Source organism: Pinus tabuliformis, chromosome 3_2 (genome assembly GCF_031772625.1).
Source record: "Pinus tabuliformis cultivar Carrire ecotype Pingquan chromosome 3_2, CPIR1, whole genome shotgun sequence".
NCBI lineage: Eukaryota > Viridiplantae > Streptophyta > Pinopsida > Pinales > Pinaceae > Pinus > Pinus tabuliformis.
Window position 1 is genome coordinate 499,840,179 of NC_142302.1, and position 72,089 is coordinate 499,912,267.

The following is a 72,089-nucleotide window of genomic DNA, read 5'->3' on the forward strand; positions in this document are numbered from 1 at the left end:
TATCTGTGCTGCAATGCTGTACATTTAATGTCTTTATTTCCCTGGATATATATCGCAGCCCAGATGGATGAAACTAGATCCGGGGTCTTCAATCTCGTCCGATCTTCACTCGAAGTACAATTTGATCCATGTGAGAAATTTTCTGAAGTCGAACATGGAAAGACATCACTTGATTACCATTCAATGATGTAAACTGTTAACAAGCGCGAGAGGAATCACCAATAATGATAATGATCCTCAAGGTACTCCAGTACAATTCATGTGGTGTGAATAAAGGACTTGGCGTCGAACACCACGCAAAATCTTTCGGTCGAAGGTCATTGATGTAAACCTGTCGCCGGTAGTGAGAAACTTGCCATTGAGGCATGCAAGCTTCAAAGTATTGGATGGGGTGTTCCTAGACCAACTTCTTAGATAATGAGCTGATGTCGACAAGAAGTGATCCGTCACAGGAGGGCCTTAATGAATCCCACATCAATGACACAGAACGGAGCAAATGATTTTGATGGAGGTGAAAACGATCTGATGATATACGGTTCAGGGTGGCGGACATGAAAAAATGGAGTATAATGTATGGTAGTGGGTGGGACACAGGTGGCTTCTCTGGATGACTTCTCTTGAACATGTCGGTGACACTGATGTGATGGATTGGTAGCATTAACCCCAAATGTGGATGGTATGGTGTGACCATGGCGATGTGACCGGTGAATGAGACAACCCAACCCGACTCGGACACGGAGTGGAAGTGTCATGTTCAAGAGAGAATTGCTACCAATAAAGATTATTTGAGTTTTCTTCCCAATTTTTCCCCAGTCATTGCTGACCAGTACCTCTTTATTTTTGTCGGGCTTGAGGAGGATAACATATGCTTGTTCTATAATTTTCCCTTTGGGCAAACCCATCGCTATGTTTTAACGAGCCTAGCGATAGTGAAACTCGTTCTCGTCTAAAGACAAGTTTGTCGCTATTAATCTTTTTAACGAGTTTAACGACAAAGATAACTCGGTCCTTTTCAATTTTAGAGAGTCTGAAAAGGTACGTAAAGGTAACTCCAAAATTCCTTTTTCGTCATCTAATCCCTTAAGTCCAAAAAAGTATAAAACAATACAGAAGGGATGAATTTTCGATAGTTTTAACGAGCCGAACAAAACAAGCGCTCGATCTTTTTGTGAAATAATCCCTCAGGTCCAAAAAGATTAAAATCTAGATGAGGGATAACACTTCCTGTCCCTTTAACGAGCCGGAAGGCCAAGGACTCAACAATCTTTTCATATTTTACGAGTCAATTGAAAAGAGCTTAAAGAAGACTCGACTTTTGATGAACGAGTGATAAAACGGGTAGCAGCTGATTCCAGGTAAGGTTTGGAATTTTCCAATCACGGCAGTGTCACAAGGATGGCTAGTGAAATCACTCTTCGCAGCTGTTCCTCAAAATGGGTAAACAATCAAGTGGAGGTGAATGATCGGCCAATGAAAAAGTGGAGGTGACGGTGCAAACACGACCAAGGCTTTAATGGCTGAAGTACTACATTCACGGTGGTTATTTACCGGGGAATAGTTCATTTTTTAATGAGCTTAAACGCGGGTGGAAACATTTGCTCATGTCTTATGTTTATTTTTTAACGAGCTTGAACTATGTGCTAAAACTGCTCGATTAATCTAGTCGTATGATAAGAATGTCTCATATAAAACGACAATTTTTAGAGTTTTGCCCCACATCCTTTCTTTATGTAAGTTAGGAAACGACCAATCCAAAAAACAGATAAATGATCACTCTTTTCTTGCACTCCAAAAGGTTTGCATGCCCACAGGTATAAAATAGAGTTTCAAGGTTACCTCTACTTCTCTCCGCCAAAACATCTGTTTTACCGAGAGAGGCCTACCTCTTACAGGTTACCCAAAGATTGTTCTATTCACAGCACAAACAAAACACTTCTTTGGCAATGTCTACCGAAATAAACAAAGGTGAACAGATGGTATAGTGTGACCATCCCTGACATAACTTTGACAAGAGGATCTTGTTCCAGTCCAACTCCCTCTTCCAATCACGGACGGGAGTACGGAGGTCATATTCTCTCGCGGAAACCTACCTTATACTCGAATTTTTCCTGCCGAAGCAGACCAGGATGCATGCCCCCTGGGTTTCAGTCATATCCCTCCGAATTACTTGCGCTCATCGGGAAGACGGACTGGAGATTGAGACATTTCTTGTGTGAAAAGACCATTCAGGGATGGTATATGACTATTTGTTGTGCGTGATCCAGGAAATGAAAGTTGGTCTACGAGCTTGACCACTCTTCCTTCGTGCGGAAAACACATTACTCTAAAGAGTGAGGAGACAATTGCTCCCATGCAATAAATATAGTCTCGTCCAAGGAGTAGATTGTAATCCAGGGGTCCTTGAACTACCATTACGTTCATGCAAACTGTTTTCCTTCTCAATGTTATGGGCACATCGGGAACGATCCCTAAAGGTCGACTGGTTCCTTTATCAAAGCCTGTCAGATTTCTCATCTCAGGCAAAAGCGATGGTGAACAAAGCGCTTTCCAAGCAGTTGAGGAAAGGATACTCATAGAAGCCCCCTCATCTATGATGGTGCCAGCCATAACCATTCTATATATTTGAACAATAATTCGGAATGGTACACTAGCTGGTAAATGGGGTCTGCCTAGTTGATTCCAATCGAAGGAGACAACTAGGTTGCTTGGAGGTGGGACCGAATAGACGGTCGGGTACGGCTCTGACGAACTTCCTTCCTGCGGTAAAGGAATGGGTAAATTGCCCCTTTTTCGTCGGAGTCTGTGTTTATAAAGAGAATTTGGACGGTGTCATCCTTGTTCTCTTCAGTGACTGTATCATCTAAAGATGAAACCTCTGAAGGCAAGACCGGGTCAACTGCCACCTTGACCTTTTGACTTTCATCTGGTATGGATCCAGATGGTTTATCTTCAATGATAGGTGCTTCAGCCGACCACCTGAGCGGGCCAGCCGGATTTTCAACTAGTGACGGACTCGGAAAGAGTTTTTTATATCCAGGAGGAAGTCGTTACGGTGAAATCGGATGATCATCCAAAACTCTTTTAGCTTCATCTAAGAAGGTACAACGGTGGAAGACATGATCGCCTTCGCACAGTTTACAAGGAAATCTACATTTCCCTTTTTGTCCTGGGGCTTCACTTTCAGTAGTTGATGGTGTGCTTTCAACATGATCATCAGAGGTTGACGACACCGGGTTGTGCAAACAAGGAGACCAGTCCCTTAATATCCGAGGGATGCAAGGACAATCTCTGTGAAAGTGGTCTCCTTTGCAAATGACACATGGCGATTTAGGCCTGGTCGGTGCAGTGTGTGGATTTTCGTTAGACGACACTCGTTTTCCCCCATTCACCTTTGGCTCCTTCTTCTTCTTCTCTTTCTTCTTCTTTTCCTTCTTCTCCTTAGGAACTTGACTTTTGGCTTTATCAGCCCCATCAAGTGAAGAGGAAGGAGGAGAGGAAGAATTAGAGGAAGTAGAAGGCTGGTGGGCAACTCTGGACTCGTCTAATTGCTAATTCGATTGTTCAGGAATAGTGGTGTTCTGAACGATAGAGGTTGAGAAGAGCCATACAGGCAAACCAATTGTCAGCCCTGGAAGCGACAATGTAGCCATATGGGGCGCACCAACATCTCCCCAAGAGGAAAAGGGACTAGGATTTCCTCCAAGGGGAATTCCTTGGTTGGTAGACTCCATTTTCTCAACCCAAGATCAACGTAGGAAAGGGTAATGAATATTCTGTTTAAAATAAATTTTATACGCTTTGACACAACTTGTTTTTTCAGTTTTTAAGAGTCGAGAAAAAACAAAAGATGACTCTAGTCTCCTTCGATTTTTAATGAGCCTGAAGTGACAAGTGCTCAGATGGACCTTTTCCGTTAAGGAGTCTGAAAAGGAACGAAAGGGACTGCTCTGGAGGTCTAGGTAGAGGGAGTACCAAACCAATCGCAAAACTGCAGAATACTTTTTACGGTATGGCAGTCAATCTTCCCAAATGTTGTGTTCAGTGCATTGCGATCGATAGGGCGGCAGGCACGGCTTCCTATGGATAAAGGATTTAAGCCTATAGGGGTCTCCCAAAATATACTCGACGGTACGTGGGAGCACAAGTCCGTACTGGCACTTATCGTCTCAAAGTGGAGGAATCACCCAACCATCAGTGAGGACAACAGTTACCAGGCTTTACGACGCCGGAATACGTCTCTAGCCTAGACCTCTAAATGTTGTGCGTTAAGTTCCAAAGCATTGTTAGATTCATTGAATTTATTTTAAGTTGATCTTGCTTATGAAGTTTGTCTTTTGGGTTCACCACGAGATGTAGATGTAATTCCTAAAATGCAATCTAAAGATGATAAACAAACTTTTATCTCTTTTGTGCAATGAAAATCCTAGCTACTAGAGGAAAAGAAAGACACAATCTTTTCACAAAGAGCAAAGAGCACACTGTAAATGCACTTTCCTAAATCAAGCCAAACAGACTGTCTATATGCAAATGCACATGCATGTATTTGTTTTCGAATTTCTTAGTATTGATGCTAAAAAGAAAGTTGATGTACAAATCTGAATTTGCTTTCAAGCGACAAACACAAACAAGCTTATTTTCGAAATCAAAAGATAGAGATGATTACGACACCTTGCGATTTTGAAATGAACGCTTGTACTTGACACTAGAAAATCACAAACTCAGACCAAAGGCAATAGTAAAAGTATAATCGACCATCAACAACAATCAAACTTTCTCCTATGATCGAAATCGACACTTGCGACAGATCTAAATCAAAGGACGACAGTACGACTATTATACTTTTGCAATGGAAAACTGTAAACGACTCAACAAACACACAAAAACATCTACAGTTCTTTTGTACAAAGGAGGCAGGATAACAACAAGGAAAAGGGGTTTTAAACAGATATATACTGATCACAGGCAGCAAAATTCAGAGATAGAACTGGAGAGAATGAAGCACAAGAACCTCAGCTGCACAGGGCTAGTTTGATCAGCACACCTGTAACACAGAGAAACTACATTGCAGCGCAGGTTGCCCTTTCGGGAAGTGCGCTGAAATTCAGGATCTCTTAACAGTACCTGCGCTGGGCCAGAAACGAGAATCTGTCCGGGTTCTGGGTCACAGTTTGCAGTTCAGTCTTTGGTTTTTGGCCGAGTAAAAGCAATCAGTAATGCACAATCAGGGGTATATCTAAGGAGGGTCTAAGAGCTATCACAAGGGCAATCAGATAGTTTGTGAATCAGCTGTTCAAATCATAAACAGATCCAGTGAATGGATTGAAGCAGCAGATGTCTACTTTGCATTTGTTATGGCAAATGTAGTTCGAATGCTACTTATAAGTTTATGAAACAAACACCAAGAGATACACAAACAAACTAATTAGACATTCTACCAACGGAGTCGCCATTTTGTTACCGGGAAAAGTGTCTATTTAGAAATGCTCTATCCCACTAAGGTGTGACAGCTGCCTTAGAAACAAACAGAGAAAAACTACTTTTGTATTTCCTTTATGAACTATAGATAGAGAGGAATAGAAAGAACCAACCTGTGTCTTGCGCTAATCCTTTGATCCAATCCCTCTCTTCTTTGACAGCCTCCAGCTACTTGCTCCCTTACTTGCCCAGCTTCACCAAGTACCTGTAAGATCACAGAAGAAGAACACTATACAAAGACATGGATCTATATTCATAAACAACTTAGGATCAGATTTAAGTTAACCATACAAATGTAACAAGCATCAATGATACAAAAGCATGGAGGAAAAAATCAAATAGTTTTTATTGATAAACAAGAAAAGATCCAGGAGGAGTTACAACCGATGGTTCCTGAGCCAGCATCAACCTCCCAGCAAAGAAGCCCCTCTTCACCTCCAACAAAGCATAGATCACCCAATACTCTGATGTTTGTCTCAAAACCAACAGCAATTCCTTACAATGTGCAAAATTCCAGCCTCTGGATCTCTGGGATGAGGGATCCATATATAGATATGTGTAAGGAGGATGAGTCAGCTTGTGATTTGATTAGTGTCTTCTCTCTGTCAGTTCTTGCTTCCACTTGGAGACTGAAGGCCTCTTACTCATCCTTGGTCGAATTCAGTGAGGTAAGTGTCATAGGAGAAGATTCTGAAAGCTTCCATTGTCTCTCCACCTCGTAAAATGACACTGCCATTTGTCATTTCTCGCCCAACGCACCCTCACAGTGCATTTAGGTGCATTGCAACGCACTTAGCCAATGTATTTAGGTGCAATGCAACGCACCTAGCCAGTGGAGCAGCTGAAATGATCCTGTTTTGACTTATTCTGAGCAGTTTCTGGTGGAGAACTTCTGGGATAAGCTGTAATTTGTTGACCTTGTTCCTTTAGGGGTTAGAACAACACTTTTAGGGACTTAGGAGCCCTTGGTTTATGGACATTTCATGCTTAAGGCACAAAAATGTCTATAACAACAACAGATTTATATTTGCATTTATTTAATCATTAATGTATATAGTTATACTTTATATTAATTATTTTAATCGACCACACACATAATTTGTATAATAAATTTATTACTATGTTAAATTTTGATGGTCAAATTTAACTACCCTATATTAGTTATTTTTTTATTAAGAATCTTAATTGATTTTAAAAATATTATTAAATTATCAATTTTTAAATTTTTATTAAATTAAATATTATATATAAATCGAGTAGTCTTTAAGTGCGGTTTTTTGGAAAGTTTTCCGAATTATTTTTCGATTTAATTTGTTTAGAATCCAGTTGGTATTCATTGAAATCACAAGTTTGACAAGTGAACACTTCACAATCAAAGTGCCTTAGGTGTTTTTGAGGGTGTTGAATCCATATATGCAGTAAAAAGATCAGTTTAAACAACACAAATCAAGATTTGGCCATGTCCACGGGGTCTTGGATAAACAGTGATCAGGTGCTCTATTAAGACACTCCTTGATGTGAAGTCATCGTTTCAATTCTCCGCCTCGATCAGGGTGATATATTGGACATGATGAAGATGTTATCCTGCCAAACTTACAAAAAAAGAGATTTGGCCACAATTTTGTTTATCGAATTCCGATTAGAAACCTGTCAGAAACTCTAAAAAGTCGCACTTAAAACTACTCCTATATAAATTTCACTCGAGTCTATAACTTACTGTACCGTTCATTTTTAGTCGTTGGATTTGATTGTGTTAAAGTAGCTTTTAAGAAAAGCATTATCGTCCATAGTTTGGTTATAGCTAATGGTTTTGTACTTTATATTTATTTTATCTATTAGTTTTTGTCTATGATTTTGTTATAGTCCATGGTTTTGTACTTTATATTTATCCAGTCTATTAATTTTTTTCGTTTAATTTTCTTTTATAAATTAAGATGATTGAGATAGATTATTATCAGGTGGAATTATTTGACTTATATTTTTAATTTAAATATTAATTAAAACATATGAAATCGACATTTAATTTTTTTTAATATTGACATACAATCTTATATTACACCTACACATTTCCCCTATACTAAACTTAAAACATCTCTCAACACAATATTATCATAATCATAAATTTAATAAAAATATCACTTACCATAAACTTCTTTTTATAAATAAATAGACAAAATTAATAATATATCTTGTAAGGTCATACGAGCATTGAAGGTTCTCAAATAATTTTGTTGAAAATAAAATATATAAAGCTATTTCTTCGTGAATATTAAATTAGTACTACATTATTGTTAGGAATTTTTATGTTATGGGTGTGCATATTTAATGATATCTATTTTACAATGATGTAAAATGCAAAAACTGCGTAAATAATGATAATAAATATTATGTAGATAATCTTGGAAGTTTTAGAATAATGATTAGTTATTGTGCTTTTTCTCTTACTAAATAGATATTCTTTGGAAAAAAATTGTTTTTTAACTTGAAAAATATCATCTCAAAGATTAGCTCAGTTAATTAGATCTTTATCATTAATTGAAATCATGAATTTATAGTTGAACAAAAAAATTATAATCATAAATTTAATAAAAATAATCAGTTATTATAAACTTTTTGATAATAAAATAATAACATTAATAATATATCTTGTAATACTACCTTTCATGTAGTATAAGGTTTAAATTTCAATTTTAAAAATGATATCGTTCTATTATTAAAACTTCCCATCATTGGTCATAGAAGCATTGAAGGTTGTCAAATAATTGTTGTTAAAGATAAAATCCATAAAAATGTTTGATTGTGTATATTAAATTAGGATTACATGAATTTCACGTGCAACGTTATGGGTGTGTATATTTAATGATATTTATTTATTAAAATTAGAAATTGTGTAAATAATGAAAATAATTTTTTTTGTAGTTTATTTAATAGATGAAATGGTTTTTTAGAGTATTTTTCCTTGATTAATTTTATTTAAAAAGATTTTTAAAAATTTGAATTTAAGTTGTTTAATTTGTAAAATTTAATTGGTTTTGGGGGTTTTTAGAGTGCTGAATTTATTTATATATTTAAAAATGTATTTTAAAGAACAAACAATCACAATCTTGTTTGAAAATGTATCTTGAAAAAATTCATTTTATCTCTAAATTAAATTGTGCCATAAATATTATGTAGATAATCCTCTCTCTCTCTCTCTCTCTCTCTCTCTCTCTCTCTCTCTCTCTATATATATATATATATATATATATATACACACCATGAAAATGATCTAATCATTTATTTTTCCATTAAAATTTGCTTATCCAAATGACATGATATGTTCTCTTTTATAGGTTGGTATATTCTTGTTTTTAAGCACAAGTGATAATGGGTTTATTATGAAAATCAAAACATTTTGTTGGAAAAATCAAAGTATTTTATTGCGACAATCAAAATAGTTTGATTGGATTTAATAAGTAAGAATATGTATTTTATTTTAAAAATTCATGAGTTTAAATTTAAAGGAAAATAAAGTATGTATATTTTTATATGTGTTTTATGTTAAGAAGTTTTGTGTTCAAATTTAATGGAGAATATAGTATGTATATTTTATTAGATTTTAGTAGTCAAATCATTTTAGGGAGACAATTATTTTGGTGTACAAACAAAGGGATCTTTTACACCAATTTAACATGTTGAATCGCTAACACGTTGGAGTAATATGGGTCAAGCCCAAGATCAATTCTTCTAGCTTCCACACACCAATAGTATATTCAACAATCGGAAACACTTGGAGCAATATGGGTCAAGCCCAAGATAAATTTGTCCATCTATCACTATAACACCAATAGTATATTCAACAACTACAAACCACGAGTAGTATATTCAACAATTAAATCGGTAACACGTAGGAGCAATATGGGCCAAGCCCAAAATAAAGGCCTCCATCGACCACTATAACACCAATAGTATATTTAACAACCTACAAACCAAATATATCAATAACTTATGACTTATCAAAAGCTAAGATGTTGCATGAGTGGGGACGCCTACTCTTCAAACCTCAAATAATGTTCCCAAATTTTGGATTACCTAGTGAGATGGTTAGGAGATTTTTTTGGAGCTTGTGTCAACTCGATCATAGGAGTGGGATTACTCCACTGGTGGGCTCGAAGAGTTTTAGAGGAGTTTCATGGGTCTGACTGGGATCGCTTACGATATTTTATCATCGAGATCAATTGTGCCCTGTAATGTGGAAAATTATGATTTCTTCCATACCATGTGGCACTACTGATGTGTGCCACATGTTACTCATATTTTCCTAGCTATTAGGCCCAAAACTCCAAATCCAAGTGATGCATGTCTTCCACCTATGACTTCTACTTCATCATTTTTAACATCATTGTGACATCATTCTTTAGAAGTGTAGATTCTTTGATACTCCAGTGTTATTTGTTGACATGCCTGATGATCAATAATTTTTCATTGAGTGAAGTCCATTACATTGAAGTTTTTTCATACCAGAGTTTGACCAAACATCAATTCTTCCATTCTCTTTATGCATTTATCATCAATGTAAAGGGTTCATTGACCCTCTCGTGGTGTTAGGTAATACATAGTTATCTTCCGAATACTATCTGATACACTAGTTCAAATACAACTACACAAAGTGTTAAAACCTCCCATGGAAAAACATTTGAGTAATCCCTCATTTCAGTAATGTGACTTGGTGCTAAGACTGAGGCATCCAAACCAAAAATTCTCATAGAATGTTGTGTAAAGGATTCTGTACCCATATTTATCTTTATCAAAAATTAAGAATCAACCCAAAATTTCCTCTATCCTATATTAGGGACTTCACAATTGGTTATTAGTCCAAACTAGTGCACATTATGGTTTTTTTAAATCTTTAGCTAGTCTGCAAAAACTCTAGAGTCCTTTAGGGAGCTCTTTGATATTTTCCATAAGATGTTTTGAGAATACTTCTTCTATTCTTTTGACAGCACAACTTATGTTCTTGCAAGTGACTTCCACATCATACACAAGATCCTCTAATTACTCCAGTTCACCTAGAGATTTTCCAATCTAACTAATGTAAGACCATGGAAGCTAGTCATGGCTAGGAATAGATGTCCTTCAATCACATGCTTAATGTGTCATTTTCATCCTATCCATAACATGAAGCATAAGTATGTTAAATATTGATTATGGGGCATATGAGTATTATACATCCATTTTAGCCTGATCTACGACTTCACATCATAAATATACATTATATAGACCATACCTTCTACTAAGAAAACAAGCACAAAAAAATACATTTTAGAAATGACCATTTATTTATTATTAACATGGTTCACATTACAAATATGAAGTCCATGAGGGTACTTATATGATTAATATCCTATGTTTTTTGAAACTTATGAAATGTGACCCATATTTCACCCAACTATAGGCTCTACTTCACTCCAAGATTTCTTTTAGTCAACCACCCTCAACCACATGAAGAAGCCATGAAGGATTTTCTACTCAATATTATAGGGTGGATCCATGAAGTCCATTCTCCTTCATAATATTAACTCATTAGTTCCTTTCATATCGCTATCACCAAGCCCATAGTTTTTCCTAGTTTCTATGGGTGGTTTCACATTTGTTCTACACAACAAGAAACATCTCCCTTGCTACTAGTGGTGTAAGCATGAAGGCCACTCTCCTTCCGTCATGTTCAAGAAACATGAATGCTACCTCTCAAGAACTGAACCTAGGATCATGACACAACAAAATATTCCCATTGAAGGAATGCATAGAATAAGAAAACACCTTCGTTGCTTCCTAGAATACCTTGATGAATCTCCTTCTCTCCATTTCTTTGCACACATAATACAACCAAACAATTGATTTCCTCTTGGTCTAATTGACTCATTTTGATGGATCCCTCCCTAGTTTCCACCGCTAACATATTTTAAACATGGACTCCCTCATAGGCTTGTCATGACCTAAGGGATTGTTTTTCTCCCTTTGTTCAGGTCACTCTTCCACAAGTCCTGTAGTTTAGTATTCAAACGCCGAACTACTATTTGTGGGTTCACAAGTTGTTATCACTCTATAGCATGTGATGGTTCATAATTCACACACAATGTATCTCTAGTGAACATTTTCCCTTCTTTTTTCATGACCATTTTCTTTGCATGAGAGCTCCAAGGTCCCTCCTTAGACTGTGGAGTCAAACAGGACCTGCTACAGGGTACACAACCCATGCTTAGGGTAACATGGTACCTCCTTCCCTATCCTTTTCGTAACTTCGTTGGATGTTGGGTAGTCGAACTAAAACATCATGGGTTATAAAATTAATTTCAAGAAGGATAGGAAAGTTAGCTATCCTCTTTTTTTTGCTACCCTCCTCCTCATGAATTCTCATGGTCTATATCATATCAATCCTTCACTGCTTCATTATCTAGTGTTTAAACTATAATTACAATTATTTTGAGTATTTTTCCCATTTACATTTAGGTGTTCTTAAAAGGATCAATAACCTAATTAATTACAATTAGAATTTCAATGGGGTTAAGTGTTGGGGATGTTAAAAAGTCGACGAGGTTATAGAGAGAGAGAGGCTTAATTCAACTGAGTCTTAACTGCCCCTCAAACCTTATTAGGGCCTTGAGTCTGATACCTAACGATAAAAGAATTGTGAGGGAACTATCATCTTTCATAGGAGCCAAAGATACTCTCTAGAGGCAACGTGTGGTGCTTTCATTCATTATCCATGGTTCTAGATGCATAGAAACAAAGGGAGCTAGTTTTTAAGAAAATATAGGGGCCTAAGCATTGACAGGAATAGGGTCTAGAGACTAGAGTGAAGGGGTAGAGGGGATCGAATTTTGAGGGGATGGTGGGGCATGAGGGGGTGGTGTGACAGGGAAAAAGGGGAAGAGGTGGGAAGATATGAATGGTGGAGGGTTAGGGAAGGTGCAATGGTAGGCATGAATGAAAGGAGGATGAGTTAAGGAGGAGGCACAGGTGAGAGAGACACATAAAAGAGGACATAGGTGAGACTAGGGGATAATGGCATGAAGGGATGGGATGAGAGGGGAAAATGGGGAGGTGGTGGTACAAGTTTAAGGCTTGAAAATGGGGAGGTGGTGATATAAGGTGAAGGCTAGATAAAATATAGGAGGAAGGAGAAAAGGGGTAGGTCATATAAAACTAAAGAGGGAGGAGGTGAGGGAGGAAAAGAGGGGAAGGGGGGATGTGGTGGGATAAGGAGGTGAGAATAGGTGAAGCAATGATTGATAAGATATGGGGAATGGTTGGAAAGAAAGGAAAGGGGGAAAACTCATCATAGATTTTGGATTGGAGGCTATAAGAGAAGGAATATGCATGGGCATTGTAGGTAGAGGATGTGGGGGGAGAAAAAATGGAGATAGGTGAGACTAGGGGAGGTGGGCATGAAGGGTTGTGGTAAGAGGGGAAAAGGAGGAGGAGGTGAGAAAATGGTAAGGGTAGATAGTTAGGAGAGGGGAGTAGTGAGCATGAACAATAGGAGGAAGGGGCTAAGTGGGAGGGTAAAGATGGATAAAGGAGATGATAGAGGAGATAGGAGGAAAATGTGACTTAGAGGGAAAGGGAAAATGTAGTGGAATAAGGGAGAGTGGAGATGAGGGGTAGAGGGGATGGAGTTCTTAAATGGGTTGGGAGTGGAGGAGAGTGGATATGAAGGTTAATGGATATGGATGGGAAAGGATTGAGGGGCATAGAGAGTGGTATATAGGTGAAACAAGGAGAGGTGGGCATAGAGAGTGGTATATAGGTGAAACAAGGAGAGGTGGGCATGAGTTGGTGCTATAAGAGAGTAAAAGGGTGGATGGGTAGGGAAGGGAGATAAGTGACACCATGAAATAGATAGGACAAGAGTGGGAGATAGGTTAGACTAAGAGAGTTGGGAATGAGGGTTGGGGTTAAACAGTCAAATGGGGAGGAGATGAGAAGAGGTCGATCATTCTATAATTTCCTCATGTCCCACATTAAGGGCCATTACCAAAAACTTATACTCTAACACCAAATTTCAAGTATCCATTACCAAACAAAGTGAAAAATTTTGGTTCCCACTAAAAGAAATGCATGCATGAAGCATAAAAGAAATTCTTGTGCAACTAACTAAAAAAATTAACTCATAGATGCACATTATTTAAGCTTACACATCATTCATGAATTCACCAAACATAGAGTAAAAGCGTAGCATTAAAAAATAAGAATTATACATGGCATTAAGTTTGTAGATAAAAAATAATCATAACACTTACATGATGTGGGAATTGTTTCCAGCTAGTTACATACAAGGGTTGTTCCTCCCAAGCATAGGATTTTTATTCCATTTCTCTAAATAACAAGGCACCCTTGAGTTGGGTCTATGATTCCACGGTGAGGACTTGCTATTTTGGCTATCCATTATCCATAATAAGCAACATAATGTCCATATTTTTTACTCAAACAAAAATTCCAATCCAGCAATTATTGTTCCCTATAACCTACACATCCTAAGCAATGGTATTCTCTTCTTTTCCATGTGGTCCCTTAGGATATCACACCCCCCTTTATAGATATGGTGTATGGTCCACTAGAAAATATATTAGTTGGGGACTCCAAGAATTTAGAGTTGCCATATAAGTGCTCACAATAGCCTTCTCAATATTCTTGAGTAATTTCATCAACAATAAATTCATTTACAAGAAAAAAATATGATTCTAAACCTATACTCATCCAAATAGAGCTACTTTTTCCATTCCTTGGATATCTAGTTCTCTTTATAATCACCAAACTCTCCTCATGCTCTCCTCTCCAAGATGAAAAAACTGTCCCTTTTTCCTACTGAAACTTTCTTTTCTTTCATGCATTCTTTGACTCTCACATTTCCCAAAATGTGGCTACAATTAGCCCATTTTATCATAAATTGGTAATATGTATTATCTCACCAACCTCCAACATGTACCAAAAAACTATTTTGATAACTCAAAGTAGGTAAACATTAATAAAAAAGGCTTGAATTATTAGGAATGTGGAATTATTCCCATGGACCCCACTTTAGACCCTTGTCTTATTGGATCATAGCCCCCGAATATAACTATCCATCTTGTATCATAACCAATGATTTGTGTTTATAAATAAATTCAACATACAATTTACATGCCAAGTTTGGGCCTCAACCATATCAATAAAGGTATGATCTCCAACCCACAACAAACTATCTCACCAACCTAAATAAAATTTGCACAATAGCAATACAATTTATGGGAATTAAAATAGGGACGTTATAGTTTCCAAGGCCTTGGGACATATCCTTTCTCAAAACCACCTAATAGTGCAGTAACATCGATAATAATAGGATAATGATACTTTCAAGAGGTGATGTGTGGTTGTTTGAGACATTTGTATTGGCCCTAGATGGGTAGAAGATTCCTTTAGTGCCTAGCATTCTTCATTCCACCCACAACCATGTATAAGGCATGAAGACCCATACCTACTGCTAAAAATGGTTATAAATACCTATATACCCAATTAGAGGAAAATAATTCCCTTAATAAGTCATTTGTGGGGAGGAGGTGAGGGAGGGAAAGAGGGAGGTGAGATGTAATGGACTAAGGACTTGAGAAGAGGTAAAGGATTGATGGGTAAGGGAGGTGGATTCGTGGGAATGGAGGAAACGAGGGAAAATACGTAGAAGGGTGAGGATAGGAGGTGATAACAAAAGAAATGTCAATGGGAATGAGATGCAAAGCATGATGGGGGAGAAGAGAGGTAGATAGGCGAGACTAGGCTACGACAACATCATGAGGTGTAGTGAGAGGGGAAAAGGGGAAGGAGATGAAAATAGGTGAAGGATAGATGGGTAGGGGAGGGGGGGTGGTGTGGATGAAGGAAGGAGGGAGGAGCCAATGGAAAGGGAGAGATAGGATGAATCGGAAGTTGGAGGAGAGGTGAGGAGGTAAGGGTAAGGAAGAGGGGAATGAAAAATGTTGTTTCTTAGGAGAAGGTGTAGGTGAGGGGTAGAAGGATAACTTATGTTTAAGGGCTTGGTAGAGGAGGTGAACGAAGAGAGAAAGTGGATGGACATGAGTGGAAAAGTTGAGAGAGGTAAGAAGAAGGAGGATATGTGAGACAAAGAGACGTGGGCACAAGGGGGCCGCGGGTGCATGAGTGGAGAATGAGGAGAAAGTGAGAAGAGGAAAATAGGTGACGTGAGAAGAGGAAAAACAGAGAGATATTTGACGTGTATACACATTATTATCATGTCCATCTTAAACCCAAATCCATACGAAATTCAAATTTATTAAGGTGTAATTTTTTTTTATCATTAATTTTATGCCATGTATTAATTCCTTAATATTAAAAGATTAAAAAAATTACACTTTAATAAATTTGATCCATCTTTGGTGCTTCATAGATATAGACTTAAGATAGATCTATGTTGGTTTAGTTTTTTAAATATAGTCATGGACATATGTACACACTAATTTATGATTTTATTGTTATTATTGTCCTAGACATGTGACAACATCTCCTATATACTATGTTGTAGATCATCTCACTACTATCTATGCAATGAACTATGAACACATCCTACATACTTCCAATTTTTTTAGTTTATTGTCAACCAATAAAAAAACATTTTTCTAATATAATGGTTAAGAAAAACCATTAGCATAAATAAGTCTTTATGAATTTTCTTGTCATAAACTAAGCACACATTTTGTCATATGTTTTTATAAGAAATGTATAATTAAAAAGCAAATTTTTATTTATTTATTATTATAATGTAATAAAATCAACAAATTTTTTTATTTCTAATTTTAATTCCAAAATATAAATGTAAATTTACTCTAAAACTAATGTATTTTTTAGTTTAAAGTTTATTTGTATTTCTTTTTAACGGAAGTATTTTATTATTATTGTTTAAATATAACGAAAGGCTTATGAGAACATCTCTACTATCATGGAGTCTGTTTAAAGGCTATTACAAAGGCTATTACAAAATTAGATGAAGAGAGAAAAAAATGAAATCCACGCATAACTAGTGCAATTTTACAAATTAAATCGATTATAAATACTATAAGGCATTAATACATGATAAACATCAAAATACTTATTTCATGAGAGATCCCATATTGTTATAATTGGAAAAATCAACTAAACTATAAATTTATTTTCTACGAGAGTATATCCATCTTAACCCGGAATCAACCAAAAACCCAAAGGGATCAAATCTCTAAATGTGAAAAACTCTTGTTTAGTGCAAAGTTCTGAAAGTTTTGTTCCTCTCATAGATTGATAGATGCTTACTTAAGATAGATCAATCTTGGTTTTTAATAATATTATTTATATTATATAAAGGTGTACCGTGTAAGTTTCATTTCTTCGGCTATCTTTATGAAGTACTTATGGATACTACATAGCCCTTATAATTTTATTGGAAATCAAATCAAGGCAGACACTAGTAATTAGACAACTTACCTACTTTTTATAACTCAAAGCTCATTCTTTCTTGTGGTCTTAGTGGACTTTAATCATCATTGTTATCATATAATTAAATAATACAATGTCATGAATTAATTGTTTGTTAAATAGTGTTATGAATTAGATATTTTCTAAAAGCTTCTTTGTTGTTGGTAATTAATTGATAAACATTTAAAAAACCATTAAGCTTAGGAGGTGATGAAACATAAATTTGAATAAAATGTATTATTTTTTTAATAAATATTTTTTAATAAACCTAAAATAAAAATTAAACTTTTGATTAAGAATTATTGTTTTTATTATAATTTTTTTATATTTCAAAAATATACTCAAATAATTAGAAAAATATTTAAAAACATTTGAACTTTAAATTAATTTATTGTTGTAAACGTTGAAAAGGGTTAAATTAAAGAAACCTAAAACCAATATTTCTCTTAAGCAACCAAAATTACACTAAATCTTAGAGCTTTTGTGTTTTATATCACCGCCTAGGAAATTTCCGATTTAGAGAAAATAACATTTCAATTCTACCTAATTCTTTGTCTTCTCGCAATTTTTAATTAAAAAAAGTATAATTAAAAACAAATTACTTAATATTCTATATTTTAGTTCAATTGAATTTTAAATTATTTTTTTCCCCAGAAAAAAAACATTAGCATTTATATTTTCTATTAACAAATACAAAGCAATTTGAAATTATTTATACTTGTAAACTATAGAAATAGTTATGCAAATAAACCATCACTATGTGCAATTTAGGGATTACTAATAGTTTCTTCAATAACTTTTGAAACATCATGATTGAAATAGTTTTTGAAACATTATTGTTGTTGTGCTTATGTGGTTATTTTGGCAAAATATAAAGCAACACTTAAACCACTCACAAAAAAGTCAAATCTCATTAAAATAGAGTCAAAAGCTCAACCTTCCTAAAGGTTCATATTGGTAAAGATATAAATTAAAGTCAAGTAAACCCTAATACCTAGCAACAGAAGAAGAATTGAACTTATTACTTGTGTAGAAAACGTTCAACAGATCTAGAATGAACCCCAAAGGGCGCGAAAAGTCAAGCAGGGTCATAACTTTATTCACACTTAAAAATGCAACGCTCAGGTTCTCTCAGATATTGCAGAGAATAAAATTGAAAAACTGCTCTAGTAGACATCTATGTGACTTTTTGGGGTTTTCGTTGAAACACCGAAACCATTGTTGGTAATTTTAATAAGATGTTTGTTAAATTTTCAAATTAAAAATGATTCCAAGAAAGAACACAGCACACATCTCATCTCCTCCTCTCCGGCTCAAACACGCAGCGCACACAACATCCTCTGCAACTCCCCCCATGAAATCTTTGCACGAACGTAGTAAATGGCAGACATTTTCTTATTATTTCCTCCTGCGCGAGGGGATTACAGTCTGCCTCTTGCAGTGAAAAGGAGGCGGAGGTCTTGGGTTCCAGAATATCGGCCAACCCAACACACTGGAGAGCTCACGAGATGACGTTCTTTATGCATGCTACCAAAATTGCGACATGCAACATAATGACTAGGAACCCTGTGAGCGAAGGAAGAGACTTGAACCATGGACCTCCAATGCTATGAAGATCATTGTGGGAGACGAATAAATAGAGAACAGAAGAAGACAGTCAAGGTTGAGGGATGGAGAGGTCAAATCCAGTTTGTGGGTATAAAATCAGATGGAATTAAAAACAATCCAGATGGGATCCAGCCAGCTTGAAAACCCCACCACTGCACGAAAAATTTGGCCTCAGTTTTAACCCACAAATCTTGCAACAATATTTCTATGAATGAACTGCGCAAGTCCATATTATATGCATCATCTAGTATTGTGTATCATAATTAAAAAGAAAGGGTTGCAGTGAATATGAGAGAACTGGTACATCGGTGAAAAAAGAGCGTGCTGAATAGTGCATAAAACAACCTTGCTCGGGTAGTGGATAATGAAGAAACAAAATAGGTTTCCCATGTATTTAAGAAGTACGCTGCGCGGTGATTCCAAAATTCAAAATTGAAATGAGAAGGAAATGGGAGGGAGTACGCCACTTGGGGTTTTCAAATTTTGAAATTTAAATGAGAGGGAAGTGGGAGACGATAAATGATAGCCAGAACGCATGACGCCATGGTATGATGGGCATGTCATATATGGGCACGAGTAAGATATGTATGATGCACATGAGCATGCCTCTGCATTTCAATGACCATCCATACAAACAGCCAGATGGATGATCATATCATGAACGGCAACGCCTATACACATTCTCCTATTAATCGGAAACTGTTAGCCGGGAAATGATGCACACGGGTTGACAGCCAGAGCCGATGTCAGAACCCGTGTCCCAAGACTGTCCTTAGAGTCTCTTAATGGAGCTATAGAGGTGGAAATAGCTCTTGCCGTTGCCTACAGGCCTCTAAAAAATGCGGCGGTTGGCTCGGAAAACGAGCTCTTTTATATGACCATGAATATTCTATGATGGTTTACCATTCATTCATAATTTTTTTTTATGTTTGTAATAATGAAGATTAAACGAATAAAAATTAAAAGCTAATGCGGGTCATCTTGTAAGATTTATATAAATTTTATAATTTATTATATAATAATTTAAAAGATGAGTTAATTATTTTTATATTATAGGTGTTTTTATAATGACTTTGGTTAGGAAGATTCAACAAATAATAGAAGCTTAACTTTTTTTCCTCTGTTTGACAAATTTTGAACACATGGAAAAATACAATAAATAGAAAATTTGGTCAAAACACAATAATTAGAAATTTTCAAAATTGGGCAAGAATTCACTGAGCGCGCTTATCAATGATTGACATAATTATGAATTTTTTCTAGAAGTTCCAGAAGATTGGCACTTATCAGTGATCGACATAATAATGAGTTTTTTCTAGAAGTTCCAAAAGATTGGCGCTTATCAGTGATTGACATAATTATGACTTCTTTCTAGAAGTTCCAGAAGATTGGCAGGTGCCCTTTTAATAGTTTCGGAAACCGATTGACATAATTATGACTTATTGGCAGCTGCCCTTTTAACAGTTTCGGAAAACTTTTAATAATAGTAGAAAAACAACAAAATTGCAGGCTATTTCTCTAACTCCATTAAAATAAATGACAAAACAAATTTTCCGACTATCTCCATCTAACACCAAATGTCTTGCTAACAAATTTTTTACCATAATTGAAACTTGCATATTCAAAATTGCAAGAATTTGGAATATATAGATCTGAGTGGGAACAAATTTTATGGCCAAATCCCAAAGCGGAAACCTTTTAATAATAATAAAAAAACAACAAAATTGCAAACTATTTCTCTATCTCCATTAGAATAAATGACAAAACAAATTTTCCAACTATTTCCATCTAACACCAAATGTCTTGCTAACAAATTTTTTACCATAATTGAAACTTGCAGATTCAAAATTGCAAGAATTTGGAATATGTAGATCTGAGTGGGAACAAATTTTATGGCCAAATCCCTGAGTTGGTTAGCATGAAGAGTCTCAAATGATTGAAAGAAAGAAATTATTTTAACGTCCACGATGCTAAAGATAGCCTATGAGATGGATTGCTTCTTCATTTGCCTGATGTATTCGGCCCTTTTTCTATGAAGCTTCAAAATAAACACTCTGATCCGGATTTAAACAGGAACGCAATAAAATACAGAGATAACCATAAAGACAGATATGCGGTGGAAATAATACCTCAATTCATTACTGTAAAATACTGAAATATGCTTACAAACAGAAATGGAAATAAACCAACTAGGGCAATGGTAGCTTATCTCTGAGAAGAGATGTGGTAGCTACATGCCTCTGAACTGTCTTACAATGAGGCTCAAAGGCCTATTTATTGTTGAGAAACAATGGAAAACCCTTCACATTCCAAAACCTAACCCTAGAAGATGAAACGCCAAATTGTGGGCCCCGTTTTTGGGTGAGTTGGTACATCAACTTCCCGGGGTCGCGAATTGGTCATACTATCTCCGTTTGACGTGCATGATAGCCCGTTGGAAAGATCTCTCCGAGAACTACGACGGAAAAGACGATTTTTATCAGAAAAATCACTGGCGGTAGATTTCCCAAAAAAACGTCGTTTAGGGCCTCAAAACGGCTCCGGAAGTTTAGGACCCAAAAAACTGCTAAAAATAGTAAACTGTGCTATAATTAAGGAAACTGAAAAAACTGTAAGAAGCACTAGAGGGGATCCAAGTGGAATTAGCGGGTGGCCACCAATATCCACCTGGATCATTCCTCCCCTCTTAGGAAGCAATGGTCCCCATTGCGTTGAGTTCCTCCATGAGATGAGGGAACTTCTGCTGCACTTGGTCCCTGGTGAGCCACTTGCCCTGGTGAAGGAGTTGTCATGCTTTGACAGCTCGATACAGTTGGATATTCTGCTAGCGGGTGTGCTTGATCTGTGTGTCCATGATCCGATCAGTTGCAACTTGTTCCGTGCAAGTTGGATTTAACTCTGTGGGTGTGAGTTGTTCTGCGATGTCTGATGTGTCTAGTAATGGTGGAAAGTATGGCCGAAGGCGGTTGACATTGAACACCGGGTGCAAGCCAAGGAATGGGGGAATGTTGAGCTCAAATGCATTGTCTCCCATAGCCTTGGTAATGGTGTAAGGGCCATATCGGAGTGGTCTGAGTTTCCGATAGGCTCCGGTAAGGCGCTCCTTTTGCAAATGCAACCAGACTTTGTCGCCCACTTGAAACTTGTGTGGCACCCGATGTTGATCATGTCGCTGCTTGTACTTGGCATTTGATTTCTCCAGAATGTCATGGACCTGCTGGCGAATATGTTGGATGTGCTCACTGAAGTTGTTTGCCTTATCTGTTTCGGACTGGACATGAGAAGAATCTGCGTGAGTAGCTGCAAATGGCATGGCCACATCGATGGGACATTGTGGCTGGAATCCCAATCCCACCTGGAAAGGGTTGTGGCTAGTCGAGCTGTGGAGAGCCCGGTTGTAGTTGTGCTGAACATAGGGGAGGCTCTTGTCCCATGTGCGTGGATGCTTTGAGTTGTACATGCGCAGAATGTGTACGATCATCATGTTGACGACCTCAGTCTGGCCATCAGTTTGAGGATGGAAGGTTGTGGACTTAGTGAGTTTGGTGTCCAGCATCGACCAGAGGCTAGACCAAAATGTACTGAGGAACCTGCTGTCCTGATCTGAAATGATAGACTGTGGGATCCCAAAGTGTACCCATACTCGTTCAAAGAAGAGTTTAGCAGTGGCTTCTACTGTGATATTCTTCTTGCAGGCCGCCATAATGGCCATCTTCGAGAACCTGTCGACGACCACAAAAACACAGTCATTTCCATGCCTAGTGGAAGGGAGGCCTGACATGTAATCCATGGAGATGGATTCCCAAGGTTGACTAGGGGTAGGCAACGGGGTATAGAGGCCTTGCTTCTTGATGGTCGGTTTGGCAATGGCGCAAGCAGTGCATGATCTGATGTACTTCCCGACATCCTGTCGAAGATTCGGCCAATAGAAATATTTCTGCAGTACTGCCACGGTTTTTTCGACCCCAAAATGCCCAACATCCCGACTGTAGTGTGCTTCCCAGATCATCTTGGCACGCTCGCTTGAAGGAACACAAAGGTGACCCAGGTGGCATAACAGGTCGTCTTGGAGGTGAAAATCTGGAACATGCTGACCCTCCAAGAGTGTCTGGTATGTGTGGCCGAATTCCGGGTCGCTTTTGTAGAGTAGTGGCCAATCAGAAGTCTCGTGTCCACAAGAGTTGAGCACGGTGGTTAACGCCATGATCGGTGGTCGACTGAGGCAATCTGCAACATTATTGGTGTTGCCCTTCTTATACTTGATATTCAAATGGAACTGTTGCAGGTATGTGGACCACTTCTGATGGCGATCATTTTGCAATTTCCCTTGGGTCTGTATGAACTACAGGGGTCGGTGGTCTGTGTGGATGACCGTTTCCTTCCCCAAAATGTAATGCTTCCATTGTCGGCAGGCCTGCACAATGGAATACATCTCTTTGTCATAAGTGGGATACTTCCGGACTGTGTCTGAAAGTGTCTCACTGTGATATGCCATTGGATGCCCGTGTTGAGTAAGGACTGCCCCAATAGCATAGTCAGAGGCATCTGTCTCGACCTCAAATGGTTGTTGCAAGTCTGGTAATGCAAGAACTGGTGCTGTGCAAAGTCGATCTTTCAACTCTTTGAATGCCTTCTGTTGAGATACAGACCAGAAAATTTTTTCTTTCGCTCCTCCCTTGGTGACCTGACTCAAGGGCCAAGTGATATGAGAAAATCCCAACACGAACCTGCGGTAGAAGTTGGCAAGGCCTAGAAAGCTGCGAAGCTCTGTCAGATTGGTTGGAGATGGCCAATCCCGAATGACTTGGATCTTGGCTGGATCCGCATGCACCCCCGTTCATCAATAATGTATCCCAGATACTGAACCTGGGTCATGCCAAAAGTGCATTTCTCCAAATTGGCACATAACTTGTGTTGTCGTAGTGTTTGGAGAACCTGTCGGATGTGGTGGAGGTGCTATTCCCAAGTCTTTCTAAAGATCAAGATGTCATCCAAGTATACCACTACAAATGAGTTGGTGAATGGCCGCAAGATGTCGTCCATTAGCCTCATGAAGGTTGCAGGAGCATTCGTCAATCCGAAAGGCATAACCAACCATTCGAAAAGGCCCTCCTTGGCTTTGAAGGCAGTCTTCCACACATCAGAGGGTTCAATTGGTACCTGGTGATATCCTGACTTCAAATCGATCTTGCTGAAATATTTTGCCCCCTTTAGTTGGTCCAAGAGGTCATCAATCCGTGGGATTGGGTACCTATTACAGACAGTGATCTTGTTCAGCGCCCGATAGTCAATACAAAGTCTCCAAGTCCCATCCTTCTTTTGTACCAGCACGATCGGGCTCCCACAGGGCGATGAACTCGGACGGATGTGACCTTTTTGCAGCAGCTCCTGAATCTGCCTCTTGATTTCATCGTTCTCCAGAACAGAGCGCCGATAGATTGGTCCATTGGGAAGTGGCAAACCTGGGGTCAGATCAATGGAGTGCTTGACCTGACAGTGCAGAGGAACCCCTGCGGGGGAGGTGAAGATGTCCTCATACTCCTCCACGACCTTGTCCATCTATAGTTGTCGTGCGGAGGGGCCCTGTCTGGAGGTCATGGCCACCGTCTTCTTTTCTTGAGGGCGTATCATCAGGAAAACAAACTTCCCGGTTTTGGAAATGAGCTTACTGCATTGTTTTGCAGTAACCAAAGAGATGGCGGTAGGCGGTGCTACCTCTGGTATCTTGTACAACTTATTTCCCAAAGTAACAATAACAGCACGGGGCCTTGACTCATACACAGCATGTCGCTTCCACAAGTATGGTTGTCCTAATAACACATCACAAACTTCAAGGGGAGCAATGTCACACAATACCTCATCCGTGAAGGGCTTGATGTTGTATGGAAGGCGACACTGTTGGCTCACGCGAAGATCCCGTCCTTGCTGCAGCCACCCAATGGTGTATGGTTGTGGATGTGTTGTGGTCGGTAAGCCCAGCCGTTTCACGACCTCTGCCAAAATGAGGTTCTTTTGGCTCCCGCTGTCGACAATGAACTGTAGCGGGGAGCCCTTTACCCACATCTGGGAGTGGAAGAGACGCTCCTCCTCCTCTGGATCTTCAGGTTCCTCCTTCTGGATCTTCGTGGTGGCAACGGTGGCGTTGGGCTTCGTATCGATAATATGCTTCCCTTTGTCATTCCCCTTATCGGGTTCTGACTCAGAGTCAGAACATGCATCTGATTCTAAAACCTTTAGCTCGGCCACCAGTGACTGCTTGGCCCGACACTCACTTGTGTTGTGAGTGGAGCTCTTATGGAACTCACACCACTTTCTGGTGTCCTTTTTCGGCTTCGCGGCGCTGTTCTTTGCTTGTAGCTTTGGCGGGTTGTCTTGGGCCGCCCCGCCTTGGCTTTGTCCTTTGTTCTGCGGTTTGGGGGCACCTTTCCCTTGTTTCGGATTCACAGACCCAAAGTCTCGCTTCTTCTGTTTAAACTTCTGCTCGACCTTGACGGCATATCGGTATGCCATGCCGAGCGAGGAGATGTTCAGGAATTCTATTTCTTCTTGGATGTACTTGTGCAGGCAGCCACGGTATTTGAGTACCAAATGCTGCTCTGTATCCTTGATACCCAACTTTGTGTGAAGAGTATGGAAAATATTGGTAAACTCTAGTACGTCTTGGTCCCTTCCCTGCCGTAGCGTGGTCCACTTTATGTATTGATCCTCATAGCTTCCGACAGGGTAGTACTACTCCTTGATGGCATCTCGGAATGAATCCCAAGTCGGTGCGACTGAAAATAGTGAGCCTATACTTTCATCCTTCTGCTCGCAGTATGTTTCCCACCAATCCTTGACGTGGGGGGCTGCTTTGAGAAGAGCGAAAATAATCTTTTCCCGACTGGAAAAATCATGAACAGAAAAATAACCCTCTAGCACATTTAACCATTTATCGACGACATCTGCATCTATCTGACCCTCGAATATGGGGATTTCAAAATTAACTTGTACCTTAAATGGTGTGGCGTTTCCAGAGTTGTTGTTGGAAGCCGATGCGTCGCCCCTGGGTAGCCGCTGAAGGATTTGGGCAAAGTTGTCCATCATCGCGTTCCTTTGTCGCTCGAGGGCTTCTTCGAGCAAGATTTTGATAGGATCTCCTGCCCCCTCGTCTTTCTTTTCATCCGCCATGGGAGGCCGTCGGGATTTGTGAGGCTGGTCTTGCAAAGGTTCGACCAGTTCAAGCCCTAACTCCTTATATCCCGACCTCGTTGGGGACATGCAAAGAAAAACAGGGAAGAAAAGCAGACCGCTCTGATACCACTGATCCGGATTTAAACAGGAACGCAATAAAATACAGAGATAACCATAAAGACAGATATGCGGTGGAAATAATACCTCAATTCATTACTGTAAAATACTGAAATATGCTTACAAACAGAAATGGAAATAAACCAGCTAGGGCAATGGTAGCTTATCTCTGAGAAGAGATGTGGTGGCTACATGCCTCTGAACTGTCTTACAATGAGGCTCAAAGGCCTATTTATTGTTGATAAACAATGGAAAACCCTTCACATTCCAAAACCTAACCCTAGAAGATGAAATGCCAAATTGTGGGCCCCGTTTTTGGGTGAGTTGGTACATCAACTTCCCGGGGTCGCGAATTGGTCGTACTATCTCCGTTTGACGTGCATGATAGCCCGTTGGAAAGATCTCTCCGAGGACTACGACGAAAAAGACAATTTTTACTAGAAAAATTGCTGGCGGTAGATTTCCCAAAAAACGTCGTTTAGGGCCTCAAAACGGCTCCGGAAGTTTAGGACCCGAAAAACTGCTAAAAATAGTAAACTGTGCTATAATTAAGGAAACTGAAAAAACTGTAAGAAGCACTAGAGGGGATCCAAGTGGAATTAGCGGGTGGCCACCAATATCCACTTGGATCACACTCCCACCTTCTCGATAAACCCCTCGCTAAATAGATTATCCCAAGAGCTAGCTTCCAGCATATCTACATAACTTTCCCTGTTGTCTCTAAAGGCTTCACATTCTAAAATGAAATGTTTTCTGTTTCCACTTTTCCGGAAGAACAAAAAATACATACTCTTTCCTCCCACACTTCCTTTGGCCTTTTCTAGCGCCTCGTTTCACAACAGAGTTGATGAGAATTAGTCCTTAACTGAGCAATAAGAATTTTGGCTCTCCAAGAGATATTGGCCTTTATGTATGCTTTTGGTTGATGACTATGAGAGGGATTCAACACTTCAGTATAGTAATTTTTCTTTCTTCCTATCTCCTTATCTCAAGTACGCTTCTAGAACTATTCCATAACAAAAGTTTTTATCTCTTTGTTGTTTATGGGACACACATTCAAGCAAATACCCCATTTACTAAACCATATGTTATTTTGTTGCATCCAAGTTTTTTTTGCTCTTGCACAATTTATCATTAAAGACAACGTTAGGCCATCTACCCTCTTCCATTTGCTCAATTTTTTTTAAATACCTTATGACTCGCACCATAGTAATTGCTTCAATAGGCGCAGTACTTGTTTCACTTAACAAGATATCATAAGGAACTGCACTTTTAATCTTAAATTTGTTTACAATCAAACACTTCTGAATTTTCTCAATTTGTCTCCACTGCATGTCGGATGTACTGTTGGCCCATAGTTCACAACCATAGAGAATCACCGGAATCACTAGAAGCCAAAAATTTGTTTGAGTGGTTTTTGAGTCCCATAACTCTGCCTCTCTACACCTATTTTGAAAAGCATAAAATGCTTTGCAACTCCCCAAAGTTCTTTTCTTTCTACAACCATTCTAGCTTATATTTTTGTTGAAGTCAATTCCGAGGTATTTGTAATCCGCAACTTCTTCCAGAATGTTGTCTTCAAAGTAGAACTTATGCTGGTTATGTTTCCTTTTCTTAGAGAATACCACTACTTTCGTTTTTTTGATACTGACTTGCATCCCCATGCTTCTACAAAAATGCTCAAAGGATAGTAAGTGCTCTTGCAAACCAAGAGCCGATTTAGCAATCGGAATAAGATCATCTTCATACAAAAGAAGCCTTATAACAAACTTGCTCAAATAAATACCATCACCCCCTTACGAATTTAACCACTCCTCAAGCTTGTCGATATATAAACCAAAAAGGGTAGGAGACAGCAGGAAACCTTGCTTGACCCCGATATCGCTTCTAAAACTTTCAGAAACCCCTGTTGAAGTTCTAATTTTGACTTTCACCTCTTCATACAGCCTATGTACAACTGCTCTCAAATGTTTAGGAACCCCAAGTTCCTCCATTCTGTGCCAAAGCTTATCCCTAGGAACCAAGTCAAACACTTTTCTGAAATCAGCAAAGAAGCAAAAGACTTCTTCCTTTTTCTCCCAAACTTTTTCAATGATGTGCCTTAAAGTTATCCAATGATAAACTGTGGAACGTTTAGGAATAAAACCTACTTGCCCTTTAGCACACTTATCTCTTTCTTCTTCTCACTTGCTAATTTTGTTTTCTAGCATGCTTCCAAATAGCTTTGCAAACAAAGGGTTTATCATGATGGTCCTATAATTGGAGGGATTATTGACATCACTGCTCTTGAAAAGAGGTTTTGCCAGACTTGTTGTCCAATCCGTGGGGAGCCCTTGTTGTATGGTGTTGTTGAATATTTTTGTAAAGTGACGTGCAAGAATCTTTGAGCCCCACTTTAGATATTTTGCTTGGATTTCAACTAAGTCTTTTGCTTTTCCAACACCCAACTTCTTGATACCCATCTCTACCTCTTGTACCGTGAAGAGTTCAGTATCAGTGTTGACCAAGGGGGGAAGGTCAACCTTGGGAACCTGCTCATAGAGATGTCTTGCATAGTCAAACCATTTAGAAGTTGTAATATTATTTCCAATTTGTATCTTTTTCGGTTGGAGCTCCTTTCAAAATAATTTGGGGTTATTTTTTTCCAAGGAATATTAGTTCTTCCCTCCTTGAAACCATGAAATTGGCCTTTTTTTTGCTTAATAACTGCTTGTAAGTTTTGAGCTTTATGTTGTCCTTGTTTGACTCTTTCCACATTCTCCTTGTCTTTTTGCATTCCTCGTCAAACCAAGCATTAACCGGAAAACAATTTGTTTCAGACTTCTTAATTTTTGCTCTTTTGCACTTTGCAAGTGCACATTGAATTAAATGTGTAAATTCATGACTATGAAGGCTGTGAATTGAAATTTTCCCCTTCTCGAAGAGCCTCTTGAGCGTCATTTTGAAGGTATTACAATTTTCTGCGGTCAAAAGAATTCTTCCCTGTGGGAGATTTTGTTGGACATGCTGAATTTTTTACTCTAATTGTTTCTTTCCAATCCAAGAGAAATATAAATAAAATGGTTTGTGATCTGATTTCAAGTCCCACAGCTGATCTCCAATCAAAACTTTCTCCATTTTCTCACACAAACCATGCAAGAAAATTACATAATCTACCACACTTGCTCCATTGTAAGTATTGTCAATGAAATTACAAGACTTTTCCCATCTAGTCAAGCCATTACAAATGACTAAATCAAAGGCCCCACATAGAGTAAGCAATTTTTCATTGAAGAGATTGCAGCCCTTGTCCTCTGAAATTCTTTCCCACTGATGATTACTTTCCTTTGTAAGCCAAATAGGGTCATAATCATCTTTAAGACAAAGAATGCTAGCTTTCTCACTTGTAGTCCTAGCATTGAAATCACCCACTATAAGGACTTCACCTAGTTGTGAATATGTTGCAATATTTGCTTTTAAGGTTGCAAATGGATCTTTGTGGTCAAGCCCTCTACCTTTGTAGATTTTTGAAACCTACGGCGCAAAATAGCATGCTGCAATTCTGATGTGGTTTCCATTTTCTGATATTTTAAACCAAATGAATTGCTTATTTGAGTCTTCTTTTTCTAACTGAATGAGACGACCTTCTTTCTCCCTTACTAAAACCATGATACCCCCGTGCCCTTTGCCATTCCCTGTTGCCTTGTTCCACACTGCCATCTTTCAGTATCCTTCAAACAGAGTTGTCTCGCACCCTTCATGCTCATGTGTTTCTATGAGGAAAATTATGTCTCTATCTTCCGCAATAAGCCCTAACCCAGCTCCTCGTCTCCATGGGTAACCTCTGCAATTCCAAAAAACTAATCTAAAGGAAACCTGGGTATGACTTGATTTCTATTTATTTTGACATGCACGACTCACATTTAAGTCCTTGTCCTTGCTTTCCCATACTGACCTTGCTTTCTAATTTCCTGTTGAAAAATTTGTTGCCTCTTCTTTATTACCATCTTGCTACTCTGTTTTAGAAGGAGGTCCAAATTGCGCTATCACATCTTTGCCTTTGTAAATCCATGCTCTCTTGCTGCCCTAACCTTTAAAATTTCATCCCTTCTGTCCTCTTGTTGTTTTAAAGTTAAATCTTCTTCTAGGAAAAACGAGAACCCCTCAATAGATGTTTCTTGCTTAGAATGATATATTTATCACACAAGCTAGGCATAATGACTTTTATGGGCTTGGCTCTCTCCCCGTTAAACTTACCCGCCCTCCGTGCTTGGCATATTTGTCCTTGCCATAACAACTTGTCTTTCTAGAAGTCTCTTGCAAGGTCAAGAGTACATTCATTTTTACCATAGTCTTTTACCCCTTTAATAATTATGTTTGCTTCCTTGTTTTGTCTTTCCTTGCCTTCACTAACTTGCATGTTGTCAACCTGAATATTTGTTTCTCCTTCCTTATTAGCAAAATTGCTAATAACTTGAGCCCAAGTTTTTGAAACTTTGGTGGAATCTCCTTTCGTTTCTTCTCTTGCATTCTCTTCATGGTTGTTTATTTGGGCAATCATTTTCCCTTTATCTTGGGATGATTTCACATTCATCACCTCTGTACTTTCCACTACAAATTTATTTATGTTTTGCACATCTGCCTCCATGCATTGCCATTTTGTCTTCCCTATCAGGAGAGCTTCCTATAGCAATGCCACTTGTTCTTTTAAAACTTTATTGCTTTTTGCTAAAGTCTTGTTCTCAACTAGTATTATATGAATTTTATGATCTCTTTCCTGCCCTTTAGCTTCTAAAACCTCTAACCTTTGTTTTTCAGTTAACAATTCTTTCACATAAAGATCAAATGACCAGGTGAGAGGTGTGGATGTAGGACTATATAAGGCAAAATCATCAATGAATTTTCCTCTGGACTTCTTGTTGCCACATGTTTGTAAAGGAGACTTGTTTGAGTGATTTTTGCGAAGGGCTCGAGTTCTTTTCTTTTTAGACCATTTCTTCATTGTTTGCTCCCACTTTAAACGAGCTATTCTTCATTTTAGAATGCCCCAATATTGTTTGGCATTGACCCAAACCCACTTCCCAGCTTTAGCACATGAGGCAAATTTCACTTGTCCTAAATCATTTGTCTCCACATATTTTGAAATTTATTGTTCCTTTGTCATGTTTGAATGCATTTGCTGCTCTTTGCTCAATGCTTGATACTTCTGCTGCATAAAAGCTCTCTGCTCTCTCACTGTTCATTATTCACTGCTCACTCCTCGCTCACTCCTCGCTGCTAACATTTCTTGGACAACTACACTGAACAAACGAGAACTCATTGTCGCTTCAAAAGAAACCAGTATGTGTCAGGTAAAAGAGGCGAAGCTGCAAATGCCTTCTGAATGTCGGCCCAACTCTATCGCAGGCTGTGGTTTCCCGAGGTCCTTTCACCCATTAAATCTAGAATGGCATCAGAGGGTTTCTATTGCCTGTAGAGGTACACGTTTCTGCTATGGTTTCTCCAGGTCCTCTCCCTCAATAAATACAGAATGGCGTTAGAGGGTTTTTGCTGCCTACTTGTATAATCCGCTCGATGTGCAAAGAGACAAAATCCACCTTGAAATCTACAGTATACACCCTTGAAATGAATATCAATTACAAAAAAACAGTTACTAGCTTCACGTATCTACATATAGAAACAAAAAACTTGGAACAAAAGCTGTCCCTCTGATAAGATTCAATCCTGTCAGTCCCGAAATGAATGCTGCTAACTGGATAAAAAGAAGCGATGCTGAAATTGGCGAACTGTCCCATCTACAGATTCAAAGACATGCCAATCTCCCAGATCCTACAATTCCTAACAGGCTTGTCTTCTTCTGTCTTCAACCTACCAGACTCTGAACGCCCTCACCTGCTACTGTTTGATGTCGATATGTCTCTGTCACTGTTCTGTATATGGCTTCGCGTCTCTCTGAAATTTTAAGATGCTGCTGAAACCCCTTATTTAATATCAATAATGTCAGCAGCGCCCACCTAAGAGAAAGAGGAGATCTCGCGTTACAGATTGTCGGCGACTCGAATTTGCAGGACATCGGATCTATCCCCGTCAAATCTATCTATATCTTCATTGAAATATGTTGTCTTATCCTACTCATTCCACAAACTAGAGTAAGCTATTCCGGATTCGAACTTTGAAAAGACCCATATTTTGGAGATTGACCTGATCAAAAACAGATTGAGTGGATCAATACCATTTTCCATAAGTAATTGTCTAGACTTCATGGATCTTTATCTCCAAAACAATAAGTTGTCCAGGCAATCACCAGAAGGCTTGGGCAACCTTCTCAATTTATTCCACTTATATGCCAGTAGCAATAATCTAGATGGCAATATTATGAAACAACTGGGACAATGTACCAAACTCATCGAACTCGACCTATCCTGGAATGATATCAATGGAGAAATACCGTCGGAATTGGGACAATGTGGTGGTATCGGTGTTCTTGGTTTCACAAGAAACCATCTCATAGGACACATCATCACTGGTTCCATCCCTAAATAAATTTCCAATTGCACAGAATTAATAGATTCCAACTTAGATACAAATAACCTCAATGGATCAATACCATCCGAGTTGGGTCAGTTGCAGAATCTCAAGTTGCTTCACTTATTAAATAATTCATTGAAGGGTTCCATCCTTAAAGAGCTTGGTGATTTTCAGCAATTGACAAAATTGAAGTTGAATACAAACCAACTAGAGAATTTGTCAGTTGCAACATTTGTGCCTACTTCACTTGTTAAAAAATTTGCTCAGTGGCTCCATCCCTAAGAAGCTTCACAACTATACCCAGTTGACATAATTGAAGTTGAATACAAATCAATTACATGGATTGATACCATTTGAGTTGGGTCACTTGCAAAATCTACAATTATTTCATTTGTCTGAAAATATGCTTAATGGCTCTATCCCCAAAGAGCTTAGCTACTACAAGAATATGACAGAATTGAGGTTGAATACAATCATCTTGAGGGGACTATACCATCGGAATTGGGTCAATTACAAAATCTCAGGTTGCTTCACTTATTTGAAAATTCTCTCAATGGAACCATTCTTGTGGAGATTTTACAACTAGAGAATCTAGAAGTACTATGTATAAGAACAACCTTGTGGAAAACATATCAGTAACTGTTAGCAACCTGAAGCATCTCAGAAGATTGGATCTCCACCATGACCAACTCTCAGGGGAAATCCCACCTGCATTAGGTGCAAATCAAAGCGAGCTGATTGAAATTGACTTAACATGGAATCGATTCAATGGCACAATACCCACCATGGTATGTAATTCAGGCAAGCTAGAGATTATTTCCATTGGAAACAATCTGCTCCAAGGATCTATTCCCTCCCAAATTGGCCAATGTCCCAGTTTGAAACGATTGATAGTTAATAACAATAATCTCAGTGGTGTTATCCCATATTTTCTTAGTTTGAAGCCTTTTATGATTTCTTATTTGGATTTGAGTAGCAATCATTTGGAAGGAAAAATCACCTCGAGCCTGGGGAAATGTAATAATCTCAGATATATAGACTTGTCGATGAATAATTTGATGGGAAGTATACCAAGAGAATTTGGGCAGTTATCAAATCTGGAAGTCCTGAAGTTATCCTCAAATCGCCTTGTTGGTTCTCTGCCTCCTTTAGGTGATTGCAAACAACTTCATTTCCTTGATTTGGGTTTCAACCTTTTGAATGGTTCAATACCAGTTGAGCTCTCAAACATTACCATACTGGAGCATCTTATTCTCCAGGAGAACCAACTAACTGGAAGCATTCCAAAGGTCTTCTTCAAGTTACAACAACTGCGAGAATTGAATCTTGGAGGAAACCAACTGGGAGGTCCTATCCCTCTTGCACTCGGGACCTTACAAGTCCTTCAATTGCATTAAATTTGAGCATAAACAAATTGACTAGGTGGATTCCACCAGAGTTAGGCAGTCTTAATAAGCTTAGAAGCCTTGATTTATCTTACAATAACCTAAGTGGACCTCTTCCATCTGCCATGGATGGTCTTGTTTCATTGAAAGTACTGAACATATCCCATAATCACCTAGAAGGACCCCTGCCAAAGTCATGGTTGAACTTTCTAAACTTGTCCCCCGCCTCATTCTTGGACAATCCAGTACTGTATTTTCCAGACAACACCCTTCACAGAACTCGCTGGAGAGATTAGAGTGGTCAAACCCATTATGTGGCCTGGGGAACGAGACGCTGGCCTAGACGAGATCTATCTCCATCTTTATATAATATTTACTTATTAAAAATAAGAGTTTTAAATGTTTAATGATTTAGCTTTTCAAAATAATTGACTTCCAAATCTTATATTCCTTGGGTGTACCTTTGCACCTTTAGGGGTAATTGCAAGTAATTATCCATAATTATATTAAAATTTTAAAATCGCTTTAATAATAAATTAAAATTTTGGAAACTCAATGTCTATTAACATAATATTTAATTTATAAACAAGTGTCATTTGAAATGAGTTATGGTTTTTGGGCATGTGGTATTCATAAGCCATGGTATTATAACAAAGTCTATTTACAAATTAAGAATCTCCATAATAAAGTGGGATGAATCTCTATGGTTAAGAATCTTGTTAGATATTTTTTCAAATATATTTATGTTTAACTTATATGTTAATTAATATATAATTTAAATTTATATACATTTGAAAAAACATCTAACGAGATTTTTAACTATGTAGATTCAACCCACTTTATTGTTTAGATTCTTAATTTGTAAATAGAGTTTGTTACAATATCATGACTTATTAATACCACATGCCCAAAAACCATAACTCATTTCAAATACACTTGTTTATAAATCAAATATGATGTTAATAGGTATAGAGTTTCCAAAATTTTAATTTAATTATTGAAGGGATTTTCAAATTTTAATCTAATTATGGATCATTATTAGGTGGATGGAAGGGATTTAATCTTCATGGAATATTCAGGAAATATTTTTAATGATATGGGGATACAAGATTGAGATTTATCTGGAAAGTAGTTATGCCCACGTGGATGGTATAGATTTAACCTCCATTGAATATTTGTAAAACATTTTCAGTAATGGTAGGAGTGGAGGATTGAGATTTATCTCAATGATAGTTATGCTCCCATCCACCCAGTATTCACAGAATGAATATATTTTTGGTGATAGTCTGTATCAAAGGTTGAGATTTTTTTAAAGGTAGTTATGCCCTTTTTGCATGCTACAAAGCAAGTTAAGGAAAGCAAATTATTCACTCAAGCTAAAATCCTTGAAAATATTTACCAATTTATCAATCATTTAATTTATATAATTACCCAAATTTTATTATTATTAATTACCTAACCATTAACAATTCTAAAATAATTTTAAATATTTTTAAATAATATTTTTCATGTGAAAAATATTCTCCAATATACCACCCAACAAACAACTACTAAAATATACCACCAAAATACTTTATTATGACATATTAAAGACATTCATGGTAGTTAAAACCCAAATAAAGAGTTGTACTTTTTATTTTTAATTGTTTATTTAAGTAATTTTAAGTAAAAATGAAATTAAAAATCAGAAAGTGATTTGTTTGCGTGGTAACTTTTTTGTTTTAGTTATCTTATAATTAAAGTAATTTATTTTTTCATAATGTTATTATTTCAAATAGTTAAATTAAGAATAATAAAAATATATAGTTAAATAATATTAAAATATTTATAATTAATATTTAATTAAAAAGATTAACACAAAAAAGTCGTAAGGGATAGTTCAATTGGTTGAGTTCCCTTTGCTAAAGTACTTTTCCAGTTGAGAGGTCACAGGGTCAAATCTCCTCAACGCCCAGGGTCAAATCTCCTCAACCCCCTGGGGTTAGGCCTGTTTCCTGTGGATGTAGTGACTACTCAATTAATAAAAAAAAGGTTAAATATATTTTATAATATTTTTAAAATTATATTTTATAGATTCATTTTAATTCTGAATTTGTTTATATTTTAAAATTTTCATTTTTTCACAGGGTATTTTAATTTGTTTATAATTAAAATGGATCTAAATTAATTTAATTCTTAATTATAATTATAATTATTTTATTTTATTTTTATTTTTATTTTTATTTTTATTTTTATGTTTATGCTTGATAAAATAAAAATATTATAATTAATAATTATATGATGATGATGATGATGATGGTTAACGTCCGCTGAGACCAAATAATGGTCTATCGGACCTAAAGAAACAAATTATCTATTTTGATTTAAGATTTTGATTCCTATGCTCAAAAAGCTTGGAGAGAAGCCTCCCGAGCTCACTATAATTTTGACATTGTAAAAGGCTAGGAAGGTCAGTATTGTAACAAAGATTTTGAAACTGAGATCTAATGTGGTTATACGCGAGGCACTCTAAGAGGAAGTGGTTTTCATCCTCGATGTTCCTATTCTCACATATATGGCAAATCCTTTCCGTCCATGGCGTTTTAGGAACTGCCCAATGACCTGTTTCACTATGGAGCTCATGAGAATTTGTTCTAATCTTTGCTATATTAATTTTCTTCTTTGAGCTAGTTAAAATAGAGAGATACTTTTGATCTTCTAGGGTGGGGTTGATGACCTTCTTATAATAACTTAATTTTCTTTTAGCCGCTAAGTCTTTCTCACACCACATTTTTGCTTTGAACTTAGAAGTAACAATATCTTTAATGTTATTTATGTTTTGCAATGCATCATTTTCGTTGATCTCCCAATAGTTTAACCAAGCCCTTGTGTCTTTATGCCACCCTTGATTGAGCCTTAGGTGGTTTTGGCTAGAATTTAAAGCTAGCTTAGGAAGTCTATGATTGTCTATGTTACTGATTTTGTGCTTATACAACAGAAACCTAAGCATAGCTAGGCTCTCAATAGGGGAAAGACCTGCTTCTATAAGGAGAATAGGATAGGGTGTATTACTTTTAATTTTCAGGTTATAAGTTATGAAACGCTTCTGGATTTGCTCAATCTTTCTCCATGATTCTCTGGAGATGTTGCAACCCCAAACCTCACAATCATATAAGATAACAGGAGTGACTAAAGTTTCAAAGAGGAACTTCTTTTTATCCCACATTACAAGTTTTGCTATTTTACAATTATTTTCAAGACCAAAGTAAGTTTTCCACCCCCCATTAATCCTTTTCTCAATGCTATGGTTCCAGTTGAGCTTGTGATGAATATCAATTCCTAGGTACTTGTAAGAATAGTCTTCCTCCAAGTTATTATTGTCATACATAAAATTAGCGTAAGTGTCCTTCTTGGATTTGATAATCATAACTTTTGTTTTGTCAGTGTTAACAGTCATACCCATGGTAGAGCAATAATCCTTAAGAAGCCTGAGTTGCTTTTTAAGATCAGATGGGCACCTTGCCAAAAGAACAATATCGTCAGCATAAAGAAGAAGGATGACGACTATCCCAGCTAAGATCGTGCCATCACATCCTGCTTCCTCTAAATAGCCTTCGAGCTTATCGATGTAAATGCCAAATAGGGTAGGGGAGAGGGGGAAACCTTGTTTAACTCCGATGTTACACTTAATATCTTTCAACCACCCTTCATTGCTCTTTAGCTTGGCAATTACATTCTCGTATAACCTTATAGCGGCAGCTCTCAACTCGAGAGGAACCTTTAGCTCTTCTAATATATTCCAAAGGTTGTATTTAGGAACCGTATTGAAAGCCTTTCTAAAGTCCACAAAGCAACAAAATAAATTGGATTTATCATTACGACATTCCTCCGCAATGATCCTAAGCGTAACAAGGTGGTCTGTTGTTGAGTGATGCCTTCTAAAACCTGCTTGGACTTTAGCCCGCTTACCTTCACTTTCAAGCCATATGCTTAACTTCTTTTCCAAAATACTACCATATAACTTGGCTAAGAGAGGGCTGATCATAATTGTTTGATAATTAGAGGGGTTATCTGTATCCCCACTTTTAAAAATAGGGATAATGAGGCTCTCAGTCCAAGGTTTAGGGAACCCTTGCTTGATTGCTTGATTGAAAAGCTTGTGGATGTGGGGGATGAGGACAGGACCTCCAATTTTTAAGATTTCCGCTTGGTAACCTTCAATGTCCTTAGCTTTCCCATTAGCGAGGCGATTAACCCCAAACTTAATGTCTTCTAAAGAGAAAACTTCTTTCATTGTGAGAAGGGTTTCCAAATTATCCATGACATTTGGAGAATCATAAAGCTTTTTAAGATAGGAATTCCAATCGTGAAGAGCAATTTTATTATTATCCTTAGTCTTCCTAGTTAGAATCTGCCTCCAAAATTTCTTAGGAGCTACATTAGAGAGGTGTAAGAGATTCTCTTGTCTTTGACGAATGTACTGCCTCTTTTTCCTTTTAGTTAGGGCTTTGTATATTTTTATCTTGTCCATTTTAAGAGATTCATCAACAGCTTCCTTAATTGCTCTCCTTGCACTTTTACAATCTTTGTCATACCATGGATTGGTTTTGCTATTTCTTTTATTATTTGAAACTTCAATTGAGAACTTGTTAATAGAATATGAAAGGGTTGTAGTAAAATTATGATAGAGGTCTTTTATGTTGTCTATATTAGGTAAAGGAAGCAAATTAGTTTTTAATTCATTTAGAAAGAGATCATTTTTATTTCTATCAAATATTAAGTTCTTTTGGCTATAAGTATTATTTTCTATGGGAACTCTATGTATGACAAAATTGAGAGTTATAAGTAAAGGCCTATGATCAGAGTCAGGTTCGTGGTCGTTTAAGATGTCAAAATTTATTATTTCGTTGTATAATGGGAGATCGGAAATAATGTAGTCTACCACACTGCTACCAAGTCCATGGATGCAGGTCATCTTGCTAGAATTGGGCCACTTCTTTAGACCGTTGCAAATTATGAGATCCTGAGCACTACAGAGCTTGACTAGCTCCGACCCGAACAAATTTTCCCCGAGATCTTCAGAGTTCCTTTTGTAACTGCTAGCGAGAGTAGGGTCTTTGTCTAACCAAAGAGGATTAGGTTTGGAATGATTGCTTAGAATATATATATATAGAAAGAGTAAATATGTGTACCTAATGTAACCGGACAAGACAACATTTCTTAACACTAAACTAATTAAACTAGACAACATTTCTTCACACTAAACTAACTAAACTAGACTAGAGAAAACCTTGAAACTTGAATACCTGGGAACTCAAGCAAACTCTTTGAAATGCATTTAGCCTTGTCTCACTCTGCACTGCACCATGAAAAATAAGCACCTCTCTTGCGCGGCAACTCGTTAACTGCTCGAATTTATTATTCAGATAATAAGAGTTGGACTGCATAAAAGTATACCAGCATGTATAGAGCCTACTAATAGCAATGCGGAGCATGAACCATTAAACAGCCAAACTGGCAAAACGTATGAGCTAACAGCCAAACTGGCAGAACCTTCTTATATTATTCGAATATATATTACAAACACTATCTTCGCTCGTCATCACTTCAATAATTTAAACTGCACTATCCAACCCTAATATTTTAAAGAGCCAGATGAGATAACAGGCTATTGGCTACCTCTCGTAAAGCACGGCCTCTCTTCAACTTGAGGGGTAGATATAAATAGCAATGTTAGCGTATGCTGTAGCTTCTTGTTGAGTCTCTGCCCGGATGTACCAAAAAGTGACATTCAGATTTGCATTTTTTTAAACTTTTGTAAACAGTGTCAGTTTGCATTATTGAAAACAGTGGAAGGTAATTATTATACTGCTGCTATTTAAAACAGTGGAAGGTAATTATTATACTAGCTGCGGCAAGCAGTGTAGGGGAGGGTCGCCATTACATGTGCGCCTTCCCCGCCACGTCAGAAAACCACGCGTAAAAGCACATGGAGTCGGTACAACACCTGTCCACCGTGGAGCTCCATGTGTTGGCTACCGTATCAACCTATAAAACTTTGTGTTCGCGCCATTTCACAGGTTCGTTTGGGGTCATTGCTGCGATGTATGAGTTTCCCTTTGTCTTTCTGCTCGGGGCCGGTTGTTGGGCCGGGGCCAGTTGTTGGGCGAAGCCCCCCGCCGAAGATGGCATGGGACGGCCCCGGAGCCTGCGCGCTTCGTCGTTTATTCGTGTGTTGTTTGAGGCGTTTGTTTGGTTGACAGGGTTTGTGGACCTGCGCGCTTCGCCTGGTATGCAGGTGCTGGTGCGAATGTTTGCTGGAGTTTCAGAGTTTGTGGTTGGCACAGCGCTTCTGCTTTTCTTGTGCTTTTCCGCCTGGAGTTCTTGGTCGTTCTGGAATGCCAGTTGTTTAGCATTTCTCTATTGCTGGTCTTATTCGACGATTTTGTTGTTTGGGGAGGAGTCGGTCGCTGTTTTACTGAGCTCGAGGTCAAATGGTGTTTTGTTGTTAATTTGCTGTTTTGTGGTGGTGTTTTTGTGGTTTTTTGTTCCCTAATATATATTTTTCTTCTCGTTGCAGGTGTGCAGAAGGTCGTTGCAGGTGTGGAGAAGGTCTGGCGAGCTCCGGGGAAGGTGGGGGAGGTCGGCAACCATGTATCCAGTAGGATTTTAATCCTACCAGCATTCTCTGTGTTTTTCAACACAAGCATCTCTATTTTTGGATATTTTGTAAACTTTTATGGCATTTTTTTGAGGATTTTTTTCCAAGGGTTTAGGGTTTATGGGATATTTTGATGTTGTTTGTTGTTGAAGGTTTAGGGTTTATCTGAAATTTCGTTGTTTTCGCTATTATCCTAGGCCGTCCCATGCTATCCTCGGTCGTCCGGTGCCCTCACTGTTATTTTTGTTGTTTTCGGTGCTATCCTAGGTCGTCCCGTGCTATCCTCGGCCGTCCCGTGCCCTCGCTGTTATTTTCGCTGTTTTCGGTGCTATCCAAGGCCGTCCTGTGCTCCTCGGTCGTCCCGTGCCCTCGGCCCCCAAGTAGAAAGACAAAGGGAAACTCAAACATCGCAACAATGACCCCAAACGAACCCTCGAAACCCTCTGTCGCTGCTCTCAATTGACTTGCATAACTTATCTTCTCCTCGTCCGTGAAAGCTTCTGTCAGGGACTTCACTCTTTGTATTTGAAATGAAGCCTCGAAACCCTCTGTCGCTGCTCTCAATTGACTAATTTGAGTATATTTATAGTTTAAGCAAATTTGGGGTTTGTTTGGTTGCGCTGAAAATAACAAATTCTTTAATGGCCATATGTATGGGGCAGTATAAGTCTACCATTGCAGTTATTTAACTATGGAGGAAGAGAAGTCTTGTTCGTTTCTAGAATTTGCTACTCCTGGTTATTAATTTTGGTGCTTTTTGCTATTTTCCTGAACCTGATGTATATGTTTTGCAATATGGATATCCTGTATACACAGTCTTTTTTGTTTCCATGCTGACGCTGCTCTCAATTGACTGATTTGAGTATATTTATAGTTTAAGCAAATTTGGGGTTTTTTTTGGTTGCCCTGAAAATAACAAATTCTTTAATGGCCATATGTATGGGCTACCATTGCAGTTATTTAACTATGGAGGAAGAGAAGTCCTGTTCGTCTCTGGAATTTGTTACTCCTGCTTATTAATTTTGGTGTTTTGTTATTTTCCTGAACCTGATGTATATGTTTTGCAATATGGATATCCTGTATACGCAGTCCTTTTTGTTTCCATGTTGACGCTGCTCACAATTGACTAATTTGAGTATATTTACAGTTTAAGCAAATTTGGGGTTCTTTTTTGTTGCGCTGAAAATAACAAATTCTTTAATGGCCATATGTATGGGGCAGTATAAGTCTACCATTGCAGTTATTTAACTATGGAGGAAGAGAAGTCTTGTTCGTTTCTGGAATTTGTTACTCCTGGTTATTAATTTTGATGCTTTTTGCTATTTTCCTGAACCTGATGTATATGTTTTCAGACCTCTGACATTTGCCTTTCCTCGAGATGTCTCGAACAGTGGCTGTCATATGCCACCCTTTTGTATCTTATGATGTTTTTTATATTGTCAATATAATCTGTGATGCTTTTTTCTCTGAAAAAAAAAGGAGTTCACACATTTTACAGTCGATTCCAAAACCGGTCACTGATGGTTACAGAGATAAGAGAATAAATATTTTTAGTAATGAATTATGTTCTCATACATAAAATGCATTTCAATAACTAACCCTTCTCGGGATCCAACGATAAAACCTTACTGTATTAGTGACTTTTCATTTTAATTTAATTAAGGACATGGATCATGTAAATGAGCAAATATGACTTATTCCTAGGTCCCGCTGATTCAGTTGTTCACTTCAAAGTTCTAATGTAAATTAGTATATGATATAATAGTTTACTCATTGTGTGAATATCTGACGTAGTCTCTGTTTCCAGCCCGTCTTAGGGTTCACTAACTAGCTATTACAGAATACAATGGGTAGAAATTGCTTTGTAAGCATTATGGTTGAAGCATGAGCTATCAAGTTGAATGATGTTCCTTTAGATAACGGTCCACTTATTGGAGCCATAAGTGAGTTTAGAGCTTTGTACAGTGCTGCAAATTTGATGCCTTCAATGTTGAGATCGAAGGCATAAAAAATACAATGTATAAAATGCTCTTAGAGAAAAGATCATCCAAAGATTAATGGGTTGAGTGTCAAACCCATCTCTCCTAACATCTGATGTCAAAATTTATTGACCACATGAAAAGCCATTGAGCCATTGAGGTGCAAACTGTCTAGCCATTGAGCCATTCAGGTGCGAACTGTCCACTAAGTAGAAGAACCGAGACATATTAATATGGAACCACATATAGAAATCGAAAGAATGTTCAATACAGGATTATCAAGAGTATATGTCTCAGGGTTTCCATCTGATTGTGAGGGAGTTGAGTGGACAAAGCTATACTTCTCCCTCCTTCACTTCCAGCGAACAACGTCATCCCTCCAATTGCTCCCAAGAATGGGGCTTGCACATTCAGTGGCCTTACTTTTCATTTTAATTTAATTAAGGATGTGGATCATGTAAATGAGCAAATATAACTTATTCCTAGGTCCCTCTGATTCAGTTGTTCACTTCAAAGTTCTAATGTAAATTAGTATATGATATAATATTTTTTGAATCATTGACCGGAGAATCCACAGTTTGAACATTTTTATACCAACGTTTCAAACCCCAAATGGGATCCATCATCAGGATATGAGAATGATGATAAAAGAAGAGCAACTAAGAAAGAATAAATAGTGATGAGGATGAATTTTAAGAACAACACACTGTCGGTTGTAATATTAATTAATTAATTTTATATAATTTAATATTATTTTGTTTTAATAAATTACTATTATTTTTATTATTATTAAAAATTTTGGAAGAGTTAATATATTAATACAAAACCTAATGATTAAAATAGGGACTAAACTAAAAACTAAGAATAGCTTATTGAACTAAAATGTATTAATTTTTATATAAATTAAAATAATATATTAACCTAATTCATATTAACAATTATAAATAATAAATATTTATAATGAAATAGTCTATAACGCGACTTTTTGAAAGTCTTTTCGGCGGGTTTTTCCGGTCGAAATCCGGCAGAAATTTATTGGAATCGCAAGTTTGATAGTTAGTTTATGCACAATGAAAGCGTCCCAGGGGTTTTCGAGGGTGCTGAATCCAAATATGCAGTTAAAAAACCATTTTAACTACAACAAATCAAGATTTAACCTCAATTTCTTCCGCCGGATTCCGTCACCGGAATCTCCAAAAAGTCGCATTATAGACAACTCCATTTATAATTGATTAATATAATAATTAATATATTAATTAATAGTTATATAGAAATTATTATATAGCAATAATGCTAACTATTAAATTAAAGGTTATATCTAAAACAAAATTAGGTTAATATATTAATTTTTAATTAATACTAGGGAAATATATTAATTCCTATATAATTTAATTAATATATTAACCAAATCATATTAACAATTATAAATAATTAATATTTATAATTAATTAATATAATAATTAATATATTACTTAATAGCTCTATAGAAATTAATATATTATAGTATTAATGGTAGTTATTCTACTTAGATATTAATGAAAGTACAGACTAATAACAGAAGAAAGGAGAGGGATAACTTACCTGTTGAGGCCTTTACCTGGGGATGTGTTTGCGATTTTTATTTCCCTGAGCAAGGGAAGCCAGCTCCCGCTAATCTCCATACCATTGTCTCTGTTCAGATTATGAGGATGCTTGATAATTTCAAGTGCTTCTCTGATCTTTCGTCTCTGATGTTGCTCTTCCCTTGCAATAATTGATGTGCTTTCCAGACAGACATGGTGCTTAGTCTTTGAGGAGTGTTCTGCCAGGGCTGAAGTACGTGATCTTCCGTTCCTAATATCAGCGCCATGTTCCTTGAGTCTTATCTGGAGGGAGCGACTTGTTTCACCAATGTAGCTTTTTCCACAAGAACAATCTATTTTGTAGACTCCTTTAAGCTGATGTTTGTCGATATCATCTTTTACAGACTTCAAACCTTGCCTGATAGTACCCAGTGCTGAGAAATGCGTGATAATGTTTTTCTTTCTTAGGATTTTAGCGATTTTGTCTGTAACTCCATGGATATAAGGTAGAAAAACTTTACCACGTTGAGGTTGGTTTTGAGCCTTAGGCTCATGAGATAACAACTTTCTTTCAGCTTTTTCTATGGCCTTTTTAATTTCCTGCTCTTTGTAGCCTATACTTTTAAAAGTTAAAACTAGATGCTTCTTTTCTTCGTCTAGATGCTCTGAGTCAGAAATTCGAAGGGCTCTAATGGCAAGCGTGTTTAGAACACCAAACTTCTGGGCTGGGTGATGGTGGGAATCAGCATGGAGGTAACTTTCTGTGTGGGTTGATTTCCTGAAAACCTTATGGCCCAAAGAGCCATCCTCTTTTCTGATGATTAGAACGTCTAAAAATGGGATGCTCTTGTTTACTTCAAGCTCCATCGTAAATTTTATATCTGGAGAGATAGAATTTAAGTGAGTGAAAAACTTGTCGAGTTCTACTTTACCATGAGTCCATTTTATATTGGTGTCATCGACAAACCGCTTCCACCAGGCTGGTTTCAAAGGATATGAATTCAGGGCCTTCTTTTCAAAGTATTCCATGTATAGGTTGGCCACGATTGGCGAAAGGGGTGATCCCATTGCCACACCGGATGTCTGCTCATAAAATATTCCTTGGAAGGTGAACACAGTTGACCTTAAGCAGATCTCAGCCAGCTTTGCAGTCCCTGGATCAGTAACTTCTTTTATAACCTGAATGGCTTCATCAAGAGGGATCTTTGTGAATAAGGATACCACGTCAAAGCTTACAAGGATATCATCACGCTCCAACCTCTCATTTCTAATAAGATTCACAAAGTCCTGGGAGTCCTTGATGAAAGAATCAGTATTTCCGACAAGGGGTTTAAGAATTTTAGCAACATATTTAGCAAGTTCATAGGTTGGGGAACCAATAGTATTAACTATTGGTCTAAGGGGGACCCCTTCCTTATGGATCTTGGGTAATCCATAGATTCTAGGGAAAGTTTCACAGGAGGGGATTAACTTCTTCTTTAATTTTTTGTCAAGGTTGGAATCTGAGATAATCTTTTTTACATCCTTCATGATTTTGGGGATGGGATTACTGCTTAGCTTCTTATAACTGCCACACCTTAGGTGATCATTCATTTTACATACATAGTCTTCTTTATCCAGGATGACCGCTACTCCTCCTTTATCTGCTTTAAGAACCACAACCTTGTCATTGTTTCGCAAGGAATTGAAGGCTTTTTGTTCCTCTTTACTCAGGTTGCTTCTGGGAATTTTGGCTTTTCTCATGATGAGAGAAAATTCTTGCCTCAATGTTTCTTTATCCTCCACATTAAGGTTACTGATCCCATCCTCTATGCTACAAATCATCTTTTCAATGGGAAGGTTTTTAGGAGCCACCGCAAACCCCAAACCTTTGCTGAGAACATTAATGACTACAGGATCTAATTCCAGGGAAGACAGGTTGACCACTTTTCTTTTTGATTTTGACTCACAAGTGTTTGCTGAAGATAGAATTTTTCTTTTCTGGAAGCTCTTTTCCAAGCCTTGATTGCTATTGTCTCTCGTGTCATCTTTGGAACTCCTTGAATGCTGAATGTGCAACTTATTATCATCTTCGCAGTTTTTAATGGACTTAACTACAATGTTGTCATTAATTGAATTATCATTATGATTTCTGCTGCCAATCTTCATTGTTATGTCCTCGCTTTGCGAATTGGCCACGTTAATTAATTAATATTACAGCCGACAGTGTGTTGTTCTTAAAATTCATCCTCATCACTATTTATTCTTTCTTAGTTGCTCTTCTTTTATCATCATTCTCATATCCTGATGATGGATCCCATTTGGGATTTGAAACGTTGGTATAAAAATGTTCAAACTGTGGATTCTCCGGTCAATGATTCAAAAGATACAAGCCACAGATCTCTTAAATATGATATAATAGTTTACTCATTGTGTGAATATCTGAAGTAGTCTCTGTTTCCAGCCCGTATTGGGGTTCACTGACTAGCTATTACAGAATACAATGGGTAGAAATTGCTTTGTAAGCATTATGGTTGAAGCATGAGCTATCAAGTTGAATGATGTTCCTTTAGATAATGGTCCACTTATGTAGCCTTTTTCATGCTCAATTTGATAATGAGAGCAACTTGATAATGAGTGCTCTCAATTTCTCAAGTGTCCCCTCAATCAATAAAATTATTAGTGGCTTTTTCACATTTAATAAAACTTATTATGAGGTACATTGCCTCCTTATTGATTTCTGTATTTAGCCTTTTTCATACTCAACTTGATAATGATTGCTCTCAATCATAATAAGATTTTCTGGTCATTTGATTTCTATATTTAGCCTTTTTCATATGCAACTTGATAATGAGTGCTCTCAATTTCTCAAGTGTCCCCTCAATCAATAAAATTATTAGTGGCTTTTTCACATTTAATAAAACTTATTATGAGGTAGATTGCCTCCTCATTGATTTCTGTATTTAGCCTTTTTCATACTCAACTTGATAATGAGTGCTCTCAATCATAACAAGACTGTCTGGTCATTTGATTTCTATATTTAGCCTTTTTCATATGCAACTTGAAATGTTATTATTGAATTCCCAAACGTCGCAGCAATGACCCCAAACAAACCTGTGAAATGGCGCGAACACAAAGTTTTATGCAATGATATGATGGCCAACACATGAGCTCCATGGTGGACAGGTGTTGTACCGGCTCCATGTGCTTTTACGCGTAGTTTTCTGACGTGGCGGGGAGGGTGCACAGAATAACTTATAGAAATAGTTTTATCATAATTAATATTTTACAGAAAGACATATTCCATTGAAAATTTCTTATCAACACACAGTTAGGTTGCCACAAGAAATCACTACTAGGTTGTTAGCCAAAATGTTTCTTGGGACAAGAAAAAGATACAATATAGTGTTGTAAGCCAAAATATTTCTGTGACAAGAAAAAGATACAATCTAGTGTTGTAAGTCAAAATGTTTCTCTGCCAAGAAAAAGATACAATCCATCCAAAATCCACATCATAATGTGGTTAGAACCAAAAACATATGGCACCCCTATTCTTTATGGCCCTGAGAATCTTGAGTGCCAAAACTCCCCGAGTTACCTTCTTGAGCCAGGTAGGTTGGCCTACCAGTCAAGGGCTGATTAGGAAATGGTTGATTGATGCCATATGATTGATTCCAATTTGCAGCTTCCAACCATGGAGGTACTGAGTACCCATACCTCACATTTTCCCCACTGACCCCTGCATTAAGTGGAGGTGTGTAATGAGCATACAGAGAATTGACACCAGCTCTGGTAGGAACTGTTAGCTACCTATACCAATAGGTTTCATATTTCATGATTGGCAAAGAAAGGTCCAAATATGCTCTGCTTTGATGATGCAAAGATCCCATATTTCCATGAGGAGACAAGGTGCGTATATAGCTTGATGTGGACACAATTTGATGGATGGTCCAACAGCCTAATCTGGATCATGCCATGTTTTAAATTTTCAGTTGTAGAATAGAGAACGAAGTCTGTCCAAACTGTTTAATCTTGGCAGACAAGTAGCTTAGGTAGAGAAGTAAGGCTCCCAACTGCTTAATCTGGGACCTTGGAAGAAATAAGGGTAGCATTAGATAGAAAATCAAAAGGAAAAAGCCAGAGAAAAGAAAAGGCAAATAAGGGTCTGCAAGTCTAAGTGCACCCTCCAAGAAGAAACAAAAAATGCTAGGCAAATAGATGGGTAGGCAGATGGGGTTGCAGAAGTGTCATTCCTTACAATTGAAGGTGTGCTAACCTATTTTCACAAAGCAAAATCAATGGATTAAGAAGGTCTTCTTCTCTATCAGGTTGCAGCAAAGCAAAGAAGCATGTCTAACTTCCCAATTTTCCCCTTTTTCCCATTCATTACTAACATCCCCTCATCAGTTGAGATTCATGGAAGAATTGGTGGTCTTATGCTGGTTCTTATGCTTTTAAAAGCCACATTTCCTGTGTAAAAATCTTTTCATTTTGATCTACTCCCTAAGCTAAGTGTTTTTCAAATAAACTCAGTGATTTCACCCCTCATTCACCTTTTCCACCCATATTAACCCCTAACTTCTACTATCTAAATCCCCTATGTTACCCTTTCCCTACTATTATAACACCATGGTGTATAAACCCCAAACATTGTATAAATATCCCTCCCCTTGGCATTATAGCCATATGTCCTCTGTCAGGGATCAAATGGACATCTGGTCAGTTTGAGAAACCTAAGCCTTACCCCCCTTCCCCCTTCTGAATCCATTTGACCCATTTAACCCTTTATTTGCTAAGAAAACCTCATGGAAAAACCCTTCTTACCCATAACCCGCTTCATTTGCAAAAAGCGCATAAAAACCCACTTTTTTGACTTATCCAAAGTATCGGCGCGATATTATTTTTATTTGAAAATACATTGAAAAACCGTCAAAATCCGCCACATCCCAAAGGTTTCCGCCGAGCGCCAGTCCCAAAGGATATATTATTTTAATCCCGCCCCCCTTCCGTATTGTCCGATCACCTCACTGATCCGTCAACCGTCCGATCAAGCGCCCTTGATCGGACGGCCATTATGCATATCGGGTTGGGCCCGACGTCCGAAAATTAGCACCCGAGAAACTGTCAGAGGGTGACGTCAGGCCTCTGCCACGCGTCGACCTCACAATTTCTCGGGTCGCCCTCTGACAAAACCACGGCCGTATCTGAGGCGGTCCGAGAAAAACCATTACTGCTTATGATTTACCGCCGGTTCTGCTATGCCTCCGTCATCACCACGTCAGACCCACGTCAGTGCCACCCCGCCGTCGCGTAAGCACTCATGTCCGCCCTTGCGCTGATATTTCTGCCACCGCGTTATCCCCGTGGACCAATCACAGCTCGCCACATCACTCGGTGACGTCATGCTGACGTCATCCGACCTTGACCCCACCTGATGACGTCATCCCAAAAACGCGCCAATATGCCAAAAATCCATATTTTAGTCGAAAATTCATGTTTTTCCCACTTTTTGCCAAAGCAACTATTGTTATTCCTGCATGCATTTCACGACCAGATAAGCGCCAACCTGCACAACTCGACTCTGAAACCGTGGGCGCCTCCGTCGTACCTGCATTTGCAACTGTTATTGGCAATCCGCAAGGTATTTCTCAAAATCGTTCCCTGCACCTGGTTTTATCCATATTTCTACAAGCAAACTGTTTAAGAGAGTGTAAAGCACTGAAATCACCATCAAGCATCCAGTGACCTGCACCCATTTCCAACTGGCGAGGCAATAAACCTTCTACCAAGCCTGCATTTGACAAAATTGACCTGAATTCACAGGTAGTTCGCGCAGTCGTGAACTAGAAACCTTAATTACATAAATTCACCATAGAAACACTCTTGTCAGTCCTACTACTGTTTTAATCAGTCCTATAAACGGTATTTCAGTTGCTGTTGGCTCAATTCGCCCTCTGTTCCCTACAATTCACATTTACATTGTAAAGAGACTCCTCTGCATTGTTCTGCTCGCTCAAAACAGTTTACATACAATTCAGAAGCCTCACTAGCCATGGAAACACCAATAGCCCTGAATATTCAGCCTTTGAATGCCCCTCAAAGGGAGTTAGAATGGAAAGCCCTGGGAGATTTAGATTACCAGATGATGGACTCCTTCCCAATGAAATCTAAATTTAATATTCACATGCTAAATGAGTTGAAAGCCCAACACCTTAGTGGAGCTGATATATTAGGGATTTGGGACTCAAATTTGCCCATTTATAACCTCCCTCAAGTCAATGCCTTTCCAGACTTGGTCCATAGGTGCCAGGAGTGCTATGATCCATGCCAAAGAGCTGTTCTCAGTCCTACAGGCTCAATGTTGTTCCATATCACCCCAGAAGCCATAAATGAGATGTTGTATTTTCACACTGCAAGACCATTGGCCCCTCTCTCCATGATAGACTTGGTCAAGAAGGGGAGTAACTTGTCAAGTGCCCAGATCACCAAAATCAATCAGTTATTCATACAGCCAAGCTCTGAAACTATAATAACTCCTCCTATTGGATATCCTTATCTGAATGACTTGGGCAGAATGCTAGTGGATTTGATCAGCTATGTCCTGGGGTACAGGGGAGTTGAAGATGTTGATAACACCATCATGGCAATGCTGTCCATATTTTCTCCTGGGAAGGCTCCAGCTGTACACTATGACTATGCCACATATATTGCAGAAAAGATTCATGAACAGCTAATGAATCTACAAAGGGAAAGGGTGTTCAGATACACCTCCTACATTTACCATCTGTTCTTATTCTATCAACCAGACAGCTTCTCCGTTCCCCTCAGGAAACTTAATGTACAGGGGAATCCAAGGTCAGTTGTGTTTTGGTCTTCAGTGTTTCACTATGCTTCTGAATCACCATACACATACTGTGAATTCATAGACCTGTTCATTCACCCAGCTATGACATTGTTGTATGGTGTGCCTCCTCCAAGGTTGACTGATGACATGCAAAGAATTCTCCATCTCTCCAAGGCCTACAGCATTGGTGATTGGTACTTTTACCAACACCACACAGTAATCAGAATATATGGCTGTGAGCTGGACCCTTATAGGCTGCCAAGGTATGTCCCGATGAGACTTTTTGCCCTAGAATACTTCAGGCAGTTTGGAAATGCAGACTGCTTCCATTTCCAAAGTAGGAATAAGAAGGTGCAGCTGAAGGTAAGGAACCAGCTAGGCCCTTTTCTATACAACAAAAGAGAGGAGGGATGGAAGGAGGCAGATATGATCCTAGAGGGCCTTAAATTGCAAACCAGTTTCAAATGGACACCTTATGACCCTAATCATTTTATTTCCCTCAGAAGGATAAAATACAAATTGGGTAACTATGCACATGTAAGGCTGCCTCATATTGAAAAGTATGCCAATTCTTTGAGCTGGAAAGAGGGCACTCTAGAAGAGCCAATTACTAGAGAACAGATGCTAGAAAGAGAGGCTAGGAATATTCGAAAAGAGGCTGACTTGGAAACTTGTGGACAGGTTTCCTTCTCATATCAAAGGCAACTTGGAGAAACCGCCTCATCTTCAACCACACATCAGCAAGCTGCCATGGACACTCAACATACATCCAGCAAAGGCAAAGAAAAACAGGTGGAACAGGAGCAACCACCTCCCATGACTGAAGAGCAAACAGAAAAAGAGGTGGAACAGCAAGAAGGAGTGCAGCAGCAGGAAGTACATCAACAACAACAGCAACAACAAGAAGAACAAAGACAGGAGCAGCCTGTACAGCAAGAGCAGACAGTGGAAGCCCCAAAATCCACTGAGCAACAGCCACAACAAACTGTGCCTCCAAGGCAAGAAACATCAGCTGAAGCATCAATCCTCCAAACTCCACAAAAGGAGGATATAAGCAGAAAAAGAGACAGAGAGACTCCCCTTACATCATCCATAAATCAGGGAGAGAAAAGACAGAGAATGAATCCTTTCTCAGAGGAGGAAATGCCAATGGGACAGACTTTGGGCATGGGCCCACCTAGCAGGGAAGCATCCGCAAGTTCCTTTCAACAGGAACAAGACAGAACAGTGGGAGGAGAAGTCAGCTCCTCAAGCCAGCAGAGAGAAGGTGAACTGAGTATCAAACAACAGTTCATTGACATAAAGAGGAGAAGTGAGCCAATAAAAATACAATTATATAATCATCTGTTGAAGATGGCTCCTACTAACCAGCAAAGACTTATGTCCACCTATGATGTAAATGAGGGCAAGATGATCATGAGTCACTTCATGCCCACAGCACTACAACCACAGTCCCCTTCAGATTACTTGAGGACCAATCTGGAAGTCCTGGCCAAGGACATCCACCCAATGGACAAAATAGAATTGCATAAGCAAACGGGTGAGATGGTGTATGCATCCTTGGCAGACAAGACCTTGGATAATTACAGGCTAGTAAATAGCCTAAATAATACAGCTGCCCAACTTGAGTTGGAGAGAGCATCCTCTCAAGCAAAGGACAACAGAATTAGGTCCTTAGAAGATATAATCATAGAGATTGGGCATGATCCCAAGGATATCAAGGGCATACAAGAAATATTGAAGTTGAGGGATGCAGACATGGCAGCTTTGAGGAGAAAGATCAAAATTCCAGCCACAATTCACCCTCAAACAGATGAAGTTGCCCAGCAGAGGCATGATGAAGATGCCACAGCTTTGCTGGTGTCTCTATATAAGCAGCTAATCCAGACTCAAGAAAAGCTGGGAGAATCAGAGGCTGCACAGGCAGCACTACAGGCAGCTTTGAAACAAAAAGAAGATGGTCAGACCTCCCAGCCTCCTCCAGAAATAATTAATCTTGAGGAGCCTCCTCAAACTACTGCCCCTCCCATGCAGCAAACAGAACAAGCAGCACCTTCTACCTCAGCACCAGCACCAACAACAGAGCAGGCCCAAAGCCTGGACATGCAAAAGCTGAGAAATGAGATTCAGGCCTTGGAAGCACAGATGACAGAATTAAATGAGGCCAGGGAGAAATTAGCCAAGGTAAATGAAAGATATGACAAATCCAAGCAGACCGTGGCAGAAAAGGGCAGGGAAATAAAAGCCCTTAAAGACAGGATTAAGGAGCTGGAAAAGGAACTCACATTGGATAAAGTGACAGCTGAGCTCAAGACAGTGCTATGGGCCAACATTGGCCAGTCCATCACTGACCAATGGCAGTATATTGAGACAATCCATGAGCAGATTGAGCTCATAGCAAAAGCACAGAAGGAAATCCAGAGATCAAGGGCAGCTCTAGGCAATATGCCTGAGGTTGCCAACAGAATGATCAATGTGCTTAACCACAGAACGAGTGCTCAGTTAGCTACTATGGGAATCTCCAACAGAACTGAGACCATCCAGCTAATCAAGAGGGTCCTAACACTGAAAAGCCTAGTGCAGACACTAGAGAGAAGGACCCAGGATATGCAGACCGAGGTAAATAGATTCATGGAAAAATTTGTGGCTTTGCAAAACAGAGGTCTCCCAAGCTTGCTGAATAACGCAGGAAGACTTCTTTCCCATGAAAACTATGCCAAGAGGGTGAACATTTTTGCCACAAATCAGATCACAGAGAAGGCCAGCACCTCAGAGGAAACAGGGCCAGCTACAGGGCAAAGTCTCTACAACAGAGTGGAGAATCTATTCTTTATAATGAATGAAATTACACACCTGTTTGAAGTGCCTCCTAACTTCTATAAATACACAGAGGCAGATGAGACTATGGATGCAATGCTTAGGCATCAACTGCCCACACAGGAATGGTGGACAAAGGCAATACAGATGATCCTATAGACCAAGAAGCCATTCTTCAAGTTTTTCATCAAAAAATACAAATTGGCATGCACAGGAAAACTTAGTAAAATCAACATGCGTGAAAAGATAAAAGCTGAGCCAACTCAGCAGAACTTTCAGCCAGCAAGTCAAGATGGACAGCTACAGGTGACAGGGCCGAAAAGTTACAGCAGAGCAGCCACATCAGCGCATTTTCCAGCATTTAAAGCAGAGCATTCCAACCGACTCGGTGGCCTCCAAAGGCCAAAATATCTTCTGACTGATAGAAATGAGCATTGATGTTGTATTAAAAGCAGCAATAACTTCTTATCTGTTGTTCTGTACAAAGTTGGTGAAACATTTATTTCTCAGATGACTCAACACCTTAGATATTTTGTATTACCGTTGGTATATATTGGCCCCTCGCATAAGTTTAGGGGGTTGTTGATTTCTTTTGAAGAAATTTCCTATGCTGTAATCTTTGCAGAGTTTAATAACAGAAGTGATGGAATTTCTGAAGTTCTGAGTTGTTTGAATGCGTTCATGGTTTTGATGAAGTTTACAGGATCCCTGTGCATCTCATATACAATAAGTTTTCTGTAACTCTCTTCGTTTTGTGTTTCAATCTTTTACAACCCATAAATGTTTCTAAGTTCTAAATATTTAGCAGCAAAGAAGAAGAATAGCCTTCAGGATTTGTTCATGGAATACCCTGAGCTCAATCTATGTTGTTAATGAATGTTTTCCTCAGTTATAATCTTGATAAGTGTAATTCTTAATTGCTACACTTTCAGAATATATCTTTCACAGTGACCTTTGTTTCAGGAATTCAAGTTTGCTCCTGAGCAATATATTTCACTTTCACAGCATTAGTTTAATGGAGAATTCTTAATTGCTTTTCATTGGCTAAACATACATCATCATACATCATCACTTAAGCTTTAAGTTTTGTTTGTTGAGATACCCAATAGGCCCTGCAGCCTGAACATTCCCACTGAAGCATATCGAACATTTCACAGCTCTAGACTCCATTGCCCAATGAAATACAACTGTCTAAACATTACATCTTAGGTATTGAAAGACATCCTTCAACCAAAACATAAACAAAACCTGAGCATAATAGCTAGCCTAAAATACTATCATGACAGAGACAAATCATAAAGAGAGAGCCCTCTCTGATTATAGTTTGGCTAGAAACTGTAATCCAAAGATTGGTTAGTGGTTACCCCGGCCGTATTCCCTTGGGAGTCATAGGAAACAACTTGGGTGATAACAGGAACAAGGCAAGTGGGTAAACCCTCAGTTTGATAGTGGGGCACTTGAATGTTTATGAGATCTTGGAATAATGGTGTATTGTCTGCAATGGAGTCCAATGAGTTTGAAATAATCCTGGTTTCATCAGCTATTCTTGTATCGTTGATCATCCCTTGTTCCTTTTCAAGCATTTGTTGTGCCTTTCGTTTTTCCTTTTCCTGTCTTGCCATTTGCTTTTGTTGGTCCTTAACTTGCCTTGCTTTATCTCTTTCAATCCTTTCTTCTGCTCGACGTTGTGCTGCAACAATCCTTGTTGCCTTCTTCTCCTTGACTATATCCTTCTTTTTCTGTTTTAATTCTTGCATTTCAAATTTCTTTTTTTCTGACTCAACTAACAGGTTTATATAGTCCTCTGAGGTGAGTAACTGTGAGCTTCGGCCCAGACGAAGACTACCCGGTGCACCTTGCTTTTTTTTCATTGATACTCTCTCTACTGGTAGCTTTAGGAACCGTCCAAGTGTCTTCTCCACCCCTCCCACCTGCATGTCATTGCTTGGTACTTCCCTTTCAGTATATGTTGGAACTGATTGAACCATATCATTATCTTCATTTGATGCCTCATTATGTCCTTCATCTTCTTCCATTGATCTATTGTCCACAAAAAAATGAACAATTTCACTGTTCAATTATGCTGGTTGTGAGGGCATGTTCATGCTTTCTTCATTGGTTGCTGAGACACTATGTGCATTCATATTGATCATTGCTTCTGCTAGCCATGAAGGTGGGGTTACTTGGCTTGGCAATGTCAATTGGTCATTGTCAACTGCATGTTCAACAATATCATTAGCAATATCAGCAACAGGAATTTCATGTTCTTGAGTTGGTGGAACAATCTCCATGTTACTAGGAATTTGTTCATTGTTATATTGTGTTTCACATACAGTTTCATCATCTTCAGCATATAAGTGTCCTTGAGACAGGGAAATCATATTACCAGCTGCAACAACATCATCTTGGTCATCTACCTCTTGCACTTCAACACTTGTTTGGACATTCCCTTCTTCCTGACCATCCACATGAAATGCTTGGCTACAACCAGTATCATGCATAAGAGCATCATAGTTCAGTGGCCAGATTCCTGTCCTCCTAAAGCCAGCCTTGATATTTGATGGTGTCAAAGCCCTTTTAAAAGCTTTACTTGCAAGCTCTGCTAGCTCAAACCTTTTCACCTCAACCCCTGGATTCTTTTCCATCCATGCAGCACGCTCCGACCTGAAATAGTTCTTGAAAGGGCCAAACACACTAACATCAAGGGGTTGCAGCCTATGAGTGGTATGAGCGGGCAATGTCAACAGGTCGATGCCTAAATTGTTTGCTTCCTCAATTGTTTGTACAGCCATGTGGCTCCCATGGCCATCTAATATCAAAAGGTGTTTGTTATTAGGCGAGACGCCACCTGGTACCGATGCAGCAAAGTGAAAAAGCCAACTTAGAAACAGTTCTTTAGTCATCCATGCATGGGGATGTGCAGCCATGCATGCACCTGGTTCACAGTTCTGTATATAGTTTTTCAGTTGATTTTTACCTTTGAATAGATAAAATCCTGGGATTGAAGTACCAATTGCATTAACACAACATAAAATAGTTATCCACTCCCTGCTCTTGGGCAAAATCTTTGGCACATTTTGGCTCCCTCTCTTGGCAATTACCCGCATGCCACAATTCCTCCCTGCCTGTAAACCTGTTTCATCACAGTTCCATATATGGTCTGCTCCATAAGAATGTTTATCATAAGCACTAGAAAGTGTGTCATAGAATTTTTGCACAACTGCAGGGCGCAAATTTAATGCTCTGTCTCTGTCAAGGCCCTTAGCAGTACGCAATACAAGTTCTGGATGCCTTTTTTTAAACCCAAACCACCATGATTTACCAGGAAACCCATCTTTGAATGGGTTTGGCCTCCCTTGACAGATTTGAGCAACTGTTGATTTGAGTTGTATCAACTCTAGCCCATGTCCCAGTTGGGCCATCTCTTTACACCACTCAACCACCTCGGCCTCCTCCTCCTCAGTCATAACTGTAAGAGGCCCTCTACGTTTTGTATGAGTCAATCCATCTATCCAATAATGTATTGATGAGGGAGGAATACCATGTTTTTTTGCAGATGCCCGAACTGAGTATCCATTAAACTCTATGTCGTCAATTGCAACTAACATTTGTTCTTTTGTCCATCCTCTTATAGCACTGATCTTTTTAGTTGAGCTTGCCCCTTGGACTGTTGTTGATGGTGGTTCTGTGGCTGATGGTGTGTTAACATCAGCGGCTGTCACATGATCATCTTCAACAATGTTCCCTGGTGCATTGTCAGCATTGACATCAGCTGGCCTGTCATCATCAGACGATGTGCATCGCAGTTGCGCACCCCTTGTCACTCTCCTGCCACTTCTCCTTGTACGAGCAGAGTAACTTCCTTTTGCCATAGATGCAACAACCTGTAAAATTATTGCATGCATTTAGACATTAGAATATATATCAAATTATGCTTTATTACTTCTGCAAAAATTACTTTTCCTCTATTAAAGGAAATTATCAACATGTATGTTGCATTTAGACATTAGAATATATGTCAAATTATGCTTTATTACTTCTGCAAAAATTACTTTTCCTCTATTACAGGAAATTATCAACATGTATGTTGCATTTAGACATTAGAATATATGTCCGATTATGCTTTATTACTTCTGCAAATATACTTTTCCTCTATTACAGGAAATTATCAACATGTATGTCATTGTTTTCATATATCATTTTCCATTTACTTTCAGCAGCTTTATACAGCTAAACCAATGAGGTATGTAAACATGTATGAATTACGTCATTCTCCTTATATCTGTTAAAGATTAGGGAATACAGGTAATAAGTAGGTCTATTCAATATGTACTTACCCTATAGAGTAGAGTGTAATCATTACTAATGGTTGAATCAGTGCCATAAGTAGAACCATGGAAATCAAAGTAATGAGGAAACAGAGCTTGTTACATTAGGATATGCGTATACAGTTATTACAGTCTATCCATATGTATTACATTAGGATATGCGTATACAGTGATTACAGTCTATCCATATGTATTGATTAAGTATTGATTATGGAGAGAACGATACTTTATATAGCAATAAGAAAAAAGGTATTTATATAATAGGAATGACTAAGAGTGAGAACCCCGGGATATCATGTTGTATATTGATTAGCTTGTCACCTTTGTACCTTATCTAAGCTTATGACAAGCTATGGAATTAGAACACAGTAGTTACACATGATTCTTTCTAACCATGCTTGTTTACCTAATCACTTGCTTGTCTCGTTTTCATAACACTCGGCATAAGTAATAGCACAGATATTTTATAAGTAACATCATCTAAAGGTTGACCTATCAGTACTAACCTAAGAAATACATGTATAGATATGATAAAGTACCTGTATCACAGGTTGGTTATCTCCCTAATAGACTGGATTCAGCTTCAATATACATATAACATATGTAATTATACAGAGCTTTGTTCTAGCTCACTCATAGATAAGGGTGAACTGAAACCATGCTCAAATACTAATACGAGCTTTTTAGTGTATAGAGCTTAATAGTGATAAGATGAATGAGATGTATTCAATAGGTTCAATTCCTGTAAGCTAAGGTTCAATTCCTGTAAGCTAAACAAGCTATGACTACAGTACTAACACGACATATGTAAGCTGTAATCACTATCACATTTGATTCTATGGTCTCCTAGGTGTCATAGACAATTGGTTTTACTTCAGTTTAATCGAGTTTCGTTGCAGTCATTTATTTTTTATATTTTCCATATAATTTATTTAGTTATTTTGAATTTATTTAGTTATTTTGAATATTGAGAAGAACAATCTCTGCTCCAAGATTTCTCTCCATTTTCTGTGACTTAATTTACAGTGCTGAATTATGTAAATCCCCATTCCTTTGGTCCAACTTTTACAACTCCGTATGGCTCGGGCTCTCCATACCCTAAGGTCTCGAGCTCAACGAGGTGAAAAGATATGAAGGCCAATAAGACTGTCATCTGCTATGTTACTTTTAATTGTGTTTTCTCATTATCTAAAATCTTACAGTCATCTAATCCAATAAAGAGAAATGGTCATCTGCTCGGGCTTCCATTCTAAGAAACCATTCCTCAGTTCTATGGTCCATTCATCAGTAGTAGAAATTCACTTATTTGCATTCTTTCGACTCAATATCAAAATTTTTGCTTTCTCAATAGCTTCATGCTTCTGAAAATACATGTCTTTCGATTATGTTTCAATGTGATGTCTCAATGATGATTGTCAAGGTCTGAAAATATGTGAAAAATTACTAAGTTTATCAGAGTCATTAAAGTTACAATTCGTTTTTGTTCTATGTTTTAACTCATTCTGCATAGAACCCAAGCCATAATAATCGCTCAATTCCTGTAAGCTAAGGTTCAATTCCTGTAAGCTAAACAAGCTATGACTACAGTACTAACACGACATACGTAACCTCTGTGATATGTAAGTTGTAATCACTATGAAGTTGATGATCGAATAATTCATGTAAGCTAAGATTCAATTCCTGTAAGGTAAACAACCTGTGACGTTGATTAGATGGATACGACTGTATTCAATAGGTTCAATTCCTGTAAGCTAAGCTTCAATTCCTGTAAGCTAAACAAGTTGTGACTACATTACTAACACGACATACGTAACCTCTGTGATATGTAAGCTGTAATCACTATGAAGCTGATGATATAATAAGCTAGAACACATACATAAACTCTGTATAAAAAAGGTTAACTGTAACTGTATAGGTTAACCATAACCCTATGGACAGAACTGTAATGTAAGAAATCTGATAAATGAAAACAGAACTGTAAGAAGAATGAGTTGTAATTCATATAACTAACTTGAATATGTTGGCCATTGTTTTGTGATGTTGTCTTCAAGTTTGCTGAATAGTTTGAAAGCATAAGATGCAACTTCAACAGTGGGTGGACTTCTTTTATAGTTTTGGGGACTTGATTTTAATTGGTGGACATGGATGCACATGGATTGCAATGGCTTCATTTTGAATGTGTGGTGTGGATTTAATTTGATGTGATCTAATGGTTGGGAATTGTTTATTTGTTGATCCATGTGCTTTGATCTGTTTTAATGAGAAATAGAGTGAGTTGGTGTCATTTATTGCAGTTATTGGGTCTGGGTGTCATTTATTGAACAAAGTGGATTTAATTGTTATTGGGTTGGGTGTCATTTATTGAACATAGGGTGTTTAGTTGTTGAACAACACAGCAGTTATGGCTGACATACATTCCTTTTGTTATGTGCAGGTAGGCATATTTATTTGGGATGCAAAGTTGCAGTTCTGATGAGTGGGGGTTGAAGTGATTGTTGTTTTGTACTTCTGGAATAGACCAGTTTGGAAGCCTTTATGGCTCTAGCTGTTTTCTACTTGGGTCAATATGTTTTGCAGTATTAAGTAGTAAAATACTATTTATGGACAGTTGTGGGCCCAGTCAATGTATGGGTGATTTTTGGACATAATTTAATACTTATTTATACATAATGTTATTTATTTCTGTTTAAATTTTGGTTTCAAAAGTCTTAATCACTGGTGGTTTGGTGGGACCAGTACTATATCAATTACTGGTCCCTGCACAACAATAAGAATCTCTCCCCTATATTGTCTTCAGTTTTTTGATTTGTTATTAATTTCTTTTTGACTACAAAATTTTAAAATTTAATCCAAAATTTATTATTTTTAAATAAAATCTAAATTTATTTATCTTAAATGTTATTAGTTGAAATATTTAATCTCTTATTATATAATGATGACAAGCATTCACTTCAATATATTGTATCACCATAAATTTACTTCAATATAGTACATCATTAATTACTGATGCAGAATTTAATTAATTACAATTAACAAATATGTATTTAAATATTTAAGAGTGAGTAAATCTACCTTCATATTTAGATACATGAGAATAAATAATTTCATTTTTTATGGAATAATATAACACCTTTCTTCTCTCTTCTACTAAGTACTTCTGTCGTCTCTGGAGAAAGCTTAAAATGTGAACCGGAAAAATGAGGACTTTTGGGACAGTATTCAAGTATGATAAAACTTGGAGGAGGTGCATCTCCGTTAGATTGGCCCAAGCAGGGACATCATCAAATTGTACCAATTAAAATAATTTAAAATCAACTAATTAATTAAAATAATTTAAAATCAATTAAGTAGCCTGCAGGACTAATTTGGGTTTTCTTTCTGTTAATAGAGTAAAAGTTGTTTTTTTGGGTTGAATGCAGTTTCGTTTTAGTTTCTTATTAGTTATGAATGCAAGGACATTTAAATTTTAACCACTTTTCAGAGGAGAAAATATGACTGTTCTTATAAGTTGTGTAGAAAAATATATTATTAAAAAACAGAAAAAAAAAATTGTAATAATTAAATAGAAGTTATTTTTTTTTTTTTTTCAAAAGGTGGAAAAACCTATCAAACTCAGTTTGTCAAACCAACAGTGAGGACAGCCATCTCTGGCTGCTATCCGCGAATGTCAGTTGACACATCACTGTTATCAAGGAAAACCACGCCACCTGAAATAACCCGCTGGTGGTCCGTAAGGGAGCAGGCTTTCACTCCTGCCAGATGCCTCTGGGTCTGGGGCCGTTAACCTGTTTCCCTACGTCCGAGGAAGACGAGCTCTTAGCCAAGCAGAAGCAGTTTTAGGGCATACTCCAGGCCCAATTAAATAGAAGTTATATATATATATATATTTATTAAGATTTATATTTTATGAATTTATTTATAAATATGTAAAACTTGTATATATTAAATAAGATGATGAAAATTATTTTTATAGTATAAAGTTTATTTTTTATAATATAAGGTATATATAAAATATAAATTATTTTATTAATTTGTAAATTTTATAAATATTAATTTAGATTTATTTTAATTTTGGATGCAAAATTTTGGTGGTGTAAATATATTTTTGAATTCAAAATTTGACTATTTACAAAGAAATTTGATATTTTACTTTTAATTATATAAATATAAAGCCGATAAAAATGAAAACACTTTCACTTTTATTTTTTATCTACACAACCTAAAATCCCATGATTATTGAAAATAAAATTTTGAAAACTTATCTTTTTTAGTATTAATAATAATTCAATCTTGTTATTTTTATGTCCACGATCTCATTTACAATTGTCCTCATTACAATCAACAATGTTTTCTAATTTCAACCCCAGCCTAGAATTTTAACTTTAGTTTGCCTATTAGTTTGGAGGTAACACAATTAAGCGGAACGCAATTTACATTCTGCTAACGTAAATTAAAAAATTCAATTAGAATTAAATAATAAATTATAAATATCATTTTTTAAATGGTTATATAAGTTTAAAATAATTATTATTTTGAATGATTGATAATGACTATTATTCATTTACTTTGTTTTATATTTATAATTTTACAACCTATTAAAAATATGATAGCTAAATTGTTTTTATAGTTTATTTTGGTTATTAAATATGACCAAAAAAAAATTTATTGATTATGATTTATGGAGAGTATTTTTTAAGGTTATAAAATAATATTTTAAATATTTATTTTTAATGTTAAAAAAATATAAAACATGAGTGTAGATTTTGACTCTTTATAATTAATTATAGTCTTTTTTCTTTTCTTTTTTCCTAATTTCATGTTTTCATTTTACCAAATCTTTATAATTTTTTACTTTAATTTAATTATATTTAAACTAAGCGGCAGGTACTCCCTACTATGTAGCCCTTGTTTTGGGATGAGGTCATCAAAATGAATTTACTCTGAGACTCAAAAAACAAAATTAATTTGATAAAAAATTTAGGCATATGATCAATGAATAAATGTTATGTAATGTATCATATGAGATGAAAAAAGGAGGAACCTCAGGAGGAAGAAAGGAGGTTCGGAAGCGGGTTGGAAGCAGAGCAAATCCGTAGGACTCCTGGAGGAAAGTTTAGGTTTGTCATGTCTGGAAAGCTGGGAAGGGAAACAATTGCAAGAGAGGCTGTCCTTTTCTGAGCATGGAGTGGCGAATAGTGAAGGTTTTCAAGTAAGTTATGACCCTCCTCGTTCTTTCAATCAATCTTACTTAGACAGTTTAGAGGATATAGTAATTAGTTGTGGATTTAAAGGCCAAGAAGGCTGACGTACCTGCCTAGCGGAGGGATTAGGGCCGGGAAAAGAGGAGATCGGATTGAGCCTGAATAACACCCTTGCAGGTAGAAGCCCACATTCTAATGGAAGTAGAAGTACCCTGCGACAAAACCCATTTACAGGGGCGGGCATTGCTGGCCTGTTAGAGATAACAGAGGACTCGTCAGGTGGTTGGAAGGCGGTTGGAGATAGGTTTGAGGAGGGTGGGAAGAGAGGAGGAGCCAAGCAGACCGAGGTCGAGAAGGAAACTATAAACGAAAGGGAAGGGCAGCCGGGTGGTAATGAATTTACCACAGGGGTAGAAGAGACGAACCAAGTAGGTGAAAGGTCCTTCAAAGGGCTCAGAATATACAGGAAAGAGGGGCGTTCATGAACGCTCCTGGCAGCAGTAGCCAATGTGGAAGCAAGCACATAGAATAGGGAGGGAGGGTTTCGACAGCGGCAGGTGGGGGAGAAAAGGAAAAAGCATAAAATAATCAAGAAAAGTGAGACTGTAGCTAACTTGGTCCTGGGAATGGATGTCCAAATCGACGAGGCCATGGAAGTCGTTGAACTAACCTTGGTAGGAAGGGCAAGAGGAAAGAAATACTCTGCCAGCTATATTCAAGAATGGACCACAAAAAACTAGCAGGAAGCGTCGGGCTTAGCTTTTGTGGTCACAACACTAGCGAAAGGTTGGTTCATGGTCAAGTTCAGGAAGAGAAAATCCATAGAATGGGTCATGGCGAGGAATTGGTGCTTCGGGAGATACCTGAATTTCTTTAAAACCCCATGTTTGATGCACAGAGGGAAAGAGTAGACAAATCACCTGTGTGGGTATGCATGCCTGGACTACTGTTGTTTCTCTAGGTCGAATCAGTATTCAGGGCCATTAGCAATCACCTGGCCAAATTCATTGAAGCTGATATGTCGTTTCTGCAAATGAGAGATCAAGGGATGGCCCGTATATTGGTAAGCTTAAACCCCCATGCAGGTTTGGCGGAGGAAATAAATTTACAATACAAGGATTTCACTTATACTCAAATGTTAGATTATGAACACCTGTCATTCAGATGTCACAAGTGCCACAAATATGGACACATGGCAAAAGAATGTCTGATGGGTTTCAGGTGAATAAGAAAGCAAAGGAAGGAAGAGGGAGGGAAAGCAGCAGAGGAGGAGAATAAGGGGGGAAAGACGAATAAGGGATCAGGAGACGATCAAATGGATATTGATAAACCTCTGGAGGATATCATGGAGAATATGGAAGTGTAGGAAGAACATCATCCAGTGATTCAACATATTCAGCAGGAGAAGGGGACAAGTCTAGAACCAACAGCAGTGGAGGTTGGGAGCCTTACTCATCCAAAAGAGGTGAACGCAATAGTACAACAGACTAGCTTTCTAAAGTCGGTCTACAACAAGATCTGGATAGTTGGAGGATAGAGGAAGCTGAACTAGATGAGATCCGTGTGTCGGATCAGCCACCATTTTGAGAATCTTGCCACACAAACTCTTGGCTTCGGCCTATGATACTTTTCATTACTGTTAATTTTTAGTTTTAAGCAGCAACCAAACTTATTATCATGTTAATTCCGGTTCTAGAAAACAACAATGACATGGTTAAATACATTGTCAAACTGTAAGCTAAACTTATTCATGTTTGGGCTGTTTTCCTCTATGAGGAGGCCTGGGAATGGCTCAGGGCTTACTTTTGGTACTTTGGTTTTTATCAGTTATCAGTTTGTGATGATCTTTTTTTGGGGTCAATTACTGAAAGCTAACCAATATCCTATTTGGGATGTTTTCCTCATTGAGGAGGTCTGGGATAATGATTTCAGCGATCTTGATTTAGCAAAAATGAGATGGTAGAGTTAGAAGACATTCAAACTTACCATTTCAGAACAACTCTATGCTTTGAACAAAGACATACAGTTTACTGAATGCTTAAATGCATATACTATATAACTTTTTATTACCTTAATAAAAAGTTCGAATTTTTCTTTGGAAAAAAATATATCATATAAGACATGAATATATATATATATATGAAAATGGATTGAATTTTGAATTTATTAAATAAGGAATTGAATTTTGAATTTATCAATCTTTTTAGTTATTTTATTATAGATAAAGAGAATCACAATATTTGCTCTTAATTACTTGCAATAATTTCAATTACCTTAATTTTGGTGGAAAAAAACTGAAAATAAAAAATTGATAAAAAAAATTTAGACTTATAATTTGAAGATTATGTAATATAAAATTTTATTTATTTGAAAATAAATTAAATCTATCTAAATTTTTTCCTTATTTTATTATAAATAAAGACTATCTCAATGAGTACTCTAACCATTTAAAATAACCTTAATTAATTATATTTTAATGATAAATTTAAATTATTATATTTATAAAAAATAAATATTCTTTAAAACATAAATTTATTTATGTTTTTAAAAATATATTTTAAATAATGAAAAATAAAAATTCTATTACAAATTATTTTATATATATATATATATAAACTTAACTAATATGTTATTGTTATCACACACCTTTACAAAGAAATGCAAATTCAACACATACATGAAAGAAAGACTTAATGAAGTACACATAAACCAAAGCATACAAATTGTACATATACAAGCAACAAAGTATCCGTAGATTTTAACATGCAAGTCATAAAAAACGAAATAGTCTATAACGCGACTTTTTGAAAGCCTTTCCGGCGGGTTTTTCCGGTCGAAATACGGCAGGAATTTATTGGAATCGCAAGTTTGATAGCTAGTTTCTGCACAATGAAAGCGTCACAGGGGTTTTCGAGGGTGCTGAATCCAAATATGCAGTTAAAAAACCATTTTAACTGCAACAAATCAAGATTTAACCTCAATTTCTTCCGCCAGATTCCGTCACCGAAATCTCCAAAAAGTCGCATTATAGACAACTCCATAAAAAACATAAGTATACAATAAAAGTGTATTTGTAGATGCATGAAGTTTGAATCTGCATTATAAGGTGCTCTACATTGGATTATGAGGTACTCTACACTAGGTAGATGTTGTGGTGTATTTGAGTGCATGTGTAAAACTTCTATTGGTTCAAAACTTCACCCTATGTTAATTAATAAGGAATATTTTCCGAAAAAGAAAGTCAAAACATATCAGCAAATAGGAAGTTTTCAATATGCTAACCCTCATGGTCATCTACATAACGGTTGCTACTATTGTCTTTGACTTAAAAAGCATGACCATCAAGTTTAATGTCATTTTAGAAATGTCATGTAATTTTGGAATTCTTTATATGACTGGCATGCCCATCAAGTTTAATGTAATTTTGGAATTCTTTAGGTTTTATATATATTTTAAAATGTATAGATATAAAAAAATTAATATTTTATGCCTAATATATGTTTTTTTTTATATTTTTTATTTTTTTTAAATAATTTTCTAAATTTAATTCAGTGTCTATTTCAATTAAAAAAAAAACAAAATAATTATTTCATATTTTCACTTAATTTTTATACTTATTCCACCTATCATATTTGTATATATGTATTTATGAAATCATTGCATTGAAATTGAGTCATATTGAAGCAATGTCCCAAGTCATGTCAACTTAAATGTTTATTCTTCAATTATGTTACAATTACCTAACAAATTTTTTTTGCAATCCACTTTTATTGAAACAATGTTCTAAGTCTGGCCAAATTCTATGAACCCTTAGAAAACTTCATGTTGGTCTTAAAAATTTATGTAAATAAGTTATGATAGACCTACCTAAAATAATAAATATAGGAGGGAGAGTATGATAAGTGAAAAGCCCACTAGACAACTATAAAATTAAATACTATGGAATAAATAATAATTTATTTTTCTTAATTTAATATGGAGAAATAACTTATATAGAATTAGCATATATTTATAATAGTTATTATTAATAATAAAATCTAATAAGGTAGGTTATTTGGACCAATTAATATTAGAATGAATTATTAATAAAAATAAATTAATTATTATTATTATTTAATACTAATAATAAAGTTAATTAATAATAATAATGTTAATAATTATTATTATTAACTTTGTAAGATAATAATAATTAGTACTAAAAAGTTAATAATAACTATTATTACTAGTATCAATTATTTAATATAAAGATAAAATTAATTATTATTGTTAGGGATAATTGTTACAATTAAGGTTAATAATTATTGTAGTGTGTTATTATGTTAAAATAGATATGTTTATTTTAATGTTATAGTTATTAATTAAGTCTAGGAATTATAAAAGATGGAATGGAAGGACTATATAAGGAGGGAATGCAATGAAAAGATTAAGGGGGAGTGAATAAGAGGGATAGGTCCAAAAAAAAATGGGGTAAGGGGAATGAAGACGAGGGTGATAGGTTTAGTTAAGGATGTAAGCTTTGGGGTTTTGAGTGAGTAAGGAGATACAACTCTTGCTTACTTATAAACCCCCATCTCTATTAAGATTGTGAGAGTGCTTTATAATTTCTAGGGCTTCACATATCTTTCGCTCATACTGGTGTTTTTCCTTAGCGATTATCTTAGTGTCTTTTAGGCAAACGTGGTGACATGTCTTAGATGAGTGCTTTGCAAGTGATGAAGATCGCATTCTACCATTTTTTATGTCTGTGCCATGTTCTTTGAGTCTGATTCTGAAGGATCTTCCTATCTATCCAATATAACATTCTTTGCTTGAACAAATGACCTTATAAACCCCTTTATGTTGGAGGTGGTCCATACTATCTTTTACTGATCTCATTTTCTGTCTTATGTTTGTCAAGGGCTTGAAAGAGGTATCAATACCTTTCTTACTGAGAAATTTAGCTAGTTTATCAGTGACTCCTTGAATGTATGGTAGATAAGCCTTCCTATTATTAGTATGAGAGTTTGTTGAAGGGGGTCTTGTTCCATTTCTAGTTCTTTATCTTTATATCAAATTCTAGCAAATACTTTATCTCGTCTTCAATGATATATTTGTTAGTATATTTAGGCATTAGGATATTTTAGTTAAGGTCAACTTGTTCGAATGTGTTTATTAGGTAAAAGTGTATTTCTTAGTGTGTTTCTTTATTATGAATTAGTTGCATTGTAATTTGACAATCATGATATGTCCTAAAGATAGCGCGATCTAACGACTCACATTCTCCTCGACACTAACAACTATTTATCTATGACCTAACATCCAATTGAGCCATGATCTCTATTTAAAGAGCATGGGGGGTTTCGTCACGTAAAAACAATGGTGTTACAATATTTGATCTAGTTGCGTGAGTGTTTACTGAAGATGTTCATCTTGTATGGAATACCCTATTTTTCCAAACATGGTATCAGGTCCCATTTGAAGAAATACCCCCATTGGTGATCGAGATCTTCAGCACGTGTTGTTGCATTTTTTATACCTTTTATTTTTGTACAGTTTTGGCCTAAATAGATGGTCCATTACATCTAGAACATTTTTTTCAATTAAGAAATCCTTTCATTTTATCTGAAAATGTGTCTATTTCCTGACATACAACTTTTATTATCACATCTAGAGGTACATAGTCCGAATATGCCTTTTTTGGAAAAAAAAATGCGATATTTTAGTTTTCTATTTATATTCTCAATTTGCTACTCTTTTTGGTCTATGTATGCTCTTTGTCTCGTGCCTTGTGCAATCTTAGAAAAACAAAAACAAAGTAGAGAGTATTTTATTGATTACATATACTCTTTGTCATGTGCTCTTTGCAATGTTGGTGAATTAGAAACATAGAGAAAACTTGCATTTCTCAGGTAAGCTAACCAATATCTTACCCCATTGTTGTTGAGTTTTGAAATAAAAATCAAATTGTTGTTTATTTTTCGATAAGCAATTTTTTTTTGTAAGCATGCACTTTGAGGTAAAGATCCAACAATAACAACAACAACACCCATCCTCCTTCACTATTATTGTTATGTCTTTTGCACTAGCTCACTTGGTTAAAAGTTACTTTATTTAGTAAGAGGCCTTGAGTTTAAATCTTCTTCTTTTTTTAAGTTGCATTAAAAAAAATCATGCAAACTTAAGTTATTTCATAACTTTATTGCAAAGTGCATTTCACATGTTTTATAAAAAGGAAACACTATAAAATAACTTTAATGTTTATTTTAGTTATTTTTTTTGCATGCAACTCTAATTTACAAAGAAACTCTATTGTAAAAGTGATTCTCACTTATTTTATAAAAGTGGGCCACTTCATAAAGCAACTTATTTGTAAAAGTGAGATCATAAGCAAGACTGATGGAAAATATTTTTTCATTTTTTAGCAACATCCATCACCATGTGGCTATTTGTAACTATTCATGCCTTTTTTTAAAGTGAATAACTTTCACATTTGAAGTACATCTTCAGTGTTGAACTTCTACCTACCATGTAATCTTGTGTTACCATTATTGTATTTTTTTAAAAGGGCATAACCTTCACATTTGAAGTACATTTTTAATGTTGATTTTTCTAAATAGTCTATTTTTTAGAGTTTTCCATCTAGATAGTCAATTTTAGCTTATGAAATCACATTATCTATATATTTGAATATGGCCACTGTTAGTAAACTTTTGCTTACCAGTACCAATTACTTCTCATGGAAATCTCACATGGAGGATGTATTAAGAAGTAAATAATTGTGCTAGATTACCTTGGAACAAGAAAAAGTCCTCACTGATGTTGATAAGAGAGACAAATAGGACAATAGAAATGGAAAATCACATGGATTAATTTGAATGTTTGTTTCTCCTTATTTGTGATTTCATATTCAAGGAATCGATGACCCAGATAAATTCTAAGGAAACTCAAAAGAGATATTTTGTGAACTTAATATTATTAGATCTCATCATCTTGAAAATAAAATCATGACTTTAATTCTTAATGATTTCTCTTTTATTAAATATTATTTATATATGTTTAAAACACTTAGACATTTCTCTAAAGAATGTCAAGTCAAACTAATGGTTGAACGTTGCATATATATTATTCTTTCCAACTTGGTTCTAAATATTCAACTTTTGTATATACATTATTTGCTACTAAAAAAGTTCTAGGTACTAGCTATCAAAAACCTTCTCTTGAATCTTTTTGTGACAATATGATTAGAGAACAAGACAAGATCTTGCATATTAGAGTAATTAGCATTGCAAGTACATCTAATGTCATAGGGATTTCCTTAAAGTTGGCAAGGGTTCCAGGATTAAAAAAGAACCCAATGATCAGTTTTCTAGGGTACATCTTCCTTTTAGACAAGGGACCACTGACAAGATTGCAAGGATCTAGGCCCCTTAACATCATTCAAAGTTCCCTAAGATTTGTAAAGACCCAGTGGACCCTAAGAATATGAAAGATGTTTATGTCATCCCTTGTTCAAGCAGGAAACCCTATGTTGGTGAAACTGACTGCTCAATAAATCAGATGATTCGGGAACATGTGGCAAACATCAAACACGGGAGGACCCATTCCTCAGCATTAGCAAAACATGTGGAAAAGACAAAACACCTCATCTGCATTGAAGACGCCAGAGTCATTGCTAAGATAGACACCTTAATGTCTTTGTTGAAAACGATTATAGCAGACACCTTGGCTAGAAAGCTTTCCTTAAAGCCTTCAAGAACTCGGTGGTCAAAAAAGAACCTAAAAATCGAATCCCAGTGGTCCAAGGGACCACTGATAAGATTGCTAGGATTCTTAAGAAGCATAATGTTCCCTCGACCTTCAGACCCCTTAAAACCATTCGTAATTCCCTCTGATCAATAAAAGATCCCATCAACCCCAAGGACATGAAGGGTGTCTATATTATTCCCTGTTCATGCGGAACCCCCTACATTGGTGAGACTGGATGCTCTATTAATTAAAGGATTAATGAGCACGCAGCTAACCTAAAACATGGGAGAACCAAGTCCTCTGCACTGGCAGAACATGCGGAGAAGACTAAACATCATGTTTGTATTGAGGAAGCCCGAGTGATTGCTAAGGTTGCGCAATTTCATCACCGAAAATTTAGGGAAGCTATTGAGATTGAAAAAAGGCCAAGTAATCTCAATAGGGATGACAGTTGGAAGATCAGTAGTTGTTGGATCCCTGCCCTTTCTTCCCAGTCATATCTCCCCTCTTCATCGCCTCCCCCCTCTATTAATGACTTGAACTAATTTTTCCCCTTTCCTTTTCTTTAAGATTGCCCTTGTCATAACTAACTGAATGGATGAATATTCCCCCTTTTTAGACAGTAAGTTTTGGTTCTCTTTAGATAGCTTAATGAATAAATTAATATTAAAAAGGTTTCCCAAAACCATTAATGATAAAATATATTTTTTTTGCTAAGTAAGTTTAATCTATTAAAAGAAGAAAAAAGATATTTACAGAGTGGTTCTGGCTGTGAAGGAATACAGCCTATCTCAGCTTGCCGAAGAACTAGTTCTAAGACTGCCCCAACAGAGGGGAAACCAGTCTGATAGTGCGGGAGTTACAAAAAAGAAGACATCACTAAACATTTGCCACAGTTTTCTGAAAAGTGCTAATAAACCCACATAAAACCAGCAATTCATCCTCCTTGGTGCGCCTACGTGGACAAAAAAAAGGAAGAAGAACCAAAAGTTAGATGAAGTGCCACCTGGCATTGGTGATTTTGGTGATGAACTCCTCCGTGGCCGGTTCCTCCACTATCGGGCAGCTCCAATCATCGTGGTTGTTTGGCTGAGTTTGGCCCCTGTCCTGTTGCTCGCCTTCTCTGCTACCATCGTCCAGCTGCATGTCCTCCTCATCCATCTTGCGCCTCTCCATGGCTGGCGTGGCAAGCTGTGGCGCTGAATCCTCATGCAGGTCCCCAACAACCTCCTTCCCTTTCCGTTTGGGCTGCCCACCATGCCCTTCATGCGCAT